Source organism: Dendropsophus ebraccatus, chromosome 13 (genome assembly GCF_027789765.1).
Source record: "Dendropsophus ebraccatus isolate aDenEbr1 chromosome 13, aDenEbr1.pat, whole genome shotgun sequence".
NCBI classification, from domain to species: domain Eukaryota; kingdom Metazoa; phylum Chordata; class Amphibia; order Anura; family Hylidae; genus Dendropsophus; species Dendropsophus ebraccatus.
Genome location: NC_091466.1, coordinates 78,346,515 through 78,418,603, shown reverse-complemented (window position 1 = coordinate 78,418,603; position 72,089 = coordinate 78,346,515). Strand labels below are relative to the sequence as shown.

Genomic DNA, 72,089 nt, shown 5'->3' with positions numbered 1-72,089 from the left:
GGGGAGGAGAGGGGGCTATCTATAAGGGGGGAGAGGGGGCCATCTATAAGGAGGGGGGAGAGTGGGAGGCATTGATAAGGAGGGGGGAGAGTGGGGGGCATTTATAAGGAGGGGGGAAGTGGGGGCCATCTAAAAGGAGGGGGAGAGAGGTGGCCATCTATAAGGAGGGGGAAAGAGGGGGCTATCTATAAAGAGGGGGAAGGGGGGGAAAGGGGGCTATCTATAAGGAGGAAGGGAGACCTCTGTAATGGGGGGTGGAAGAGGGGGCCATCTATAAGGGGGGGAGAGGGGGCCATCTATAAGGGTGGGAGAGGGGGCCATCTACAGAGGGAGGAGAGGGGGCCATCTACAAGGGGAGGGAAAGTAAGGGGGGAGAGGGGGGCCATCTATAAGGGGGGAGAGAGGGGGGCATCTATAAGGGGGGAGAGGGTAGGGGGAGAGGGGGGCCATCTATAAGGGGGGAGGGGGGCCATCTACAAGGGGGGAGAGGCGGGGAATCTATAAGGCGGGAAACAGGGGGCCATCTATGAGGAGGCTACATAGAGGCGGTAGCATATATTATTAGGGGGTTACATAGAGTCAGCCTACCCACTAAATGAGGGTGTAAAGGGGCCAATACAGATGTGCAGTTAGTATAGAGATGAGGATGGTGCCAGAGTGAGGAGCCTAATATGTTTGTCTGGCAGATTCTGCGGATTCGTGGCTCTGAGAAGTTTTCATAACGGCCCAGGGCAGATAAGGAACAAGATGAAAAGCGAAGAACTCTGATCAGAGAAGATGTCCCCTGTGAGTCCCCTGATGTAACTGCACTGAAATGTATATGGAGTATAGAACCTGTGTACAGCTGGGTCATCCTCTATATGACTGGATGAGGTGATAATTATCTGTGTACAGTGGATCTTATTCAGTAGCAGCGGTGGTGTTAGTCAGTATGTGGTGGTATTAGTCAGTATGTGGTGTCCATCTATAAGGAGAGGGGAAGAGAGGGGGCCATCTATAAGGAGGGGGGAAGAGGGGAAAATCTATAAGGAAGGGAGGGAGAGGGCGCCATCTATAAGGAGGGGGGGAAGAGTGGGCCATCTATAAGGGGGGGAAGAGGGGGCCATCTATAAGGGGGGAGAGGTGGCTATCTATAAGGGGGGGGGAGAGGGGGTCATCTATAAGGGGGGGGGGGGAGAGGGGGCCATCTATAAGAAGGGGGAGAGGGGGCCATCTATAAGGGGGGGTGGAAGAGGGAACCATCTATAAGGGGGGTGGGGGTCATCTCTCAGGGAGGGGGAAAAGAGGGGACCATCTATAAGGGGGGGAGAGGGGGCCATCTATAAGGGAGGGGGAAAGAGGGGGCCATCTATAAGGGGGGGGAGAGGGGGCCATCTACAGGGGGCATCTATAAGGGGGGAAGAGGGGGCCATCTATGAGGGGGGAGAGGGGGGCATCTATAAGGGGGGAGAGAGGTGGGGCATCTATAAGGGGGGAGAGAGGGGGGCATCTACAAGGGGGGGAGAGGGGGGCGTATCTACAAGGGGGGGGAGCGGGCCATCTATAAGGGGGCAGAGAGGAGGGCATCTACAAGGGGGGAGAGAGGGGGGGGGGGCATCTACAAGGGGGGGGAGAGGGGGCCATCTATAAGGGGGGAGAGAGGAGGGCCATGTATAAGGGAGAGAGAGAGGTGGCATCTATAAGGGGGGCAACATAGGGGGAGAGGGGGCCATCTATAAGGGGGACAACATAGAGGGCCATCTATAAGGAGGCTACATAGAGGGGGGCATATACTATAAGGGGGTCACATAGAGTCAGCCTACCCACTAAATGAGGGTGTAAAGGGGCCAATACAGATGTGCAGTTTGTAGAGAGATGAGGATAGTGCCAGAGCGAGTAGTCTAATATGTCTGTCTGGCAGATTTTGTGGATTGGTGGCTCGGAGAAGTTTTTATAACGGCCCAGGGCAGATGAAGAACAAGATAAAAAGGGAACAACTCCGATCAGAGAAGACGTCCCCTGTAAGTCACCTGATGTAACTGCACTGAAATGTATCTGGAATACAGAACCTGTGTACAGCTGGGTCATCCTCTATATGACTGGATGAGGTGATAGTGATCTGTGTACAGTGGATCTTATTCAGTAGCAGCGGTGGTGTTAGTCAGTATGTGCTGGTATTAGTCAGTGTGTGGTGGTATTAGTCAGTATGTGGCTGTGTTAGTCAGTATGTGGTGGAATTATTTGTTACTTGTTATCTGGTACTGTGTTTTTTGGTCTTAGTATACAGGATTTGGTCAGTAACAATATGGTGGAGATGGTAGAGGTTGTGGTGTGGCGGTAACATTTCCTTCCTATATACTGGTATAATTGGTAATATTGGTCTCAGTATACAGGATTTGGCGGTAATACGCATGGTGATAATATTTTCTCTTCCTATATGCTGGTGTTATCTGTCTAGGTGTATATATATATATATATATATATATATATATATATATATATATACCAATAGCATCACTTGGTCACGAAAGGAGGGGGGGCTCAAGTTGACCTCTCGCACTAGGGCCAAGGAGACATTAGCTACGCCCCTGGTTGGATGTCAGAGCTGTCAGCGTTTCCCATCAGTGAGTGGCGGTCCTCCTGACAGCAGGGGCTCAGGGAAGCATTGACCCCCCAGGGACAGACATCACAGAGCTAATGAGTGAGACCCCCGGGGAGAGGATGAGGCCCCTGAGTGCTGGCGGTCCTTCCAATGTCACTTCACATATACTGATTGGCCTGGTGGAGGGATGAGACCATTGTTATCAGGGCTATTGTCTCTGTTACTTTATAATATAACGCAGATAAATATCAGCCCCCCACCCTTACACCGCAGGGGGCGCACTGACACCTTATCCATGCCTAGCGGGCAGGGATCCACCTTCCACTATGTATCTCACAGGATCAGCACACTCCTCTCCTGAAATCCTCTGTGCTGCTGGATCAGCCTGTGTGGTGGGATTTGGCTCGGCTATTTACAGGTTTTCTGTCCGGCACACAGGTGTGATGGTGGTACCTGCTTTGTGTTGTGGCTGGCTGTACTCCCCAAATGGTCGGTGACCTGCCGGGCTGTGATCGGCCCCTTGGGCTCCTGTCACGGTAGTCCTGAGTGGCAACTGACCCACCCGGACTAATGGCAAAATATCCCAAGTTGCTGGTGCAAGCAGAGATGAGCAGAGTCCCGTGCATTACTATAAAAATAGAACAACTTTAGTGTAGAGTCTTGGCAGGATAACAGGACACCTTTCACGGACATTACAAATCTTGACACACACTTGAGTGCTGACTTTGTGCTTGAGGTAAGTGCTTGAAAAGAGCAGGAGTAGAAGTAGAAGGAGTTGTAGTGCTTTGTAGAAGGTAGAGAGAAGAGTAGAGGAGTTTGCCAGAGGAGTCCTAAGCCCAGTGTAGCCCTGTACTCTGCCAGAACGTTTGATAGATATCTATGGTGAAGTGATACTCATACTCACGTTTAGACTGAGTCTGACCGATTTCTGCCCCCTAGTGTCGTAGAATCTGTCCCAGTAGGGTAGTACGTGCGCCAGCCGTGGTTATCTGGGTCTAGATAGGTGTCCCAGTTACCTGCACTGCGCAGTAGCTCACGTAGACCTTTACGGTAGCTTTGTCCTACTGAGATCAGCTCCTCTCTTATCAAGAGACTGTCCTGCACTTTTTAGACGTGTTCCTGGCATGGGCTAGGGTGCTCCTTGGTGGCTACTCTCCCTTACTTGTGCTTAGCACTGCATAGTGTAAGTATTAGTTGCTTCAGCAGAACTGTTGGACGTAGCTGCATCTGCTAACACTCAAAGCTAGTCTGAATTGACTCAACTCACTTCCGCCCATACGGAGCTAACTCCTCCCACGGGGGTGGGCATAGAAAGATAGGATAGAGAGGATAGGTAAAGAAAGAAATGGCACCTCCTAGTGGTCAGCACATAACACATGGTACACATAAACATTAACCCATTGCTTCCTTCAGCTGTGCAATACCAATAATACATAGGCACATAAGAAATACTGACACCTAGTGGGGAAAGCTAAAATACCTCATTCACCACTTAAAGGGGTACTCCAGCGGGGGGGGGGCACTTTTTTGCTGGGACTGGGGAGGAGGTGGCAGAGGGAAAAGAAGTCCACTCACCTCCCCGGTTCCAGCGGTGGGTCCCGCATCACGGCGCTCCGGTGCCCAGTTCCCGGCCGCTTCCAGGTGTCTGACGCGGGCCCTGGGTATATACTGTATATAATTATATATGTACAGCCGGTATAACCTGGGTATATAGTGTATATAATTATATATGTACAGCCGGTATAACCTGGGTATATACTGTATATTATTATATAGGTACAGCTGGTATAACCTGGGTATATACTGTATATAATTATATACTGTATGTACAGCTGGTATAACCTGGGGATCTCCTGTATATTTTTATATATGTACAGCTGGTGTAACCTGGGTAAAGTCTGTATATAATTATATATGTACAGCTGGTATAACCTGGGTATATACTGTATATAATTATATATGTACAGTTGGTATAACCTGGGTATATACTGTATATAATTATATATGTATAGCTGGTATATCCTGGGTATATACTGTATATAGTGATATGGAGGATGCTGGTATAACCTGGGTATATACTGTATATAGTGATATGAAGGATGCTGGTATAACCTGGGCATGTTCCGGCAGCTCTCTCCAGTATATGTGGTACGGTTGTGGATCTTGTGTATGTGACCCGGCGGTGACATCCGGCTCATATATAAGATTTACGGCTGTAATAACGCTGCAAATAAAAAATCAAAACAAACAGAATAAAGTACAGAAAGTCTCCGGGTTGGAGCAGAGATTAAGGCGGGGGCCGTTTTCCTGTCGCTGGGCTGGATGTGATGAGGCCGCACCAATCAGTAGGGGCTGTATAGATACGGTGACCAGGTGGGGGCGGTATAGAGATGGGACCTGGCGGTGGGATTGGGGGTTGCTGGGGGGGGGGGTTAGGGTTGTCCAGATACGGTGACCAGGTGGGGGCGCTATAGAGATGGGACCTGGCAGTGGGGATTGGGGTTGCTGGGGGGGGGGGGGGGTTAGGGTTGTCCAGATACGGTGACCAAGTGGGGGCGCTATAGAGATGGGACCTGGCAGTGGGGATTGGGGGTTGCTGGGGGGGGGGGGGTTAGGGTTGTCCAGTCCAGATACGGTGACCAAGTGGGGGCGCTATAGAGATGGGACCTGGCAGTGGGGATTTGGGGTTGCTGGGGGGGGGGGGGGGGGGTTAGGGTTGTCCAGATACGGTGACCAGGTGGGGGCGCTATAGAGATAGGACCTGGCAGTGGGGATTGGGGGTTGCTGGGGGGGTTCGTGGTGACCAGTACACAACCATCTCACACAGTGATGGCCGCCCCTGTTGTTATTAGGCGCCTGTGCCTTTAAATTATAAACCACATTATATTAAAGGAAGATAATCAGTCCACGTGAAGCATCGTCTCTCTGGCGGCGGCATCTGCGCTCTCACTTCACTCCTGGTAATAGGTTGTTTCCTTGGTGATGAACCGTTTTATCTGACGTCTCTGACAATATAAGTTTATTTGTATTACTAGATATTTCTTAATAAAGATTCCCCTTATCTGAAGGGGAAATCACGCGAGCGACACGGAGAGCGTAATATTATATATTGCGCCATCTCCCCGAAACTGCTATCTAAGCCTATTATGTGTGATACAGTCTGCAGAGCCACTGTATCTAATCCTATCTTATGTTATACTGTCTCCTGAGCCACTGTATCTAAGTGTACTGTGTGATACTGCCTGCTGGGCCACTGTATCTAAGTGTACTGTGTGATACTGTCTGCTGGGCTACTGTATCTAAGTGTACTGTGTGATACTGTCTCCTGAGCCACTGTATCTAAGTGTACTGTGTAATACTGCCTGCTGGGCCACTGTATCTAAGTGTACTGTGTGATACTGCCTGCTGGGCCACTGTATCTAAGTGTACTGTGTGATACTGCCTGCTGGGCCACTGTATCTAAGTGTACTGTGTGATACTGCCTGCTGGGCCACTGTATCTAATCCTATCTTATGTTATACTGTCTCCTGAGCCACTGTATCTAAGTGTACTGTGTGATACTGCCTGTTGGGCCACTGTATCTAATCCTATCTTATGTTATACTGTCTCCTGAGCCACTGTATCTAAGTGTACTGTGTGATACTGTCTGCTGGGCCACTGTATCTAAGTGTACTGTGTGATACTGTCTGCTGGGCCACTGTATCTAAGTGTACTGTGTGATACTGTCTGCTGGGCCACTGTATCTAAGTGTACTGTGTGATACTGTCTGCTGGGCCACTGTATCTAAGTGTACTGTGTGATACTGCTTGCTGGACCACTGTATCTAAGTGTACTGTGTGATACTGCCTGCTGGGCCACTGTATCTAAGTGTACTGTGTGATACTGCCTGCTGGGCCACTGTATCTAAGTGTACTGTGTGATACTGCTTGCTGGGCCACTGTATCTAAGTGTACTGTGTGATACTGCCTGCTGGGCCACTGTATCTAAGTGTGGTGCACCCCCGGTGTGGAGGTACAGCTGGTCACTTGCTAGGTGGTGGGGTGTGACGCCAGCTCTATGGTGATTGGCAGAAATGTAGCCGGGCCCAGTGATGTTATGTTGTGACGCCAGTGCTGGTTGGGCACACAGGTATGGTGGCACACTTGCTTTTAGTTTAAAGGGCCGGTTGTACCTTGTTGCCCTGTGGTCGGTGACCTGCCGGGTTTTTGCGGGGTCCCTTGGGTAATTATCATGGTGTTCTGGAGTGAAGTATTGACCCACCTGGACTATTGGCACTGCCACCCACAGAAAGAGGAGATGACCCAAGGACTGTATATGTACTGTGTTGGTGCCTGACGAGGAATCACAGAGTCTCTTTACCGTAAATCCATTTTGCTCCAAGAATACCTATATGCAGCAGGTCATACAGCTTTGCATTGATATAAGACGTTACACTTAATAGCTTCGGATCCAGATCTGTAGTGAGAGTATAGAGAGTGGTACAGTAATGCTGACTGGGTTGCGTGCTGAGAGGTATATAGAAGGATCCGAAGAGTAGAGAGGAGGATGTCGTGAGAGTCCCAACCCAAGTAGTACTGTGCTCTGCCTTGATGTCGGAGGTAGAAATAGAAGAATACTTGAGAAGAGAGAGAGAGAATACTTGTGCCCGTGTTTTGACTCTTTTGGTCTTCGCACCATCAATTGCCCTACCAGTGTCGGGGGACCGGTCCTAGTGGATGACACAAGCCCCAGACCTTGTTACCTGGTATGAGCGGAATGCTAAGGGTTCCCTGTACACACCCGCGCTGCGAGACAGAATTCATAGGCTTCTAGCAACTTTGCACTATCCGGATTAGTTCCTAGCCTTGCTTTGGGGATACTGTCCTGCACTGTGTCTCCCGGCGAGGGTTGAGACGGTCTCTATCTTGTACTCTCTAGTGAAGGGTTTTACACTGTATAGTGTTGAGTGGAGTTACTTGAGAAGAAAAGGTTAGCTTCATGTACCTGGGTCTGCTTCTAGACTGTACACTGAGACTGGGGACCTGGCAGAGGGACAGGGCCCAACTAGTCTGCTGTAGACAGCGTTCTGGCTTGTGTCCTTCCTCTACAGAGTCTAGCGACAAAGGACTTCTACACTTGCTCTACCCATGTGACTTCCTATCTACAGCCCCTGTAAGGTGTGCTGTGAATGGGTGAAGAGTGGTAAAGAGAGAAATGATAGGATAGAAGAAGAAAGTACTCTCATTGGTCTTCAGATCCATGTGACACACAAATAAACAATAATCCTTTCAATACTACAGCTGTGCAACAGCTAAGTACATATACTTACAATAGCGACATCTTGTGGTGAAACTTTAACACTACTACATCACCACTTACATCCAAAAAGTACAGGCTTTTACGAATGGTGTAACTACTAGCAACACCCATGGTGGGACACCACATAAGTGTACTGTGTGATACTGTCTGCTAGGCCACTGTATCTAAGAATATCATGTTGGGTACTGTCTGATGATCCATTGTATCATGTGATGCTGTCCGATGTATCCAGAAATATCATTTGTTTTACTGTCTCTGTTATGTATCTAAGCCTTTCATGTGTGATACCGTCTACCTTACTGATATTATGTGTGCTACTCTCTACTAAGCCACTGTATCTAATCTTATAACATGTGATACTGTAATACTGTCCACTGTACTATGTATTCAAGCCATGTGTGATACTTATGTATATATCTCCAGTCTGGAGCAAAGTGTTGCATCTACATGGTGGGAACAGATATCTAATCCAGGATGTGTCATTACTGTAACCCCTACTGAGAAGTTGTCACAGCCCCGCCCCTTTACACTGGCATCACAGCAATGATGACATCATCCAGTATACATGCATCCTCTGGTGGGGCCACTTAAAGGGACAGTGCTGATGTCAGTGATCAGGCTCCTCGGGTAAGTCCTGCATGCGCACATCTCACACATCTCACACCCCACGGACTCCTCCACATCTCACTTCTTTTACTTTCCAACTTTTTTTTACTTTCCGCTTTTTTTTTCTCAGCTTCAAACTTTTCCATTAATCCTGAACATCGGATCAATTATATCAGACGAGAGTGAATTATCCCGAGACGCCAAATCAGGAACTGACGAACATCCAAGTGTTCAGAGAGTGAAGGCGGCAAATTCCGGAACCTTCCTGAACGAAGCGCCACAGTGACTCATAACAGGGGGGCGAGGGGGGCGCTGCCATCCAGCCCCACACAAAGGGGGGCGCTGTCATCGGCAGCCGCTATCCGGCCCCACATAAAGGGACAATAGGGGCCAACCTGAGTATGAGAATGGGTGTCACTGATACACACTAATACAGGAGGATAGTGGTCACCGATGTCTAATACAGGAGGATAGTGGTCACCGATGTCTAATACAGGAGGATAGTGGTTACCGATGTCTAATACAGGAGGATAGTGGTCACCGATGTCTAATACAGGAGGATAGTGGTTACCGATGTCTAATACAGGAGGATAGTGGTCACCGATGTCTAATACAGGAGGATAGTGGTTACCGATGTCTAATACAGGAGGATAGTGGTCACCGATGTCTAATACAGGAGGATAGTGGTTACCGATGTCTATACAGGAGGATAGTGGTTACCGATGTCTAATACAGGAGGATAGTGGTCACTGATGTCTAATACAGGAGGATAGTGTTCACCGATATCTAATACAGGAGGATAGTGGTTACCGATGTCTAATACAGGAGGATAGTGGTCACCGATGTCTAATACAGGAGGATAGTGGTCACTGATATCTAATACAGGAGGATAGTGGTTACCGATGTCTAATACAGGAGGATAGTGTTCACCGATATCTAATACAGGAGGATAGTGGTCACTGATGTCTAATACAGGAGGATAGTGGTTACCGATGTCTAATACAGGAGGATAATGGTCACCGATGTCTAATACAGGAGAATAGTGGTCACTGATGTCTAATACAGAAGGATAGTGGTCACTGATGTCTAATACAGGAGAATAGTGGTCACTGATGTTTAATACAGGAGGATAGTGGTCACTGATGTCTAATACAGGAGGATAGTGGTCACTGATGTCTAATACAGGAGAATAGTGGTCACTGATGTCTAATACAGGAGAATAGTGGTCACTGATGTTTAATACAGGAGGATAGTGGTCACTGATGTCTAATACAGGAGAATAGTGGTCACTGATGTCTAATACAGGAGGATAGTGGTCACTGATGTCTAATACAGAAGGATAGTGGTCACTGATGTCTAATACAGGAGAATAGTGGTCACTGATGTCTAATACAGGAGAATAGTGGTCACATGTCTAATACAGGAGAATAGTGGTCACTGATGTCTAATACAGGAGGATAGTGGTCACTGATGTCTAATACAGGAGGATAGTGGTCACCGATGTCTAATACAGGAGGATAGTGGTCACCGATGTCTAATACAGGAGGATAGTGGTCACCGATGTCTAATACAGGAGGATAGTGGTCACCGATGTCTAATACAGGAGGATAGTGGTCACTGATGTCTAATACAGGAGGATAGTGGTCACTAATGTCTAATACAGGAGGATAGTGGTCACTGATGTCTAATACAGGAGGATAGTGGTCACTGATGTCTAATACAGGAGGATAGTGTATAATCGTCCCATGTAGTGGAGCCCTCAGATGTAGGATAAGGCCCAGGAGAGGCAGGCGGCCGTGCCCTGTGCAGCCGGTCACATGCAGTGGACAAGCTCCATACACTCCGGTGTGTAATATAATAAGACTTGTATATGTGACGGGGCAGGAGACTTATTGCCCGTACAGCAGATCTAGAATTGCCGGCAATTTCCATATGAAGTGTTTGCCTGTAGAAGGGAAGGGTGATGAGCGGCTTAATGAGGACGGGATTAGTGCAGATTGTAGCCTCATCTGTGGTAATTGTGGAGTCATTGCGCTCGGCCCGATCCTCTTTGTCTCGTCCAGAGCCGCGGCGCAGGGGATATATTCAGCCGGGGCACTTCAGCTTGATGAGATTTCCAGGGCTTGTTCTGAAGAGTTGCGGCTGCCGGCGATGGGATGGGGAAAATTGCAGGTTGGTGCGATCACCCTGACTGGACACTGAGTGCATATTAGCCAGGATGATGGGAAGATGATCAGCGGTGGAGGGTGGCAGCCGTAATACCAGGTGATTAGCTCATATCCATCTATATGGAGAACATGTTCATGTCACCCAGAGATAAAGTCTCCATTCTCTGTAATGTGATGGCTGACTCTCATAGCACAAGGAGAAAACAGCTTCCACAGTAGTAGTCACCGGCCCTTTAAGGTTACTGCAGGTGAACTGAAGTATCTGCACTTTGGTAGAAATACAGTGGTACCTTGGTTTAAGAGTAACTCGGATTGAGAGCGCTTTGCCACAAGAGCTCACAGTTTTTCAAAATTGTGACTTGGTGTAAGAGCATTGCTTTGGTCTAAGAGTTACCTGTACTGGGTGGGAGGGGGAGTAGAGGAGGGGCATGGTCTGCATAGCGGGGTCTACAGCCCTGTACGCTGACCGAAGTCTCCATCATCTTCCAAATCATAGCAGATCCACTTCAGGCTGGGGCTTACATCAGGGGACAGGACTGTGGAGGTGATCTCTCCATAGCTGTAACCCCTCGCTCCCCGGACAGAGAGCACTGCATGTATGTGCCCACATCTGCCCTGCTCGTTCCTTCATGCTCCCTGCAGTCTCTGTCAGCTCTTGTGTTTCCCATCCTCTTTATTCCTGCTATAATGTGCCTGCACTCACACTCAGCTATATACACTGCTGCTATAATGTGCCTGCACTCACACTCAGCTATATACACTGCTGCTGTAATGTGCCTGCACTTACACTCAGCCACTCACATTGCTGTAGTGATAAGTTTCTGACACTGTCCTCCTGCACAACTCTTTGATTCTCCCTTCCTGATTAGTCCATACTGCCCCCCCTTTTGCTGTCTTGTGACCACACAGACCTCTGACAGCAGCCCTGCTTCTCTATTCTAGCCTGTTGTACTACGCTACTGTATTATGGGCAGGGCAGTTTCTAGGCCATTTTGGCTACAGGGTGACTTTAAAAAAAGTGCCCCCCCTTCCCCCTATTTATAATGGCTGATTGAGGCATGAGGCCTGGGTGAGACCCAGACTGCAGACTCCAGACTCCTATCTTGAACATGTGTCCTGGATTTCTGGGAGGGATGATGCTGGGGGACACCTACAGAAGGAACCAGTAAGTAGAGACCTGCTCACCTGCTCCCATCCCCCCATCCTGTATCAGTCACTACAGCTTCCTTGAATAACAACTACAACTCTCAGAATGCCCTACACTTACAGTATAAAGCTCTCAGGGTATGCTGGGAGTTATAGTTTTTGAGAGAACAACACCTTGAGGTGTCTCTTAATTTTTTACTTCAACTCCCAGCATATTCTGAGGGCTGTGGACTGTCAGTATATGCTGGGAGTTGTAGTATTTACAGCTGTTGTAGTTGGCGGGTCCCGGGTGCATTGGTTTATCATTTTTTACACCTGCAAACAGGTGTAAATCATGGCAAAAATCTACACCTGTTCCGGAGTAGGAGCTGGTCCCACTAAATTTACTAAAGCAGGGTTCACTCTACGTTTTTGCGAACTGTTTTTTATAAAAAACGGATAAAAAAGTGGATGGAAAAACAGATGCATTTGTGTACACCCATTTTGATGCACTTTTCCATTATTAAAAAAAATGTCAGATAAATCTGTCTGTGTAAAGCCACCCTTATGGCGCATTTATGTAGTATACCAGAGCGTAATTCCTGTGGCTGGGCTGAGGATGGCACTTGTCAACAAGTGTTTTGTTATATGTTCTAGGAGTTAATATGTCTTATATTAAACTATTATGTGTATTCCTTTGTACCAGTGTAACTGGCAGGCAGAGAGTGGGTTACATGCCTTACACTACACACCACACAAAACAGCGACACCTACTGTCCTTAGTGGGAACTGCTCTAGGTAGTGTGGTAAGCCTAGGAAGTTGCTAGAAGGGGGTGGGGTTATGCAGATAGGCCCCCTATATAAGGTTGGCAGTTGCAGTGCTAAGCTGAGACATGTGACTAGCTGCTGAGGGAACAACATCACCTCATAAGAGACCATCACCACAGAGCAAAGCTGCTGAGGGAACATCACCTCATGAGAGACCATCACCATAGAGCAAAGCTGCTGAGGGAACATCACCTCATGAGAGACCATCACCACAGAGCAAAGCTGCTGAGAGAACAACATCACCTCATGAGAGACCATCACCACAGAGCAAAGCTGCTGAGGGAACAACATCACCTCATGAGAGACCATCACCACAGAGCAAAGCTGCTGAGGGAACAACATCACCTCATAAGAGACCATCACCACAGAGCAAAGCTGCTGAGGGAACATCACCTCATGAGAGACCATCACCACAGAGCAAAGCTGCTGAGGGAACAACATCACCTCATGAGAGACCATCACCACAGAGCAAAGCTGCTGAGGGGAACAACATCACTTCAGGAGAGACCATCACCACAGAGCAAAGCTGCTGAGGGAACATCACCTCATGAGAGACCATCACCACAGAGCAAAGCTGCTGAGGGAACAACATCACCTCATGAGAGGCCATCACCACAGAGAGAAGCTGCTGAGGGGAACAAGAACAGAGCAGCCACAGAAAACAGCTGGAGGTGGGAGGAAAAGAAAGACTCTGAGAGACAGTCTGGCAGGTGCTCCTCAGGAAAGGGCCAGCACACTTACAGTCAGTGGGAATCCTAAAGACCGACACCCTAAGTGGACGAACTTGGCTGTAAAAGGGAGCAGAGTTAATGTAGGCCTCTGCACCCATCTTCTGAATTCGGGGGGTAACATTTACTAGGACCCCTGGATACCTCTGGGACCCGAAAGTTGTGGCCTAAGGCCCGGCCCAGTAACCTAAGCAGGAAGCTCCCTAGCTGACAGGGAGGGAAAGACAGACGCAAGCACCATTGGGGAAGAGGTCCACAGGATCACAGTGCCCACCAGCGTCCCACACGTACTGACAGACAAGGATCTGAGGCAGACCATCTCTCCACACACCACCATCATCTCATCACACACCACCAGACTCTCCACACACCACCATCTCTCCACACACCACCATCATCTCATCACACCCCACCAGACTCTCCACACCCCACCATCTCTCCACACACCACCATCATCTCATCACACACCACCAGACTCTCCACACACCACCATCATCTCTCCACACATCACCACCAGACTCTCCACACACCACCATCATCTCATCACACACCCCCAGACTCTCCACACACCACCATCAACTCATCACACACCACCAGACTCTCCACACACCACCATCATCTCTCCACACACCACCAGACTCTCCACACACCACCATCATCTCACCACACACCACCAGACTCTCCACACACCACCATCATCTCTCCACACATCACCATCATCTCTCCACACACCACCATCATCTCACCACACACCACCAGACTCTCCACACACCACCATCATCTCTCCACACACCACCATCATCTCTCCACACATCACCACCATCTCTCCACACACCACCAGACTCTCCACACACCACCATCATCTCATCACACACCACCAGACTCTCCACACACCACCATCATCTCATCACACACCACCAGACTCTCCACACACCACCATCATCTCTCCACACATCACCACCATCTCTCCACACACCACCAGACTCTCCACACACCACCATCATCTCTCCACACACCACCAGACTCTCCACACACCACCATCATCTCATCACACACCACCAGACTCTCCACACACCACCATAATCTCATCACACACCACCATCATCTCTCCACACACCACCATCATCTCATCACACACCAGACTCTCCACACACCACCAGACTCTCCACACACCACCATCATCTCTCCACACATCACCACCATCTCTCCACACACCACCAGACTCTCCACACACCACCATCATCTCATCACACACCACCAGACTCTCCACACACCACCATCATCTCATCACACACCACCAGACTCTCCACACACCACCATCATCTCTCCACACATCACCACCATCTCTCCACACACCACCAGACTCTCCACACACCACCATCATCTCATCACACACCACCAGACTCTCCACAAACCACCATCATCTCATCACACACCACCAGACTCTCCACACACCACCATCATCTCATCACACACCACCAGACTCTCCACAAGCGCAGTAACCCAGTCAAAGCCGCCAGTATTCACCGCTGTATGCCAAAAGACTGTAAGAACACCCGCAAGTCTATCAGTAAAGGAGTTATTGTTACACTGCCTCCCTCCTTGTCTCCCTGTTGTCCTGGTTATCTGCACCACACCAACATCAAGGGCCATTGTACCAGACAGCAGTATTTGGGGTTGGCCCCGGAGGGAACTACAGGTCCGCACTATTGACCACCATACACACAGGTGCAGCCCCCCTACAGGAAACCCTGCAGTAGCCCACAGGAGAGAGAGAGATACCCGGGAAGCGCTAGAGAGTCCCCCTGTACCTGCAGAAGCCCTCGTGCCCGCCTGTGACCGTGACAAGATCCAGCTATCTTGCAGGTATAGCACACCCTCACTCTGCAGCCCTCGGTGCGTCCCCTCACTGAGGAGCTCAGTGCCACACTAAGGAGAGACTACTACCACCATCATCCTCTCCTCATTCCCCTCACTCTCTTCCAAGTACCCCGGCTCACTGCATTTACACAAAGAGATTTATATGACAGAATTTAAGCCAAAGCCAGGAATGGATTTGAAAAGAGGAGAAATCTCAATCTTTCCTTTATGACCTGTTTCCTGTTTATAGTCTGTTCCTGGCTTTGGCTTCAATAATCTGCCAGATAAATCTCTGTGTAAACGCACCCTTAGGCTGCCTTCACACACACTGAATCTGCTGCGGATTTCACGCTGTGAATTCACTGCGAAATCCATTGTGGATCCAGTACCAGTTTAGCCCTGAATACATACTTGCAGCGGGATTGTAAGTTAACCCCCCAGCGGCTGGAGCATACATCATCTCCTCCCCGCTCCGGCATGCTTCAGGGGTTCTTGTCTGGACATCCTGCTCAGTTAATCAGTGGCATGCGGTGGCGCAGCGCACTCATTGGCTGAGCGGGATGTCCAGACGCCGGGAATCCCCGAAGCATGCCAGAGCGGGGAGGAGATGATGTATGTTCAAGCCGCTGGGGGGTTAACTTACTCGCAGCGGGATGTATACTCATAGGGAGGAACTAGCACTGGATACGCAGCAGATTTCGCAGCATGAAATCTGCTGCAGATCCGGTGTGTGTGAAGGCACCCTTAGGCTGCGTTCACACGTATCAGAAGTGGCAAAATGCCATAATGACAGTCTATGGGAGGCCCGCGCGCCTCCTCTCTCTGCGCTGAAGAATGAACACTTTTGCTACATGTGAACGGAGCCTTAGGAAGTTCATTCCCCGATGGCTATAAAAAAGGGCCAGCGATCAGCCAACAGGTGAGCAAACACCTGCTTGTTTGCTGACTGTATCTTTTGGACGACCATATAAACTACTGTGACTGGTTGCAGATAGCAATGCATTTAAATAGCTGAGCGAACGATACAGCAGCCTGACTGCGCAAAACTGCATAATGGGCCATGTAAGTGGTTCCTTCCTATAGTAATATAGTTCCTGCACTGTGACTATCACATATCTTCCTATAGTAATATAGTTCCTGCACTGTGACTATCACATATCTTCCTATAGTAATATGGGCCTGTACTGTGACTATCACATATCTTCCTATAGTAATATAGTTCCTGCACTGTGACTATCACATATCTTCCTATAGTAATATGGGCCTGTACTGTGACTATCACATATCTTCCTATAGTAATATAGTTCCTGCACTGTGACTATCACATATCTTCCTATAGTAATATAGTTCCTGTACTGTGACTATCACATATCTTCCTATAGTAATATAGTTCCTGTACTGTGACTATCACATATCTTCCTATAGTAATATAGTTCCTGTACTGTGACTATCACCTCTCTACCTATAGTAATATGGGCCTGCACTGTGACTATCACATATCTTCCTATAGTAATATAGTTCCTGCACTGTGACTATCACATATCTTCCTATAGTAATATGGGCCTGTACTGTGACTACCACATATCTTCCTATAGTAATATGGGCCTGTACTGTGACTCACATATCTTCCTATAGTAATATAGTTCCTGCACTGTGACTATCACATATCTTCCTATAGTAATATAGTTCCTGTACTGTGACTATCACATATCTTCCTATAGTAATATAGTTCCTGTACTGTGACTATCACATATCTTCCTATAGTAATATAGTTCCTGTACTGTGACTATCACCTCTCTACCTATAGTAATATGGGCCTGTACTGTGACTATTACATATCTTCCTATAGTAATATAGTTCCTGTACTGTGACTATCACATATCTTCCTATAGTAATATGGGCCTGTACTGTGACTATTACATATCTTCCTATAGTAATATAGTTCCTGTACTGTGACTATCACATATCTTCCTATAGTAATATGGGCCTGTACTGTGACTATCACATATCTTCCTATAGTAATATAGTTCCTGCACTGTGACTATCACATATCTTCCTATAGTAATATGGGCCTGTACTGTGACTATCACATATCTTCCTATAGTAATATAGTTCCTGCACTGTGACTATCACATATCTTCCTATAGTAATATAGTTCCTGTACTGTGACTATCACATATCTTCCTATAGTAATATAGTTCCTGTACTGTGACTATCACCTCTCTACCTATAGTAATATGGGCCTGTACTGTGACTATCACATATCTTCCTATAGTAATATAGTTCCTGCACTGTGACTATCACATATCTTCCTATAGTAATATAGTTCCTGTACTGTGACTATCACATATCTTCCTATAGTAATATGGGCCTGTACTGTGACTATCACATATCTTCCTATAGTAATATGGGCCTGTACTGTGACTATCACATATCTTCCTATAGTAATATGGGCCTGCACTGTGACTATCACATATCTTCCTATAGTAATATGGGCCTGTACTGTGACTATCACATATCTTCCTATAGTAATATGGGCCTGTACTGTGACTATCACATATCTTCCTATAGTAATATAGTTCCTGCACTGTGACTGTCACATATCTTCCTATAGTAATATAGTTCCTGCACTGTGACTATCACATATCTTCCTATAGTAATATAGTTCCTGTACTGTGACTATCACCTCTCTACCTATAGTAATATGGGCCTGTACTGTGACTATCACCTCTCTACCTATAGTAATATAGTTCCTGTACTGTGACTGTCACATATCTTCCTATAGTAATATGGGCCTGTACTGTGACTATCACATATCTTCCTATAGTAATATAGTTCCTGTACTGTGACTATCACATATCTTCCTATAGTAATATGGGCCTGTACTGTGACTATCACATATCTTCCTATAGTAATATAGTTCCTGTACTGTGACTATCACATATCTTCCTATAGTAATATAGTTCCTGCACTGTGACTATTACATATCTTCCTATAGTAATATAGTTCCTGTACTGTGACTATCACATATCTTCCTATAGTAATATAGTTTCTGTACTGTGACTATCACATATCTTCCTATAGTAATATAGTTTCTGTACTGTGACTATCACATATCTTCCTATAGTAATATAGTTCCTGTACTGTGACTATCACTTCTCTACCTATAGTAATATGGGCCTGTACTGTGACTATCACCTCTCTACCTATAGTAATATGGGCCTGTACTGTGACTATCACCTCTCTACCTATAGTAATATAGTTCCTGTACTGTGACTATCACATATCTTCCTATAGTAATATGGGCCTGTACTGTGACTATCACATATCTTCCTATAGTAATATGGGCCTGCACTGTGACTATCACATATCTTCCTATAGTAATATGGGCCTGCACTGTGACTATCACATATCTTCCTATAGTAATATGGGCCTGTACTGTGACTATCGCTTCTCTGGATCCTTCAGTTTCTCCTTATCAGACACGTACTTATTGCAGCAAAGAGATAGGTGTAACCCTTACACTGCCTGCACAGGTTACTGATTCATGGGAAGGCAGTGTAAGGGTTAAATTCTCAGCAGTAAGTACAAGTGAAATAAAAACGTATGTAGGCTCTCTAGGAGTAAATCCTGTATATCAGATGTTTATGGAAGCAAATTAATTCTATATTATATATCTGGTGTTTATGAAGGCGAATTAATTACAGGAGATATTTAAATATATCACAATTTTTATCTTATAAAAAAATTAAAATTTCATAAATTCATAGTAATATACATAATTATATAGAATAAATCAAAACAAAACAAATGGTTCAGTTTATAGATAAAATAAAGAATAAAATTCAACGTTTTATAGTGTAGTTCACTGGAGATAGAACGTCCGCGCAGGGCCCTTGCGCTGGTTGTCCTTACAATATAAATCACAATTTACATATGGAATGAATGTTCTTATGGTATTTGAACTCTCTGGCCTCTTGCCCTGTACCGCTTTGGAACTAGATGATATTTAGTTGTAGTTCCGTGGTATTATTATAATGTTTAGATGGGGCTTAGTCTGTTTGCCCTCTATCTGATTGTACACTTTGTCCGCAGAATGTCCCATATATACTAGATTCGTAGATCTCACTTTATGTGCATAAGAGAGAAGGGACAATCCGTTACGTGTACTTTTGCAAATACAGTGCGATGTGGTGAGTGTTTGTACTCAGCGTAGCTGGTGTTGCGTGCAAGCTGTGTTGGTGGATAAACCACCTCTCACCAGATATCCAATAGTCAGTAGCCGTGTTGGGAATGGATCAGCCGGGCTTTGGAGTGTGTCTCTCTCCGGTCTCTGTTGTTCTCCTTATCGGCGTGTGCAGGATTCACAGGCAGCTGTCACTGTGTCCGCATGGTGTAGAGCGCGCGCTCGTTTGAATCTTTGGCAACGGTTCCAGCGAGTGCGGGGTAGAGGCTGCGGGAGTAGATGGATGTATGCCAAATATCTTTATCCGTTTAGTTATCTTTTAGTAAGTACAAGTGACTGATAAGGAGAAAGAGGAGACTCCAGAGAATAAGGCTGCCTGTTGCTCGAATTCTGCTCGTTATCCAAGGCACCACTGTATATAGCTTTGGAAGAAGTATATACCTTGGAGAAAACTTTGGCCTAATAGTTGACTAACTTATCTAACTGGAGCTCGCATACAGGCTCAGACTGGCTCAGGTCTATTCTTTTCCCAGGACTGGACTAAGGACAACTCTCATTGGTTTAGAGACATAATGTGACCAAAGCATCTTACTCCCATACATGTGAAAATTAGTATGTTGGGGCAGTCTCTGCCAGGCACTGTATATGGGGGCAGTCTCTATCAGGCACTGTATATAGGGGCAGTCTCTGTCAGGCACTGTATATGGAGGCAGTCTCTATCAGGCACTGTATATGGGTGCAGTGTCTGTCATGCACTGTATATAAGAGCAATCTCTGTCAGGCACTGTATATAGCGGCAGTCTCTATCAGGCACTGTATATGGTGGCAGTCTCTATCAGGCACTGTATATAGGAGCAGTCTCTCTCAGGCACTGTATATGGGGGCAGTGTCTGTCATGCACTGTATATAGTAGCAATCTCTGTCAGGCACTGTATATGGGGGCAGTCTCTGTCAGGCACTGTATATGGGGCAGTCTCTGTCAGGGACTGTATATAGGAGCAGTCTCTGTCAGGCACTGTATATAGGGGCAGTCTATGTCAGGCACTGTGTGATGGCTGATTGGGGACTGTTTGTGTTGAGGCTATGGTTATGCCCGCTGTTTACCCCAATGGTCGGTAACCTCCGAGAGTGTTGAGGGTCACTTTTCATGGTAGCCTGGAGTCCTAGCAGACTCACCCGGGTAGTTGGTATTGCCACTCACAGAAAGGGGAAATAGTATATGATGGTATGTGTTGGTGCCAACAGATTTAACCAGAGTCCTGTGTGTTTAGTAAAAAATATAACACTTTACTGAAGTATGAATCAAGTTGAACAGTACAGGTGATACAGTAGTGTAAATCTTGACATATGCACAAGCCAAAAAGACAGAAATGGCTGCACATCGCACCCATGTCTGACACGAAAGCTTGTTCAGCTACATTTAAAAACCAACATCAGAAGTTAGTATATAATTTGATCAAACCATATTGCCTCATATACCAACGTGCAGGTCTTCTAATACACGAGTCCCTAACCAAAAAACATCACTGAGCCGGTCATTGAACACAATCCCCGCAAAGCGTGCGCAAGCAGAGAAGGGGGCCACGGAATGGCCCTGCAACCCCATTGTCACAGGACCAAACCCCTAAGGGGCCCCCCTGAACCCCACCGGCACCGCCGGCGGAAAGAGTGGACGCCAAGCAACACAAGTGTGAACAAGCTCTTACCTCTCTCCATGCTCCTGCAGGTAGAATGAGAGAACACTGAGTTTCTCCCCATATGTACACAGGTGCTTCCTGCTGGATCACATGGGTCTTACAAAGCACGAGTGCTAGCCAAAATGGAAAAAAGGGACAGAATACATAAAATATGCACAAGCCAAAAAGACAGAAATGGCTGCACATCGCACCCATGGCTGACACGAAAGCTTATACAGCTACATTTAAAAACCAACATCAGAAGTTAGTATATAATTTGATCAAACCATATTGCCTCATGTACCAGCGTGCAGGTCTCTGGGCATCCACCAACTCCGCCGGTGGTGCTGGCGGGGTTCGGGGGGCCCCTTAGGAGTTTGGTCCTGTGACAATGGGGTTGCAGGGCCATTCCGTGGCCCCCCTTCTCTGCTTGGGCACGTTTTGCGGGGATTGTGTTCACTGACCGGCACAGTGATGTTTTTTGGTTAAGGACTCGTGTATCAGAAGACCTGCACGTGGTACATGAGGCAATATGGTTTGATCAAATTATATACTAACTTCTGATGTTGGTTTTTAAATGTAGCTGAACAAGCTTTCGTGACAACCATGGGTGCGATGTGCAGCCATTTCTGTCTTTTTGGCTTGTGTGTAAATCTTGACATACAGCGTTAGTGCTGACACAGAGGTAACCAGTGCTTGTGGAAATAGAAGATGCTTTGTAGAGAGAGGGGAAGAGGACAGGAGTTGCCAGGGGAGCTCTGCCCAATGTAGTGAATGTGCTCTGCTGGAACAGGTGTATAGGTAGAGAGGTAAGAAGATACTCGTACTCACGGATGCCAGCAGTGGCTCTGAACCGCCTTATGCCCTCTAGTTGCGAGATACCCGTCCTAGGTGGGTAATAGGAGCCCCAGTCGTCGGTTATTTGGGTTGAGAAGACATCCGAGGTTTCCCAGTCATCCTGCACTGCACAATAGGATATGTAGACCTTGCACGGTAGCTTTGTCCTACCGGGTTCAGTTCCTCTTGCTTCAGGATACTGCCCTCACTTTTTAGAGAGGTTCCTGATGTGGGCATTGGGCAAGGGTTATTCCTAGGCAGCTTCTCTCCCCTAAGGTGTACTTAGCATTGCATACTGGTTTTAGTATTCAGGAGAACCTTGTGAGGAATCTCTAAAACGTCTGTCCGCTTGGACTCCCAACTACTAACTCCCAACTTTCTCCCACCAGGAACTAATTAACTCCTACAGGGGCCTAAATCTAAACCCTCCTGTGAGTGGTGGGGCTGTGTGAGAGAGAGAAGAGATAGGATAAAAGAAAATAAGGTCCTAAGATTGATCAACAAGAATCCACAAGACATAAACCAATTAACCCTTGGTGACCTCAGCTGTGCAACACTGTGATGACACTTTGGGGAAATTACAATACTACATCTCCCACTTGTGAACCTGAGAGAGTCACTTACTCAGGTGCCCTAGACCAGTGATTTTCAACCTTTATTGAGCCGCGGCACATATTTTATACTTAAAAAATCCCGGGGCACACCACCAACCAAAATGGCACAAAATGACAATAAAACAGTACATATTATACATATAGTTAATAATCTAGATTCTAAATGTATTTATACTCACTCAGTGTGAAACCTGGGCCTGTTTTCTTCTCCCCCCTGTGCTTCTCTCCTGTGCTTCTCTCCACCATACTTCTCCCCCCTGTGCTTCTCTCCACCATACTTCTCTCCCCTGCCTCCCCCCTGTGCTTCTCTCCACCACACTTCTCCCCCCTGCTTCTCTCCTGTGCTTCTCTCCACCATGCTTCTCTCCACCATACTTCTCTTCCCCATGCTTCTCTCCTGTGCTTCTCTCCACCATACTTCTCTCCTGTGCTTCTCTCCCCCGTGCTTCTCTCCACCATACTTCTCTCCTGTGCTTCTCTCCCCCATGCTTCTCTCCTGTGCTTCTCTCCACCACACTTCTCCCCCCTGCTTCTCTCCTGTGCTTCTCTCCACCATACTTCTCTCCACCATGCTTCTCTCCTGTGCTTCTCTCCACCATGCTTCTCTCCTGTGCTTCTCTCCACCATACCTCTCTCCTATGCTTCTCTCCACCATACCTCTCTCCTGTGCTTCTCTCCACCATACTTCTCCCCCCTGCTTCTCTCCGGTGTTTCTCTCCCCCCCTTCCTCCTCACCTTCTCAGAGATGGTCGCCGCTGCTGTCCGCCTCACCTACTGGCCGCCCGTAGGGCCCGGACGTGCTCCTCCAATCAGCTGAGACTAGGAGCGTGGTGCGCTGCGGCACGCAACCGCCCACATTATAATCCGCCTCTGATCACTGCGCATTGCCGGGGAACAAAACACAGGGCCACCATAGTTTGGGGAATTTTCCCCGCGGCACACCCGACCGTGTGCCGCGGCACACTTGTTGAAAATCACTGCCCTAGACAACACTAGTGGTGGGACACCACAACTGTATATGGGGGCAGTCTCTGTCAGGCACTGTATATGGGGGCAGTCTCTGTCAGGCACTGTATATGGGGGCAGTCTCTACCAGGCACTGTATATGGGGGCAGTCTCTGTCAGGCACTGTATATGGGGGCAGTCTCTGTCAGGCACTGTATATGGGAGCAGTCTCTGTCAGGCACTGTATATGGGGGCAGTCTCTACCAGGCACTGTATATGGGGGCAGTCTCTACCAGGCACTGTATATGGGGGCAGTCTCTGTCAGGCACTGTATATGGGGGCAGTCTCTACCAGGCACTGTATATGGGGGCAGTCTCTACCAGGCACTGTATATGGGGGCAGTCTCTACCAGGCACTGTATATGGGGGCAGTCTCTACCAGGCACTGTATATGGGGGCAGTCTCTGTCAGGCACTGTATATGGGAGCAGTCTTTGTCAGGCACTGTATATGGGGGCAGTCTCTACCAGGCACTGTATATGGGGGCAGTCTCTATCAGGCACTGTATATGGGGGCAGTCTCTGTCAGGCACTGTATATGGGGGCAGTCTCTGTCAGGCACTGTATATGGGGGCAGTCTCTGTCAGGCACTGTATATGGGGGCAGTCTCTGTCAGGCACTGTATATGGGGGCAGTCTCTACCAGACACTGTATATGGGGGCAGTCTCTGTCAGGCACTGTATATGGGGGCAGTCTCTGTCAGGCACTGTATATGGGGGCAGTCTCTACCAGACACTGTATATGGGGGCAGTCTCTGTCAGGCACTGTATATGGGGGCAGTCTCTGTGTATTAGGGGGCACACTGGCAGGCCGGCCCATATTTGGTGGGGTCACCTTTCTCTCACCAGTCCTCCCGCTGGTCGTCTTTCTCTCTGATCGCTGATATTCCAGCTGGTCACCTCTTATCTCACGGCGTGCAGCAATCAGCCATAAAAGAGACCTATAATAATCTCCGCTTCAATCAGTCGCTTTCATCTTCAGGCGACAGAACTAGAGCCCAGGGACCCCGCACTGTCACCTCTGCTAATTAGACACATGAAGATAGATAGATAGATAGATAGATAGATAGGAGATAGATAGGAGATAGATAGATAGGAGACAGATAGATAGATAGATAGATAGATAGATAGATAGATAGGAGATAGATAGATAGGAGATAGATAATAGATAGATAGATAGATAGATAGATAGATAGATAGGAGATAGATAGGAGATAGATAGGAGATAGATAGGAGATAGATAGATAGATAGGAGATAGATAGATAGATAGATAGATAGATAGATAGATAGATAGATAGATAGGAGATAGATAGATAGATAGATAGATAGATAGATAGACAGATAGATAGGAGATAGATAGATAGATAGATAGATAGATAGGAGATAGATAGATAGATAGATAGATAGGAGATAGATAGATAGATAGATAGGAGATAGATAGATAGATAGATAGATAGATAGATAGATAGATAGATAGATAGGAGATAGATAGGAGATAGATAGATAGATAGATAGATAGGAGATAGATAGATAGATAGATAGGAGATAGATAGATAGGAGACAGATAGATAGATAGATAGATAGATAGGAGATAGATAGATAGGAGATAGATAGATAGATAGATAGATAGATAGATAAGAGATAGATAGATAGATAATACACTACTCCACACTTGTACTTTTCTATAATTGTCTTTTTAATATATATAAAAATAGCATTGTTATCTTCTTCTCTTTCACTTTCTGTCATTTACAAATCACGTGAAGAGGTGACAACCATACCCCGCCCCCCCCCCCCCCCCCGGCTCCTCCGACAACCAGGGGACGATCAGAGGGGGGAGGCGTAGCAGCGTAATAACACAGGGATTATTCATGAGATGCCGGCCACTGCCGAGATGTCACCTGCTCTTTAAAATAATTAAACCAATTCGGGGAATTCACAGTGCTGGTTGTCATAGCGATACGGAAATCTAGAGAGAACGCCATGTAAACAGGAGCCGGCCGCCATACACCGACATGGGATTACAGCAGAGGGGGTCCGAGGGGAAGAGTCCTCAGAGGAAACCTCCGGCACCTCATAAAGAATCCGCCGTTACATATTTACTAAGGCTGGGTTCACACTACGTATATATCAGTCAGTATTGTGGTCCTCATATTGCAACCAAAACCAGGAGTGGATTAAAAACACAGAAAACATCTGTTCACACAATGGTGAAATTGAGTGGATGGCCGCCATATAACAGTAAATAACGGCCATTATTTCAATATAACAGCCGTTGTTTTAAATTAACAGCAAATATTTGCCATTATATGGCGGCCATCCACTCAATTACAACATTATATGAACAGAGCCTTCCTGTGTTTTTAATCCACTCCGGGTTTTGGTTGCAATATGAGGACCACAATACTGACTGAAATATATGTAGTGTGAACCCAGCCTATACACTGTATATAGAGGATCAGTCATTCCTGATACATTGTATACAGAGGATCAGTCATTACCGATACATTGTATATAGAGGATTAAAGGATCAGTCATTCCTGATACATTGTATACGGAGGATCAGTCATTCCTGATACATTGTATACGGAGGATCAGTCATTCCTGATACATTGTATATAGAGGATCAGTCATTCCTGATACATTGTATATAGAGGATCAGTCATTCCTGATACATTGTATACGGAGGATCAGTCATTCCTGATACATTGTATACAGAGGATCAGTCATTCCTGATACATTGTATATAGAGGATCAGTCATTCCTGATACATTGTATACAGAGGATCAGTCATTCCTGATACATTGTATATAGAGGATCAGTCATTCCTGATACATTGTATATAGAGGATCAGTCATTCCTGATACATTGTATACGGAGGATCAGTCATTCCTGATACATTGTATATAGAGGATCAGTCATTCCTGATACATTGTATACGGAGGATCAGTCATTACTGGTACATTGTATACGGAGGATCAGTCATTACTGGTACATTGTATACGGAGGATCAGTCATTACCGATACATTGTATACGGAGGATCAGTCATTCCTGATACATTGTATACGGAGGATCAGTCATTCCTGATACATTGTATATGGAGGATCAGTCATTCCTGATACATTGTATACGGAGGATCAGTCATTCCTGATACATTGTATATGGAGGATCAGTCATTCCTGATACATTGTATACGGAGGATCAGTCATTCCTGATACATTGTATACGGAGGATCAGTCATTCCTGATACATTGTATACGGAGGATCAGTCATTCCTGATACATTGTATATAGAGGATCAGTCATTCCTGATACATTGTATATAGAGGATCAGTCATTCCTGATACATTGTATATAGAGGATCAGTCATTCCTGATACATTGTATAAGGAGGATCAGTCATTACCGATAAATTGTATACGGAGGATCAGTCACTGTGCTTTTGTACACAAAGCCTCATTAATATGATAGAAAAGGTTCAGTTAGGGCTCATGCACACTGAGCAAAAGACGAGGAATTGAAGAGGAAAGATTTCTGCTTGAAGTTCCTGGCAGAATAGAAGCGGAATTTGAGTAGAATTTTAAGCACAATTCAAGCCCCATTGACTTCTATAAGGTTCCTCTAGCAAAATCTGCCCCAAGGAGTGACATGTCATTCTTTGGGCAGAAAGCAGATCTGCGGCAGAAAATTCTGCTCGGAAATTCTGCAGTGTGAACAACAGAGTGGAAATCCCATTGAACACAATGGGACATTGCACTGTTCATTCTTTTACGGGAGGAATTTCAAGCAGAATTTAAGAGCGGATTCCTCTTCAATTCCTCGTCTTTTGCTCAGTGTGCATGAGCCCTTACTCTGTAATATACTTTGGTCCTGATTCATCATCTGCCGTAATCCTGGGACAACCAATCACAGCGGCCGCTGATAATGCCGGGCGCTATCTAACCTGAGATACCGTATGTCTGATAAACTACCACTCCAGTCACATCCAGAGCTGCATCAAAAATACCCAGAATCCTTTTACACTACAATCAATGACACCCATCTAGTGATATCCCTATAGAAAACAGAACTGGGAATACAGCTCTGGGTGTCATCAATGTACACTCAAGAGTATAAACATTGTTTTCTCCATAAAGTGTATGTTTTTCCTGTAAAATTTATACTCCAGAGCTGCACTCACTATTCTGCTGGTGTTGCCACTGTGTACATACATTACATTACATTACTGATCCTGAGTTCCGTCCTGTATTATACCCCAGAGCTGCACTCACTATTCTGCTGGTGGGGTCACTGTGTACATACATTACTGATCCTGAGTTCCATCCTGTATTATACCCCAGAGCTGCACTCACTATTCTGCTGGTGGGGTCACTGTGTACATACATTACATTACTGATCCTGAGCTCCATCCTGTATTATACTCCAGAGCTGCACTCTCTATTCTGCTGGTCACTGTGTACACAACTTTCCCCCCTGTATTATGCTCCAGGATCAGTCCTCCATGTGTGTATGGTTGTATCACATTGGTATCCGCCATATAACACAATGTATCACCCTCCTCCTCCTCCTCCTCAGATAAAGGACAGAACATTCAGCGGTCCACACTGGTCTCTGCCAGTCGGTTATTCATGATGGCTAGTGCCCCTACGCCCCCTGAGAAGCCGTTGTGCCGGGAGCTGGTGCCGATTTGCCGCGGGCAGCCATTTGCAGTCTCTGACAGCTGTTTCTGCATTATGGCCAGGGAGACCTTGTTGGCGGCCAGGAAGTCCTTCATGGAGATCATCTCCCCGGACATCCTCCTGCCATCCGTCTCGCTCTCGTAGACGCCGTCCGTTTCGATGGATATGTTGCGCCTCGTCCGTACGTTTCCCGGCATCACCGCGTTCCTTTTGGGCCGGAATAGTTTTCTTTGGCATTTTTGGCAGCAGCGACATTCCAGCTTTTTTAGGATCCAGTTGACGCATTGTTTGATCACGATGGAGATGACGTTGAAGAGAGAGTAGATGCAGCAAACCCCCATGAAGATGAAGAGGAAGTTACCGCAACGGTAAAGTCCCTGGTGCTCGTATTTGGCTTTCTGGCTACTGACCATATCCCCGAATCCTATGGTGCTGAAGGCAACAAAGCAGAAGTAGAGGGAGTCAAAGTATCCCCAGCCCTCAATGGGCGAGTACATGGCGGAGGCACAGCAGGAGATCACAATGGAGGCCAGGCAGAGGATCAGCATCACGTAATACACCGACGGCTTCCAGCCAGCCAGACTGTCCACCTCAGAGTTACCTGATCCCCGACGCGTTTCAGGGGGCAAGCCGTCCTTCCTCCTCAGCTGCCTCTCGTGAAAGGACTTCATGACGTAAGCAATGACCGTGATCAGACGCTCCAGGAAGAGGTTAAAAAACAAGATGGTGGCCGCGCATCCGATGAGGCCGTAGAAAATCAGGAAAATCTTGCCGGTGATGGTGGCCGGAGTCGTCATCCCGAATCCTGTAATGAGAGCAGAGAGCAGCGATCAGTAGTGATCAGATGGTACAGCACCTGAAGGCGCACACAATGGCGCCACATGACGCAATGTTCACACCTGTATATTGTTACACAGATATAAACTCCAGTACAAGAAGCCAAGTGTCTGATGGACTCCTTACGTAACGCTGATCATACCGCACGGGTGTCTGATGGATTACATAACGCTGATCATACCGCACGGGTGTCTGATGGATTACATAACGCTGATCATACCGCACGGGTGTCTGATGGATTACATAACGCTGATCATACCGCACGGGTGTCTGATGGATTACATAACGCTGATCATACCGCACGGGTGTCTGATGGACTCCTTACGTAACGCTGATCATACCGCACGGGTGTCTGATGGACTCCTTACGTAACGCTGATCATACCGCACGGGTGTCTGATGGATTACGTAACGCTGATCATACCGCACAGGTGTCTGATGGATTACGTAACGCTGATCATACCGCGTGGGTGTCTGATGGATTATATAATGCTGATCATACCGCGCAGGTGTCTGATGGATTACGTAATGCTGATCATACCGCGCGGGTGTCTGATGGATTACGTAACGCTGATCATACCGCGCAGGTGTCTGATGGATTATATAATGCTGATCATACCGCGCAGGTGTCTGATGGATTATTTAATGCTGATCATACCGCACGGGTGTCTGATGGATTACGTAACGCTGATCATACCGCGCGGGTGTCTGATGGATTACATAATGCTGATCATACCGCGCAGGTGTCTGATGGATTATATACTGTAATGCTGATCATACCGCGTCTGTGTCTGATGGATTATTTAATGCTGATCATACCGCACGGGTGTCTGATGGATTACATAATGCTGATCATACCGCGCAGGTGTCTGATGGATTATTTAATGCTGATCATACCGCGCAGGTGTCTGATGGATTATTTAATGCTGATCATACCGCACAGGTGTCTAATGGATTACGTAACGCTGATCATACCGCGCGGGTGTCTGATGGATTACATAACGCTGATCATACCGCGCAGGTGTCTGATGGATTATGAAACGCTGATCATACCACGCAGGTGTCTGATGGATTACGTAACGCTGATCATACCGCGCAGGTGTCTGATGGATTACGTAACGCTGATCATACCGCGTGGGTGTCTGATGGATTACATAACGCTGATCATACTGCACGGGTGTCTGATGGATTACGTAACGCTGATCATACCGCGCAGGTGTCTGATGGATTACGTAATGCTAATCATACCGCGTGGGTGTCTGATGGATTATATAATGGTGATCATACCGCGCGGGTGTCTGATGAATTACGTAACGCTGATCATACCGCGCGGGTGTCTGATGAATTACGTAATGCTGATCATACCGCGCGGGTGTCTGATGGATTACGTAACGCTGATCATACCGCACGGGTGTCTGATGGATTACGTAACGCTGATCATACCGCGCAGGTGTCTGATGGATTATATACTGTAATGCTGATCATACCGCGTGGGTGTCTGATGGATTATATACTGTAATGCTGATCATACCGCGCAGGTGTCTGATGGATTACGTAATGCTGATCATACCGCGCGGGTGCCTGATGGATTACGTAACGCTGATCATACCGCGCAGGTGTCTGATGGATTACGTAATGCTGATCATACCGCGCGGGTGCCTGATGGATTACGTAACGCTGATCATACCGCGCAGGTGTCTGATGGATTACGTAATGCTGATCATACCGCGCGGGTGTCTGATGGATTATATAATGCTGATCATACCGCGTGGGTGTCTGATGGATTATATAATGCTGATCATACCACGTGGGTGTCTGATGGATTATATAATGCTGATCATACCGCGCAGGTGTCTAATGGATTACGTAACGCTGATCATACCGGACGTCCTGAGGGATTTACCACCCGAGAGTTACACCAGTTACTGGATGATGGGGATCTACCGCCACGTCCACGTGAGAGATCGGACGCTGCAGATGGTCAAATGTCATTGTCCTCAGCAGCAGAGATGGTCAGCCCCCCTATTTAGCGCCTCCAATATAAACACAGGCTCCTCCCCATGACTGTGGCCCCTCCCCTCAGACTGTGTGTATTATCATAGTGCTGCAGCAGACTCCTCCCCATGAATGTGACCCCTCCCCTCAGACTGTGTGTGTGTACAATTATAATACTGCAGCAGACTCCTCCCCATGAATGTGACCCCGCCCCTCAGACTGTGTGTGTACAATTATAATGCTGAAGAGGCAGAGCTGCAGTGCAAAGCATGGTGGAGGGACAGAACAGCAGGCTGTACGTCTAGCGACACAGAAGACGGGTTATAGACTCCAATAGACACGGGAGTCACTGATCAAGAGCAAGAGATGAGATGATAGACTCCTATAGACAATGCAGCGAGGCTGAAGCTCTAATAGAGCCGATCTGCAGTGTAAAGCATGGGGTGAAGGACAGGGCAGCAGCCGGAGCTTAGAATAAGATGGAGACACTTCCTTCCAGAAACAGCACCATTTAGTCATCAGTTTATGTGTGCAATTACATCTCAGTTCCATTGAAGTGAATGGAGTCGACTTGTAATACCACACACATCCTGAAGGCAGGGGAGGTGCTGTTTTAGCAAGAAAGAAATACTTTTTCCAGTCCTGGATAATCCCTTTAAATTTGGTGAGTGACGGACATGGGGGGTCCCCCCCAAGTATATAGAGTGTATAGTGTATACAGGTATATAGTGTATATAGTGTATATAGTGTATACAGGTATATAGAGTATATGTGGAGCCCCCTAGTAGTTAGTGGGGGCTTTGGAGGACGTTGTATGTGACGGCCGGCCGTGGAATTCTCCGTTTCCCTCAGGATCTCAGACTCATTTCCTAATAAGAGTCATAAAAGCTGAGAGACTGAGGATGTACAGGTCCGTAATAACTCCGCAGCTTCATCACATCAACGTTTCATCCCGAAGATTCCTCCGAGGCCGAAGATGGAGACGTCCAGAGCGCACGAGGGAAGGTGACAGCACGTACCTGACTGCTGACATCCTCTGTGCTGCTGGGGACCCTGCTCCTACTATATATATATCAGCCTGAGACATCCCAATGATCAGCACACTCCTCTCCTGACATCCTCTGTGCTGCTGGGGACCCTGCTCCTACTATATATATATATCAGCCTGAGACATCCCAATGATCAGCACACTCCTCTCCTGACATCCTCTGTGCTGCTGGGGACCCTGCTCCTACTATATATATATCAGCCTGAGACATCCCAATGATCAGCACACTCCTCTCCTGACATCCTCTGTGCTGCTGGGGACCCTGCTACTATATATATATATCAGCCTGAGACATCCCAATGATCAGCACACTCCTCTCCTGACATCCTCTGTGCTGCTGGGGACCCTGCTCCTACTATATATCAGCCTGAGACATCCCAATGATCAGCACACTCCTCTCCTGACATCCTCTGTGCTGCTCTGGGCCGGGGGGTCTGTGCTGCTGGTGCGGCGGCTCCCTCACACCCATCACATCCCGCTCGCCGTCCGCACATCAGACGAATGTTGCTTTTTACTAGATAACTTTTGCATCTAAACATCAATGGTTACCATGGAAACAAGCCGGAGATGCAAATGCCGCCACCTCCGAGGAAGAGCAGGGTACTGAGGGAGGGGCGCCAAGGCTAAAGGGGTCCCCTATATAACACCAGGGGCCCCCAACCCATCGGGAGCTAACGGGGCCCTCCACATAACACCAAGGGCCCCCAACCCATCGGGAGCTAACGGGGCCCTCCACATAACACCAAGGGCCCCCAACCCATCGGGAGCCAACGGGGCCCTCCACATAACACCAAGGGCCCCCAACCCATCGGGAGCTAACGGGGCCCTCCACATAACACCAAGGGCCCCCAACCCATCGGGAGCTAACGGGGCCCTCCACATAACACCAAGGGCCCCCAACCCATCTGGAGCTAACGGGGCCCTCCACATAACACCAAGGGCCCCCAACCCATCGGGAGCCAACGGGGCCCTCCACATAACACCAGGGGCCCCCAACCCATCGGGAGCCAACGGGGCCCTCCACATAACACCAAGGGCCCCCAACCCATTGGGAGCCAACGGGGCCCTCCACATAACACCAAGGGCCCCCAACCAATCGGGAGCTAACGGGGCCCTCCACATAACACCAAGGGCCCCCATCCCATCTGGAGCTAACGGGGCCCTCCACATAACACCAGGGGCCCCCAACCCATCTGGAGCTAACAGGGCCCTCCACATAACACCAGGGGCCCCCAACCCATCTGGAGCTAACGGGGCCCTCCACACAACACCAGGGGCCCCCAACCCATCTGGAGCTAACGGGGCCCTCCACATAACACCAAGGGCCCCCAACCCATCTGGAGCTAACGGGGCCCTCCACATAACACCAAGGGCCCCCAACCCATCTGGAGCTAACGGGGCCCTCCACATAACACCAAGGGCCCCCAACCCATCTGGAGCTAACGGGGCCCTCCACATAACACCAAGGGCCCCCAACCCATCTGGAGCTAACGGGGCCCTCCACATAACACCAAGGGCCCCCAACCCATCTGGAGCTAACGGGCCCTCCACATAACACCAAGGGCCCCCATCCCATCTGGAGCTAACGGGGCCCTCCACATAACACCAGGGGCCCCCAACCCATCTGGAAAGGTTAGGCTCACACCACGATTTTGCTGTCCGTTCTATGAAGAAGCGGATGGTAAAAGCGGACGTTGCTGTACACTATGATCTGTTTTTCTTACACTTTGTCCGTGTTTGATGACTTTTTTTTTTGTACGTTTTCCAAGTCGGATACAGTGGATGGATCGCAAAATCGTGATGTGAACAGAGCCCAAGCGTAACGTCCGTGTACCCCAGTGCTGAGAACTGTTCCCATAGTGAACGGCCGCACTCTGCTGCCACCTCTGTCCATGTCAGGAACTGTCCAGAGCAGCAGCAAATCCCCATAGAAAACCTCTCCTGCTCTGGACAGTTCCTGACATGGACAGAGGGGGCAGCAGAGAACATATACCACTTCCTGCAGGACATACAGCAGCTGATAAGTACTGGAAGACTGGGGATTATTATATAGAAGTAAATTACAAATCTATATAACTTTCTGACTCCAGTTGATTTAAAATACAAATCCTTTTCTCTGGAGTTCCCCTTGAATAATAAATTCTCCCTCTCTAATTCATCATCATTTATAAGATTTCTGCTTGCTGTCAGTGAATTATTATATAAAATGTTTAGATAACAAAGAGGTTATAATCACCGGCCAGCTCCCCATTAACCATTCAGTGGTCCGGGAGAGCCGGATGAGGACGCCTGCAGGAGCTGGATTCATAGATGACAACCTGTGCCGCCATATTGGTGCCACCCAGCTTTCCCAGGAGCAGATAGAACAGGAGACCGGGCGGTAGCTGTATCTATCTCTATATCCCGCCTGTGTATCCTGGGATGTGGGGGTCGCTGCTGATCGCACCTCCATTATCTTCCCTCCAGCTTTGTTCGGCGCTCTGATCACGAGAAAATCGGCCTCCCTGATAATCTTTCTATTCTCTACATTATTCTCCATTGTGTTCCCCTCAGAATGGCGCATTGTTATAGAGTATGAGAGTCTCCCACCAGACGCCTGAGAGGAGAGAACTCCGCAGATTAACCCCTTCACACCACCCTGATACACCGCAGAGCTCACAGAGCATTGTCTACACTGGATACAGCTGAGAGCAGGACTAGCTATGTACAATGTATCAGTCTGGAGCTCACAGAGCATTGTCTACACTGGATACAGAGCAGGACTAGCTATGTACTATGTATCAGTCTGGAGCTCACAGAGCATTGTCTACACTGGATACAGCAGAGAGCAGGACTAGCTATGTACAATGTATCAGTCTGGAGCTCACAGAGCATTGTCTACACTGGATACAGAGCAGGACTAGCTATGTACTATGTATCAGTCTGGAGCTCACAGAGCATTGTCTACACTGGATACAGCTGAGAGCAGGACTAGCTATGTACAATGCATCAGTCTGTAGCTCACAGAGCATTGTCTACATTGGATACAGAGCAGGACTAAGCTATGTACAATGTATCAGTCTGGAGCTCACAGAGCATTGTCTACACTGGATACAGAGCAGGACTAGCTATGTACAATGTATCAGTCTGGAGCTCACAGAGCATTGTCTACACTGGATACAGAGCAGGTCTAGCTATGTACAATGTATCAGTCTGGAGCTCACAGAGCATTGTCTACACTGTGAATGACAGTAATTTACAATCGGAGACCTTGAGAACTGTTACGGATACACGCAGTATATTGTTTCGGCTGCAGAACTTTGTATTATACAAAAATATAAAAGATGGGACTGAAATAGGGAATATAACTCCACACAGTATATGTGTATATATATATATATATATATATATATATATATATATATATATATATATACACACTGTACATGTCATTCCTTGGGCTCTCTGTACTGGCTGGGTAGGACCCATGATCCCATCCCCTGCCATAGCCGCGAGTCTCTGCTCAGATGCCAGGAGATATATATATATATATATATATATATATGTGTCCTCCACCGGCCCCGACCTGCAGGTATCATCCAATATCACATTGTTATATTACTATCACACTACGGCAGGTCCGCACTTCACTCCTATGACGCCATTCACTGTCAGGACTGAATGACAGCTCTTCAGTTATTACTGCTGACAACCAGCCTGTATATCATGTGCAGAGAGGTAGTCACAGCCCTGCCCCCTGTATATCATGTGTATAGAGAGGTAGTCACAGCCCTGCCCCCTGGATATCATGTGCATAGAGAGGTAGTCACAGCCCCGCCCCCTGTATATCATGTGTATAGAGAGGTAGTCACAGCCCCGCCCCCTGTATATCATGTGTATAGAGAGGTAGTCACAGCCCTGCCCCCTGTATATCATGTGTATAGAGAGGTAGTCACAGCCCTGCCCCCTGTATATCATGTGCATAGAGAGGTAGTCACAGCCCTGCCCCCTGTATATCATGTGTATAGAGAGGTAGTCACAGCTCCGCCCCCTGTATATCATGTGTATAGAGAGGTAGTCACAGCCCCGACCCCTGTATATCATGTGTATAGAGAGGTAGTCACAGCCCTGCCCCCTGTATATCCTGTGTATAGAGAGGTAGTCACAGCCCCGCCCCTATATGTCATGTGTATAGAGAGGTAGTCACAGCCCCGCCCCCTGTATATCATGTGTATAGAGAGGTAGTCACAGCCCTGCCCACTGTATATCATGTGTATAGAGAGGTAGTCACAGTCCCGCCCCCTGTATATCATGTGTATAGAGAGGTAGTCACAGCCCCGCCCACTATATATCATGTGTATAGAGATGTAGTCACAGCCCCGCCCACTGTATATCATGTGTATAGAGAGGTAGTCACAGCCCCGCCCCCTGTATATCTTGTGTATAGAGAGGTAGTCACAGCCCGTCCCCTGTATATCCTGTGTATAGAGAGGTAGTCACAGCCCGCCCCCTGTATATCCTGTGTATAGAGAGGTAGTCACAGTCCGCCCCCTGTATATCATGTGTATAGAGAGGTAGTCACAGCCCTGCCCCCTGTATATCATGTGCATAGAGGTAGTCACAGCCCCGCCCCCTGTATATCATGTGTATAGAGAGGTAGTCACAGCCCCACCCCCTGTAGATCATGTGCATGGAGGTAGTCACAGCCCCGCCCCCTGTATATCATGTGTATAGAGAGGTAGTCACAGCCCCACCCCCTGTATATCATGTGTATAGAGGTAGTCACAGTCCCGCCTCCTGTATATCATGTGTATAGAGAGGTAGTCACAGCCCCGCCCCCTGTATATCCTGTGTATAGAGAGGTAGTCACAGCCCCACCCCCTGTATATCATGTGTATAGAGATGTAGTCACAGCCCCGCCCCCTGTATATCATGTGTATAGAAAGGTAGTTACAGCCCCGCCCCCTGTATATCATGTGTATAGAGAGGTATTCATAGCCCCGCCCCCCTGTATATCATGTGTATAGAGAGGTAGTCACAGTTCCACCCCCTGTATAGAGAGGTAGTCACAGACCTGCCCCCTGTATATCATGTGTATAGAGAGGTAGTCACAGCCCCGCCCCCTGTATATCATGTGTATAGAGGTAGTCACAGCCCCACCCCCTGTATAGAGAGGTAGTCACAGACCTGCCCCCTGTATATCCCGTAATGTGTATATGATATGTATGGTGACAGCTGTGTTATTACATGTCAGTCCCTGTATCCGTCTCCCATCATTCAGGTTACCAGGGTCACCTACTCGCAGTGTCGCCCGCAGAGCTCTCTGACTCACCGGCCGCTGACGCAGGACGCACCATCCTGATACAATCAGCACAATGAGAATGAGGTCAATCAATGGAGTCTGTGACAATATCCGACACCCGACAGCGAGTGACCGCCGACACCCGACAGCGAGTGACCGCCAACACCCGACAGCGGGTGACCGCCGACACCCGACAGCGAGTGACCGCCAACACCCGACAGCGGGTGACCGCCGACTCCCGACAGCGAGTGACCGCAGACACCCGACAGCGAGTGACCGCAGACACCCGACAGCGAGTGACCGCAGACACCCGACAGCGAGTGACCGCAGACACCCGACAGCGAGTGACCGCAGACACCCGACAGCGAGTGACCGCAGACACCCGACAGCGAGTGACCGCAGACACCCGACAGCGAATGACCGCAGACACCCGACAGCGAATGACCGCAGACACCCGACAGCGAGTGACCGCAGACACCCGACAGCGAGTGACCGCAGACACCCGACAGCGAGTGACCGCAGACACCCGACAGCGAGTGACCGCAGACACCCGACAGCGAGTGACCGCAGACACCCGACAGCGAGTGACCGCAGACACCCGACAGCGAGTGACCGCAGACACCCGACAGCGAGTGACCGCAGACACCCGACAGCGAGTGACCGCAGACACCCGACAGCGAGTGACCGCAGACACCTGTCAGTGAGTGACCGCAGACACCCGACAGCGAGTGACCGCAGACACCCGACAGCGAGTGAGCGCAGACACCCGACAGCGAGTGACCGCAGACACCCGACAGCGAGTGACCGCAGACCCCCGACAGCGAGTGACTGCTGCCGCTGGACTCCTGGTACTGGGCTCACCGGGACGGATTTGGTGACTGACTCCTCATCCCCTCATGTTCTGTCTGGGAAGAGGCCAATTTACAGCTGATGAAAATGACAGAGACAACCCCCTATATACAGATATCCCACAGTCACCCCCTATATACAGATATCCCACAGTCACCCCCTATATACAGATATCCCACAGTCACCCCCTGTATACAGATATCCCACAGTCACCCCTATATACAGATATCCCACAGTCACCCCCTATATACAGATATCCCACAGTCACCCCCTATATACAGATATCCCACAGTCACCCCCTATATACAGATATCCCACAGTCACCCCCTATATACAGATATCCCACAGTCACCCCCTATATACAGATATCCCACAGTCACCCCCTATATACAGATATCCCACAGTCACCCCCTATATACAGATATCCCACAATCACCCCCTATATACAGATATCCCACAGTCACCCCCTATATACAGATATCCCACAGTCACCCCCTATATACAGATATCCCACAGTCACCCCCTATATACAGATATCCCACAGTCACCCCCTATATACAGATATCCCACAGTCACCCCCTATATACAGATATCCCACAGTCACCCCCTATATACAGATATCCCACAATCACCCCCTATATACAGATATCCCACAATCACCCCCTATATACAGATATCCCACAGTCACCCCCTATATACAGATATCCCACAGTCACCCCCTATATACAGATATCCCACAGTCACCCCCTATATACAGATATCCCACAGTCACCCCTATATACAGATATCCCACAATCACCCCCATATACAGATATCCCACAATCACCCCCTATATACAGATATCCCACAATCCCCCCTATATACAGATATCCCACAGTCACCCCCTATATACAGATATCCCACAATCCCCCCTATATACAGATATCCCACAATCACCCCCTATATACAGATATCCCACAGTCACCCCCTATATACAGATATCCCACAATCACCCCCTATATACAGATATCCCACAATCACCCCCTATATACAGATATCCCACAGTCACCCCCTATATACAGATATCCCACAGTCACCCCCTGTATACAGATATCCCACAGTCACCCCCTATATACATATATCCCACAGTCACCCCCTATATACAGATATCCCACAGTCACCCCCTATATACAGATATCCCACAGTCACCCCCTATATACAGATATCCCACAGTCACCCCCTATATACAGATATCCCACAGTCACCCCCTAAATACAGATATCCCACAATCCCCCCCTCTCCTTGTTTGTGGTCATGTGACCCGGTTGCCGCCGCTCGTTCCCCGGTGTGCAGTGCGGATGATTTTGCGCCTTCGGGTTTTATATGTCACATATAACAGACCGCCCCCCCCTCCCCCCGGTTATAACCCTGAAGGTTTCATGGCGGTAACAGGCGGAGGACGCCGAACCGTCATTTTCTCTATTGAGCGGAGGACTCTGCAATTAGCGGGTCCGGTAATTATATGAGAGGCCGCTCTGATTACCGTCAACACACGCCGCCACCGCCTGCAGCCGCCAGGTTAACCCTTTAGCCGCCATCCCCACCTGACACCTGCTCATAGCAGCATAGACACACACTGTAACAAACCCGCAGCTGATCAGGACCATGTGGTCTGTAAGGAAGCGGAAATCCTGAGACTCCCTGATCCACAAATCGCTGATCCAAAGCCGCCCTCCCCCCAACACAAGTAACTGAGGGATCGGTAGATCAGTGGAAATGTTATGGATCGCCAGTGATGAGAGCGTTATTTGCCACCGCGGCCCTGGGGCGAGGGATCGGCCATTACAGGGGTCTCTCTACATCGAGGAATCGATCAGAAGAAACTCCCGGATTTTTTAGTTTTTTTAAGTTGTTTGTGGTTTATTACATGAATTTCATCTAAATCCTATAGAGAAAGCTGAGAATAACGGCCGCCATAAAGAGAGAAAACGCTGCGAAACTCTGCTCTAAGTGACGGCCACACAGCTATATCTGACTATATTATGGGATGTATAGAGAGCGGCCGTCTATTATAACGTTATTACGCCATACACCCCGCTGTACATGTACTCCCATATAACACACCGGACGCCCCTGTACTGTGTGGCGTCAGAGCGGCCGCAGCTCCGTCCTTGTAGAGACCTTCTCCCCCCCCCCCTGCTGCACATGGAAATTAATAAGAAACATCCGAGATAAGGAACAAAACCGCAACCGAGACGATTCAAAGACCCAACAGCGAAGAACTGAGATCACTTTGAAATCGGTCACTAGGCAGATGGCGGCAACAAGAAAACCGTCATATAGAATATAGAGAGAGATACATGGGCATCCATTACATTACTGATCCTGAGTTCCATCCTGTATTATACTCCAGAGCTGCACTCACTATTCTGCTGGTGGGGTCACTGTGTACATATATTACATTACTGATCCTGAGTTACATCCTGTAATTCTTTTATTAGAAAAATATAAAACTTAACAAGTATAACTACATAAACATAACCGCGGCTCCATCAGCGAGAACAGAAACAAATACAAAGCTTTCTGCTTACAACAAAAACAACATATTCTGAAATAATAATCATATTTTCTATAAGGAAATCCTCCCTCACACCTGCCTCACCCGGCCAGTCCAGCTTCATAATAAAACACTACCACCCCCCCCCCCCTCAACTTACCCTTACTACTACTATTACTACCCCCACCACCGCTACTACCTCCCCCACACTCACACCCCACAGCACACAGAAATAATATAGTATAGACACTCTGTCTAGACCAAATCAAGAATCTATAACATGCTCTGAGCCATTCTCGGCTCTTACTCAACATAGTCCCAGTCTGGACTAAAAAAAATAAATAAAATAAATAATATATATATATATATATATATATATATATATATATATATAATAATGCAAATCATAATAAAATAATAATACAAATCATAAAAGTACATCAACCATATGACACATGAACCTAACTATAAGCCCCACTTCCCACACCCCAAATCTGGACATGAGTCTGGGTCCATCAGTTCAGTTCTTGTCCCTCAGTGACCCATGCCAGAACTCCAAGTATCCATCCAGGGAAAAACAACCCCCCCCCTCCCCATCACCCCACCCAAACTATCCTATACCCCAGAACTTATACAACAACTATAATTGTCCATAAGGCTTATCCAGCCCTCAACTTACCAAAGTACCTAAAATAAAGAATACACCATAACAATATCCCATAACACCAACACATTATGACATAACAGCAAGGCTCAAGTTCGGTAGCCTGTAAGCCCTTTACTGTTTATTACTTGTTAGAAAACAAAAAGCTAAAGTGTCATGCATAGCCCCCCACCGGGATCGGAGGATGGCAGACCGGGTACCATTATAAATTATAACCTATCTCTGACTATTCACCCTACCCTCTCCCTAATACTATCCCTAAATATTAATCTAACCCTCACACTTTCCCTACCTCTGTCCCTACCTACTCTGTCCCTAACCAGAATTATGGTCCCTCACCCAGTGGGCTCAGTACCTAGGGCACAGCGAAGGAAAAACCTCTCCACAGGAGAGAAGCCCTACTTGTACCCAGCCTGCCATACTCCAAGGACCTGATCTTCCCAAGGTCACCAGTGATGTTCCTACAGACCTCCACCTCGGAGAGGACTCTACGCTGTGTAGATACTAGACACCGTGCGTTCCACGTGTGGTACCTAACTACTAAGCTGACTAGAAATAACGTGCAGCGATCTCGGCCACCCAGGTTCCTGAATGCCCCATAAGCCCACTCCGGATAGGTGAGACTGACTAACTGACTCCAACCTATGGAGGCGCCCACCCTGGTGTAAACCCCTATATTGAAGGGACAATGAAGCAGGAAATGATCCATGCTTTCCAGCGTATTCCCACACTCCTCTTGGGGACACCCCCGATCATCGGAGCTCCTGCACTTCAAGTTGTCCCTTACATATAGCTTCCCCTGGAAGCAGCGCCAGGCCAAGTCCCAAAACTTCTAGGGGATCCTCTTTGAGTTCAAAAGATTTAACCCAACCCTCAGATCCCGACCTGGGCAATCCCTGAGCGCCAAGGGCTTCTGGAAATGGGTCAACAGAACCCTTTGGTCAAGGAATTTCCTCGACTGAGTCCTGATCTCCCACATTCCCAGACCCCACCGACGTATCATCTTCAGTGTCGGGGTAGCGTAAGCCGGAAGATATCCATGGGGTGTACGAAGGTCCTTCACTCGCCCTCCTGTCTCCCATTCCTGGAAGAAAGGCCGAAACCATTCCCTACAGGAGAGTACCCACGGAGGAGCCCTCTCTTTCCAGAGGTTTGCGATGTTAGCTTTCAAGAAGGTGTTCACTAAGAACACCACAGGGTTCACCATAGACAAACCCCCAAGTCTCCTCGTGCGGTACGTAACCTCTCTCTTGACCAGGTTCAGCCTATTCCCCCATAACAGCTGGAAGAACAGGCTGTACATCCTAGTATAGGAAGCCTCTGGCAAGATACATACACTGCCCAGGTAGATAAACAAAGGGAGCAGGTACGATTTGATCAGGTGTACCCTTTCCCTTAAGGTTGAGGACCAACCCTTCCACTGGTCCACCTTCTGAGCGGCATTCTGGAGCCTACCATCCCAGTTTTTAGTGGGGTAATCACCCTGGCCGAATGTAATGCCTAGGATTTTTGCCGAGTCTTGGGGCTCTGGAAGGGTGTCCGGGAGATCAAACTCGGGATCTCCCCGTCCTAGCCAAGGACTTTCGCACTTATCCTGGTTGATGCTGGACCCAGATGCCTCTGAGTAGCGGTCCACCTCCGACATCACCATATCGACCTCCTCTCTCGAGGACACGAAGACAGTGACATCATCAGCGTACGCTACCACTCTCAAGGTGGCTTCTGGCTCCTCCAGGCTCATCCCGACCCCTGCCAACGGTCCACAACCAACCCTCCTAAGGAAAGGGTCGATCGCGAACACATACAACAGTGGGCTCAAAGGACAGCCCTGGCGAACACCAGACCCAACCTCAAAAGAGCGGCCAGACCAACCTTTCACCAGCAGGAAACTCTCTGCCCCTGCATACAAGATCTTAAGCCAATTAACAAAGGTATCTGGTAGGCCATATCTCCGAAGGACAGACCAGAGGTACTTGTGGTTCACCCGATCAAATGCTTTGGCCTGATCCAGGGACATCAAGTACCCCTTCCAAAGACCCGCACTACTCCGCTCCACTGCCTCCCTGACACTAAGGACAGCACTTAAGGTGCTTCGGCCTGGAACAGAGCAGTGCTGAGCCCCCGAAAGGAGCCGGGGTGCAAACTTCACCAGCCGATTAAACAGTATCTTGGCCAGAATCTTCCTGTCCACATTGAGAAGAGCTATGGGCCTCCAATTCTCAATGCGGCTTGAATCTTTACCTTTTCACAGAAGAATCAGGGCTGACCTCCTCATTGACCTCGGCAGAGTGCCCGAAGAAAGACACTCATTGGAGACCTCGGTCAAGAGGGGAACCAAGAGGTCCCTGAAGGTCTTATACCACTCAGATGTTAAGCCATCTGGACCTGGCGACTTCTTCAGGGCAAGCCCTTCAATCGCCAGTCTAACTTCCTCTTCCCTGATCTCTTCTGCCAAAACATCAAGAGAGGGGTCTACCCCTGGCTCAGGAATGGTTTCAGCCAGGAAACCCGACATCACATCTCGATCTAGATCCTTCCTCCCCAAGAGGTGTGAGTAAAAGGATCTGACGACCTCCAGGATCCCTGATCTGGACCGGTTCAGAGATCCCGTACTATCAACCAGTCCAGTGATGATCTTACTACTCACTGACATCTTACAGTTTCTGTAGGCGTCGGGCGAGCGGTACCTCCCGAAATCCCTCTCAAAAACTAAAGATGCGTGCCTATCATACTGACACCTCATCAGCAAGGCTTTCACTCTGGAGATCTCCTCTCTACTACCTCCAGTCGAGACGAGATGCTCGAGTTTCCTCCTCAGGCCCTGATACACACGATACCTATTCAGGGACCTGAGGCTCGAGAGCTGGCGGAAGAACCTCGCAACCCGCTTCTTGAATATCTCCCACCACTCTGACTTACTACTACATAGGCCCAGTAGAGGTACCTGACTCTGAAGAAAATCCTCAAAGGACTGTCTTACCTCTGCTTCTTCCAGGAGGGACGAATTCAGCCTCCAGTAGCCTCTACCCATCCGGGGGGTCTCTGAAACATTCAGGGAAAACAAAATTAGACAGTGGTCAGAGAACTCCACCTCAACCACGGACACTGCGGAAGAGACGGCTTCCTCCTTTAGGGTACAAACACACACAGCAGATACGCAGCAGATTTGATGCTGTGTTCAGTTATTTAGAACTAATCTGCTGCGTATCGCAGCAGTAAATACGCAGCGTATATGCTGTGTGTGTTTGTACCCTTAAATAAAACCTGTCTAATCTAGACCTGCAGCTACCTCGATGATAGGTGAAACCCGTGTGGCCCGAGGGGGTCCGGATGTGGGCATCCTCTAGGCGAGCTTCCCTAACTATACTAATCAGGGCCATGCTATCATAAGCCAGCTTGTCTTTGGCGCCTCTCCTGTCCTGAGACCTCGTGATAGTGTTGAAGTCTCCACCAAAGACCACCTGCCGACTCGTAAAAAGAAAGGGCTTAATCCTCATAAAAAGGCTTTTACGGTCCCACTTAGTCTGTGGGGCATAGATGTTAATGAGCCTGAGCTCTTGCCCCTTCATGAGGACATCCAAGATCAGGCACCTCCCCATTTCTAACTCAATAACCCGTCTGCATTCTACAGGAGCGGTAAAAAGGACCGCCACCCCACTATACGGCTCAGCCGCAAGAGACCAGTGTGAAGGTCCATGCCTCCACTCTCGCTTGGCTTTTACTAGCAAGGCTTGATTTGTCAACCTGGTCTCCTGCAAAAACAAAATGTCGGCGTTAATACGACCGAGAAAATCAAAGGCTGCAAATCTAGCCGTATCCGACTTAATGCTGGCACAGTTAATGGATGCCAGAGTCAATGGGGTGAGTGCCGCCATCATGGGTGATCGAGTTAAACAGCCTTACTTATTTACTTTTTTCCTTTCTTCTTACCCCCCTCCCCATCAGAGGATGACCCTTTAGACTTTTCTTTAATCCTTTTTAAGGATGTAGACAAATCCATCCCTGGATCCTCATCTCCAGACCCTGGGGCCACCTGACCTCCTGAGGAAACTGCCTCTGGAGGAGCACTCCCTGGAAGCTCCTCCAACTCCATACCCCCTTCTCCAAGAACGATCAGAGGGGGGTTAGTCGGGTCTTCCTTAGACACATGGCCCGTAACACCAGAGGAGGATTTAGAGGAAGCACCAGACTTTCCTTGACCCTGCCTCCTTTTGCCACAGTTAGGTCTTTCATCTTGCCCTTTCCCACCATCCTCATCCAAACTTTCATATTGGGAGGAACTTGAGGAAATGGCCCTCTTGGCTTCTTCCTTACGAAGTCTCCTCATCTCTTCGCCTAACTCGGTATCCCCCAGAGCCTCAGCTGTTCTCTCTGAGCCAGCGCCAGGAGCAGGACCACTGACTACTCCTGCCACCAGGGAACTTCCAAGGTCCCTGCTCCTTCTGCGCTTCTCCTCTCGTTTGAGCTTAGAGGGGGTCTTGTTTTTCACCTTCTTCACTGGCCCTGGTGCCCCTTCTCCATTGCTGGTTCCCTCCCCAGGTGAGGCAATCTCGAGGCTCTCCCCATTCTGAGCGGCCACAGCATTGGAAAATGAGCGGGGACACCGGCTAAACGGGTGACCAAGGTCACCACACAGGTTACAGCGAATCCGGCCACAGCTGGCAGCCAGATGACCCTCCGCACCGCACAATGCACAAATCAGTTTAGTACAATTTGCGCTAAAGTGGGTGGGATCACCACACTTGTGGCACAACTTCGGCTGTCCCTGGTAAAAGACTTGGATTCTGTAGCGACCCAAGAAAGCAGCCTATGGTATGTGTGTGACAGTGTTCCCTGAACGTCGGAGACGGACGGAAAACGTCCAGGCCCCAGACCATATGCCATGCTCATCCAGATTTTTCTTGGGGACATCCGTCACTTCCCCAAACCTGCCTAGCCAGGTCATGATGTCATAGCAAGAAAGTGACTCGTTACGTGTCAGAACGGTCACCTTCTTGACAGAACTCTGACGGGATACCGCCTTTACAGCGAAGTCCCGCCACACAGGCTCATCCTTCACCAGCTCGTGGTTGGACCAGAAGAGCTCAAGTCCCTCTGGCTTCACAAAGCTGATGTCGAATTCAGAGGTACCGTAGGGGTGAATCAGGGCAAAGATGTCATTCGCCCTGAAACTCATCTGGAAGAGAAGCTCCACCACCTTTGCCCTGGATGGGCACGCATCACTGCCTCTCCATACCAGACGGACCACGTTCCTGCGGCCCACCTCCTGCCCATTTGTAGGGAGGGACCAGGTTACCTCCCCATTTTGCTTTCGGAAAGCCCCAAGCCCATGTCTTTCTATATAGAAGGACAGGTCGACCTCCCGTCCCTCTACTTGGAGCGTTCTATCCCCTTTACGCAAAGCCTCCAGGAGGCGTCGTTGTAAGTTACCTTCCCCAGGGTTTAGAGATGAGGATCCCCTAGGACCCCCAGCAGTGACATTTGCATAGCTCCTGGAAGGAGCGGCCACCGCTGGGGGGGCAGCCGGACCACTCCCACCCCCCACAGCAACATTAGCAGAAATAATATTTACATTTGCAGAATCAGAACCAACAGGAGACACAACACTAGAAGAAATCTCCTCCTGCCTAGCTATAGTGGACTGACCCGGGTGTAATCTGGCTGGTTTTAATATATTTCTGCTGCTGCTGGCTTTCACGCTGGCATCCCTGGCATCCTTGGGCTCATGGGACTTTGCAGCAGTCCTCCCTTTGAGAATTTGGGAGGAAGCTACTTTGCCACTGTGTTTGCCCTCAGCCTCAGCCAATACCCCTGCTTCAATTTCTTTAACAGCCAGCAGCATTGCTAGGTTGGTATCATCCGCACTCTTATGTCCCTGCTCCTGCTGTACCAGTCCGGTAGCTGCCGAGGTATTTTCTTGTGAAACGCCAACAGTTTTTACTTTGTCTTTAGCTCCGCCCCCAACAGCCCCACCGCAGCGCTGCAACTGAGCAGGGACAGGCACCGCGGATGAAGCTGCCGAGAGCGTTGCACCAGACGCCTGGACACTCCCCCCTCCGCCTGCAGAGGAGCATCTCTCAGCGCCAGACCCGCTATGGGAGCCGCCCGCTCCTTTGTCTCCACTGCTGCCCGGCCGCCCGAGCTCCACATCTGCCCTTGGTGCCTGGGCACTCCCCCCCTTGCCTGCAGAGGAGTGCGGTACACCACCAAAGCCCCCTGGTTGGAGGCATGCCACCTTGTCCGCAACCTTGTCCGGCCCCTCGGCCGTCCCTACACTTGCACCAGCCTCACTACCTTGACAAGTGGGGCTGGCGCTCTCCGCCATCTTTACTGTTTTCTTCCCAGTGTTCTGGCCCCGCTCCACATTTGTAGAAGCAGGGACGGGCAGATCACCGGGGGCTGCTCCCTGAACTGACTGTGCAGTCGGCTCAGAGGGCACAAAAGGGACATAAACAAAATTTACTTGCTGTGATGGTTTTTTTGGTCTTTTCTTCTTAGCAACTTTGTCTTCTCCCAAGTCGTCTCCAAAGCTGAAATTATCCAGGTGCACCGGTGACTCCATGCTGACAATTTGGGCCATCAGCGCACCTCCGCCATCCTCCTCCTCACCAGCACTTTCATCGGATGATGGTAACGCCACCTGTGCTGCAGGAATGCTGGCTTGGGACGTGTTCACACTCTGTATTGGCTGTGATTCAGCTTCCACAGCTTCTCCACTTGCTGCCACAGAGACCTCAGCTGATTCAGCTTCCATGTCTTGCTCATCATCATCATCACCACTGCTCTCTTCATCCGCTGAGCAATCACTCTCATCCTCCTCTTTTTTTGGGGAATTAATTTTAGTAAATCTGTCCTCATTCAGCAACTTCTCCCTGAAGACAATCGCTGCCCTCCAGGATGGTCATCCTCTGCAGCTCCAGCTCTCTCACCTCCTCCTGCAGAGACTTCACCTTGGCTGTGAGTCCAGGTTTCTGCTTTTTTGGGGCTGAGCTGGCTGTGTTTTGCAAACTTCAGGTCTTCTCTTAACCCCTTCAGCCTTTTCCCAGCTGCTCATACTCAGTGAGCTTTGCAGCTATCCTGGAGCCATAGGTGGCTGCAGACTCCCTGGGCCCCCTGAGACCCCACTGCTCCACCACCTGACTCTCCTGGGAGCCCCCCCGTGCAGCTGCACCTGCACCCCTTCTTGCGCTCACCTTGCTTGCAGGCTTTGTATCAGCATCAGAAACCTTGCAGCTTCCACCCGTCGCTGGAAGGGCTGGGTCCACATTGCTGCGAACCCTACTGGATCTCCTTACCTCTCCAGCCGGAGCGCTGGCCGGTAACTTACACTCTACACCCCCCGCCGGCCTTGACCGGGAGGTGGAGGTCAGGGGATCCATGCTGAAGACTCTCCCAGGAAGCTGCCACCTTCCTGGGGAAGCAGGTGGTGAATCAGCCTCTCTCCTCCTGGAAGTCTGGATGTGTGGAGCTCAGTAGCAAACACAGACACACCCAGTAACCACACCCTCCAGAGCTGCACTCACTATTCTGCTGGTGGGGTCACTGTTTACATACATTACTGATCCTGAGTTACATCCTGTAATTCTTTTTATTAGAAAAATATAAAAATTAACAAACAAGGCATATCTGGCCATAACTTAAACATAACAGTAAATTACATAAATAACAAATAATAATGATAAACCATTATAATAGTATAAAGCAAAAATGAAATCTTTAACCTTTTGCCACCAGGCCAGCCCAGCATTCCTACTTAACAAAAATAAATAAATAAAATAAAATAAGATAAATAAATAAAAATGTTTTCAATCCAGGCAAAATAAGCGATAAAACTTAAACTACAAAGCCATCCTCGGCTGTAATCATAACTAAGGAGAAGCCGCCCTGGCTAAAAAAAAAACTCCCAAACCTGGGTTATAGTAAATAAACAAAACATAAACACACACATACAACCACCTCTAGACCAACACACGACCACCTGATACTACAAACAATAACTATACATGAACTGAAAATGAAAGCCATCCAGGCCTAACCAAAAGAAAGCATATAACATATCAGTATAAAAATAAAATACTAACTAACTGGTTATTCCAGTACAACACTCGGGCCCGGCTGCCCTGAAAAACTAAAAAGGTACCTAAACCAGTAACAGCGAAAGAAAACACACAACAATTCTAGCTATTACCCACGTGCCCCTCCACCTTCCCCTAGACCCCAGTGTGAGCTCAGTTCATGGAGTCAAAGTTCAGTCCATTTTTGGTGTCAGCTCCATTCAGCCCACACCTTCCCACAGACCCCGCCCCCCATATCCCCCCTCCCAACCTATTCTGTATCCCCTCATATATACAATATATACAATGACTATAATGTCCGTAAAGTTCATATGGCTTATTCAGCCATAACCCTGCCTACACTTATAACATAACATATATTAACATAAACATAGCACACCATAATAACATAACACAACAATATTATACAATATTATAATAAGGCCCAAGTTCGGTAGCCTGTAAGCCCTTTATACCTACTGCTGACCAGAAAAACAAAACAAAAAGCTACAGTGGCATGCACCAGCCCTCCACCGGGATCGGAGGATGGCAGACCGGGTACCAGAAATTTATAAACTATCCCTTACTATCTTACCCTGCTCTCCCCCTATCTCTAACCCTAAGTTTAAACTGACCCTACGCGCTTTCCCTACTGCTGTCCCTACCTGCTCTGTCCCTAACCAGAATTATGGTACCTCACCCAGTGGGCTCAGTACCTAGGGCACAGCAAAAGAAAACCCTCTCCACAGGAAAGAAGCCCTACTGGTACCCAGCCTGCCATACTCCAAAGACCTGATCTTCCCAAGGTCACCAGTGATGTTCCTACAAACCTCCACCTCGGAGAGGACTCTACGCTGTGTAGATACTAGACACCGTGCGTTCCACGTGTGGTACCTAACCACTAAGCTGACTAGAAATAACGTGCAGCGATCTCGGCCATCCAGGTTCCTGAATGCCCCATAAGCCCACTCCGGATAGGTGAGACTGACCAACTGACTCCAACCTATGGAGGCGCCCACCCTGGTGTAAACCCCTATATTGAAGGGACAATGAAGCAGGAAATGATCCATGCTTTCCAGCGTATTACCACACTCCTCACGGGGACACCCCCGATCATCGGAGCTCCTGCACTTCAAATTGTCCCTTACATATAGCTTCCCCTGGAAGCAGCGCCAGGCCAAATCCCAAAACTTCTGAGGGATCCGTTTCGAGTTTAAAAGACTAAGCCCAACCTCTAGATCTTGACCTGGGCAGTCCCTGAGCGCCAAGGGCTTCTGGAAATGGGTCAACAGAACCCTTTGGTCAAGGAATTTCCTCGACTGAGTCCTGATTTCCCACATTCCGAGACCCCACCGACGTATCATCTTCAGAGTCGGGGTAGCGTAAGCCGGAAGATATCCATGGGGTGTACGAAGGTCCTTCACTCGCCCTCCTGTCTCCCATTCCTGGAAGAAAGGCCGAAACCATTCCCTGCAGGAGAGTACCCACGGAGGAGCCCTCTCTTTCCAGAGGTTTGCGATGTTAGCTTTTAAGAAGGTGTTCACTAAGAACACCACAGGGTTCACCATAGACAAACCCCCAAGTCTCCTCGTGCGGTACGTAACCTCTCTCTTGACCAGGTTCAGCCTATTCCCCCATAACAGCTGGAAGAACAGGCTGTAGATCCTAGTATAGGAAGCCTCTGGCAAGATACATACACTGCCCAGGTAGATGAACAAAGGGAGCAGGTACGATTTGATCAGGTGTACCCTTTCCCTTAAGGTTAAGGACCAACCCTTCCACTGGTCCACCCTCTGAGCGGCATTCTGGAGCCTACCATCCCAGTTTTTAGTGGGGTAATCACCCTGGCCGAATGTAATGCCTAGGATTTTTGCCGAGTCTTGGGGCCCTGGAAGGGTGTCCGGGAGATCAAACTCGGGATCTCCCCCTCCCAGCCAGAGACCTTCACACTTATCCGGGTTGATTCTGGACCCAGATGCCTCTGAGTAGCGGTCCACCTCCGACATCACCATATCGACCTCCTCTCTCGAGGACACGAAGATAGTGACATCATCAGCGTACGCTACCACTCTCAGGGTGGCTTCTGGCTCCTCCAGGCTCATCCCGACCCCTGCCAATGGTCCACAACCAACCCTCCTAAGGAAAGGGTCGATCGCGAACACATACAACAGTGGGCTCAAAGGACAGCCCTGGCGAACACCAGACCCAACCTCAAAAGAGCGGCCAGACCAACCGTTCACCAGCGGGAAACTCTCTGCCCCTGCATACAAGATCTTAAGCCAATTGACAAAAGTATCTGGTAGGCCATATCTTAGAAGGACGGACCAGAGGTACTCATGGTTCACCCGATCAAATGCTTTGGCCTGATCCAGGGACAGCAAGTACCCCTTCCAAAGACCCGCACTACTCCGCTCCACTGCCTCCCTGACACTAAGGACAGCACTTAAGGTGCTTCGGCCTGGAACAGAGCAGTGCTGAGCCCCCGAAAGGAGCCGGGGTGCAAACTTCACCAGCCGATTAAACAGTATCTTGGCCAGAATCTTTCTGTCCACATTGAGAAGAGCTATGGGTCTCCAATTCTCAATGCGGCTCGAATCTTTACCCTTTGACAGAAGAATCAGGGCTGACCTCCTCATTGACCTCGGCAGAGTGCCCGAGGAAAGACACTCATTGAAGACCTCGGTCAAGAGGGGAACCAAGAGGTCCCTGAAGGTCTTATACCACTCAGATGTTAAGCCATCTGGACCTGGCGACTTCTTCAGGGCAAGCCCTTCAATCGCCAGTCTAACTTCCTCTTCCCTGATCTCTTCTGCCAAAACATCAAGAGAGGGGTCTACCCCTGGCTCAGGAATGGTTTCAGCCAGGAAACCCGACATCACGTCTCGATCTAGATCTTTCCTCCCCAAGAGGTGTGAGTAAAAGGATCTGACGACCTCCAGGATCCCTGATCTGGACCGGTTCAGAGATCCCGTACTATCAACCAGTCCAGTCACAATCTTACTATTCACTGACATCTTACAGTTTCTGTAGGGGTCGGGCGAGCGGTACCTCCCGAAATCCCTCTCAAAAACTAAAGATGCATGCCTATCATACTGACACCTCATGAGCAAGGCTTTCACTCTGGAGATCTCCTCTCTACTACCTCCAGTCGAGACGAGATGCTCGAGTTTCCTCCTCAGGCCCTGATACACATGATACCTATTCAGGGACCTGAGGCTCGAGAGCTGGCGGAAGAACCTCGCAACCCGCTTCTTGAATATCTCCCACCACTCTGACTTACAACTACATAGGCCCAGTAGAGGTACCTGACTCTGAAGAAAATCCTCAAAGGACTGTCTTACCTCTGCTTCTTCCAGGAGGGCCGAATTCAGCCTCCAGTAGCCTCTACCCATCCGGGGGGTCTCTGAAACATTCAGGGAAAACAAAATTAGACAGTGATCGGAGAACTCCACCTCATCCACGGACACTGCGGAAGAGACGGCTTCCTCCTTTAAATAAAACCTGTCTAATCTAGACCTGCAGCTACCTCGATGATAGGTGAAACCCGTGTGGCCCGAGGGGGTCCGGATGTGGGCATCCTCTAGGCGAGCTTCCCTAACTATACTAATCAGGGCCATGCTATCATAAGCCAGCTTGTCTTTGGCGCCTCTCCTGTCCTGAGACCTCGTGATAGTATTGAAGTCTCCACCAAAGATCACCTGCCGACTCGTAAAAAGAAAGGGCTTAATCCTCATGAAGAGGCTTTTACGGTCCCACTTAGTTTGTGGGGCATAGATGTTAATGAGCCTGAGCTCTTGCCCCTTCATGAGGACATCCAAGATCAGGCACCTCCCCATTTCCAACTCGATAACCCGTCTGCATTCTACAGGAGCGGTAAAAAGGACCGCCACCCCACTATACGGCTCAGCCGCAAGAGACCAGTGTGAAGGTCCATGCCTCCACTCTCTCTTGGCTTTTATTAGAGAGGCTAGATCTGTCAACCTGGTCTCCTGCAAAAACAAAATGTCGGCGTTAATACGACCGAGAAAATCAAAGGCTGCAAATCTAGCCGTATCAGACTTAATGCTGGCACAGTTAATGGATGCCAGCGTCAATGGGGTGAGTGCCGCCATCATGGATGATAGAGTTGGACGGCCTTAAACCCCTACTTACTTGTTTTTGTCAGGATGGTATCTCTGCAGAGCATTATGCGCCCCTCGGCTCGTGCTGTTCGGCCGAGAAGGCACTGATTTTCTTGTATCCTGTTTCTGTGTTTTGTTTGCAGTGTGTGAACACTGGTTTATATGCTCACCTTTGTTGGGAGACACACCCGACTTCACCTGCTGAATTCTGTCTGAATTCTGTCTGGCCATGTCATGGTTAATCTGTGTTTGGGTTCTGCTGTGACTGACAGGTCATCCTGCCAGTGGATCTGTCTTGTTCTCAGGTGTCTGTGCTTGGAGATCAGGGGGATGGTCCAATTACATTCTGGACCAGAATCCTGGCCTCCTATATAACTAACCCAGTCTGTGCTCTCATGGCCGGATATTGAGCTTGCCTCTGCCTGGTTCTGTGTTTGCTATTCTTGCTCTGTTTATTCTGACTCTGCTTTGTATTTCTGACCATTCCTGCTTGCTGCCTGCCCCTGACCATATTGCCTGTTTATTGACCTCGCCTTTGGATTGTGATTTTGTACTTTTGCTGCCCGATTGTTGTGACCCGGACTGTCGACCATTCTTTATTGTGTTTTGTCTGTCTGTCTTGTCTTTGTGTCCCACCTAGCCAGTGCAGGGACTGACGCCCAGTTGCTCGCCGCCATCTTAGGGCGGATTGTGGCAAATAGGTAGAGGACAGTGGGCGGGGCTGAGCTTAGGGCTCACTGTGTTGTCTTGTCTTGCTGTCCGGTTCCTAACAGTTTTCTTTCCTTTTTTCTTTCCACCCCCTTCAACATCAGAGGAAGACCCCTTAGATGGTTCCTTAGACCGTTTTAGAGAGGTGGACATATCCATCTCTTGATCTTCACTTCCACCACCTGAGGCCACCTGACCCCCTGAGGAAACTACCTCTGGGGGAGCAGGCTCGGCACCTCCTGGAGGTTCCTCTGCCCTAGACACCAGTCCCTCAACCTCTCCCTCTAAAAATGGAGAGGTTCCTTCACTGAGGGACTGATATCTGTTAGATAGACCGATCAGAGGGGGGTCAGTCAGAGCTTCCTTTGACATCTGGCCTTTAATAATTTTTTGGGAAGACGAAGAAGTCGCCTTAGATTTTTTAGGCATCTTCTTAACATTCTTCCTTCTGCTGCGCTTAGGTTTTTCCTCTTGCCATCTCCCTCCATCCTCATCCAGACTTTCATACTGGGAAGAACCTGAGGAGATGGCTATAGCCTCGCTTTCCTCTTTGCGCAGTCTCCCCATCTCTTCATCTAGTTCAGCGCCCCCCAAAGCCTCAGCCTGACCATCTGAGCCAACGCCAGGAGCAGGACCCTGGACTACCCCGACCATCTTGGAACTTCCAAGGTCCTTGCTCCCTCTGCGCATTTTCTCTCGCCTAAGCTGAGTGGGGCTCTTACGCTTTTCCTTGTCAGTTCTCTTCCTTGGCTCTGGTGGTCCCTCTCCTCTGCTGGTCCCCTCCCCCGCTGAGGCAACCTCAGGGCTCTCCCCAGCTCGGGTGGCTGCAGCATAAGAGAAAGAACGGGGACACCTACTAAACGGGTGACCAAGGTCACCACACAGGTGGCACCTAATCCGGCCACAGGATGCAGCAAGATGACCCTCCGCACCGCACAGTGCGCACATCTGCTTAGAGCAGTTTGCGCTAAAGTGGGTGGGATCACCGCACCTGTGGCACAGCTTCGGTTGCCCCTGGTAAAAGACCTGGATTCTGTCGCGACCAAGGAAAGCGGCTGATGGTATGTGCGCAACAGTATTGCCTGAACGTTTTAGACGGACTAAGAACGTCCAGGCCCCAGACCAGATGCCATGCTGATCTAAGTTCTTCCGGGGAACGTCCGTCACTTCCCCGTACCTGCCCAACCAAGTCATGATGTCATAACAAGAAAGTGATTCGTTACGTGTCAAAACGGTCACTTTCTTTACCATGCTCTGGCGAGATATCGCTTTAACAACGAAATCTCGCCATCCGGGCTCGTCCTTCACCAGCTCATAATTAGACCAGAAAAGTTCAAGCCCCTCTGGTCTTACAAAGCTGATGTCGAACTCAGAGGAGCCGTAGGGGTGGATCAAGGCAAAGATGTCACTGGCCTTGAACCTCATCTGGAAGAGAAGCTCCACCACCTTCCCTCTCTGTGGGCACGCATCACTGCCTCTCCATACCAGACGGGCCACGTTCCTACGGCCCACCTCCTGCCCGGGTGTTGGAAGCGACCAGACCACTTCCCCATTGTTCTCTCGGAAGGCTCCAAGTCCATGTCTTTCTAGGTAGAAGGACAAGTCGACCTCCCTCCCCTCTACCTGGAGCGTTCTATCTCCTTTCCTAAGTGCCTCCAGAAGGCGTCGTTGCAAGTGACCCTCCCCAGGGGGTGGAAGTGAAGATCTCCCTGGACCTCCGGCCGCCGCAACATTAGCGTAACTCCTGATGGCAGCCGGAGGGGCAGCCGGACCCGGCCCTGACTGACTAGTAACCGCATTACCAGAATATACCCCAGCAATATCTGCCCTGAGAATTGCCACCTCTCCAGTGGCACCTGAAGGGTTAACTTCACCACTCCTAGCATTCAAACCACTCCCATCCCCATCATGCACACCACTACCACTCCCATCAATAACACCACTCCCTCCCCCAGTCTGCACAACATTCATGCTACTACTACTACTCCCCCCATCCGTCACCTCCATACACTCAGTAGCTGGACTGGCTTTATGGATCAGTGTGGCAGGTTTTAGCACTGTTTTTCGTGTCTTAGTCCCAACAGTCTCTTTAGCTGTGGATGCCATGACAGGTGACGCACATGGCCCCGCATCACCATTAACTCTCCCGCTGGAACCCGTTATAGGCTCCAATGTTCTTGCCCTGGGAGAGTTGTCTACTGCGTTCCCAGAAGACGCGCCATCCCGCTGCGACCCCGCAGAGCCCACAGCAGGAGACACGGTAACCGGAATCGCCGTCACTCCGGGTGGATGTGACATTCCGGAACCTTCTGCACCAGTCTCTGATGCCCGGGCACCCCCCACAGAGGAGCGTCCTGCAGCACCCGAGACTCCCGAGTGGCCCTGAACCTTCCTGTCCGGCCCTTCTTTACCTTTACTATGGCCGCCCCCACTACTGACACAAGCAGGAGCGGCTTTCTCCGCCATCTATCTCTCCTCCTTGCTGGCCCCATTCCACATCAGAAATGGGGACTGGCAGTGTAGAGGAGTCACCAGCCGCCCGGACTGACTTCTCAGCCGCCCCGGACTGCTGGAATGGAGTAAATACAAGACTCACACTTTCTTGCTTTTTGGCTGCTTTTCTTTTTACAGGAACATTCTCACCGAGATCTTCTCCAAATGTGAAGGCCTCCATCCTCAGGGGGGACTCCTGCCTGATTATGGCCTGTAGTAGTCCTCCATCTGACAGACCATCATCATCATCCTCATCAGTGTCTGGCAGGGCCACCTGCGCTGCCATAATGCTGTAGCTCTCCTGCATGCTTTGGGGGGTACTTTGGGTGACATCAGAGGGGTCTTCATTCACCACACAGTCCTCCTCCTTACACTCCACCAAGTCCTCAGCTTTCTCAGCCTCCTCAGCCTCCATTTCTTCCTCCTCACCACTACTACTCTCCCCATCTCCTGCAGCATCACCCCCATCATCCGCTCTGCTGCTAGGGGATTTCATAGTGGCAAAGCGATCCTCATTTCGCAATTTCTCCCTGAACAGGTCGCTCCCTTCCAGGATGGCCGCCCTCCTCTCCTCTATCCCCTCCGGGATGGCCGCCCTCCTCTCCTCTATCCCCTCCGGGATAGCCGCCCTCCTCTCCTCTATCCCCTCCATGATGGCCGCCCTCCTCTCCTCTATCCCCTTTACCTGAGCACTCAGGGACTTGATCCTGGGAGAGAACTCGGGCTTCTTCCTCTTGGGAGCTGTATTAGCCTGGTACCTGAGAAAGCGCAGATCTTCTCTTGCTGCCTTCAGCTCCTTTCCAAGCTGTTCGTACTCGGCACACGTAGCGGTGATGCGGGAGCAGTATGTGCTGGCAGACTCCTTGGGGCCTCGCTCACCCCACATCTCCACCGGCTGACTCCTGGACACTGCTGGAGTTTTCTTAGCCGCAGTTTTCTTTCCTCCATCACTGGAAGTCATTGCCTGGGGGCCAGGGGTCACATTGCTGCGGACCCTTCCAGATCTCCTCAGTCCACAGGCTGGAGCGCTGGCCGGTAGCTTTTCCTCTCCACCCCCCGCTGGCCTGGTTCAGGAGATGGAGGCCTGGGATTCCCGGGGATCCATGCTGAAAGCCTCTCCCCAGGAGCCTGCCACACTCCTGGGAAAGGCAGGTGGAAAATCAGCCGCTCTCTCTGGAGCTCAGGAGCACAGACAGACACACCTACACACACTGAGAGTGACCACACCCGCCTATCCTCCAGTCTACTCCAGAGCTGCACTCACTATTCTGCTGCTGGGGTCACTGTGTACATACATTACTGATCCTGAGTTACATCCTGTATTATACTCCAGAGCTGCACTCACTATTCTGCTGGTAGGGTTACTGTGTACATACATTACTGATCCTGAGTTACATCCTATATTATACCCCAGAGCTGCGCTCACTATTCTGCTGGTGAGGTCACTGTGTACATACATTACTGATCCTGAGTTACATCCTATATTATACCCCAGAGCTGCGCTCACTATTCTGCTGGTGAGGTCACTGTGTACATACATTACTGATCCTGAGTTACATCCTATATTATACCCCAGAGCTGCACTCACTATTCTGCTGGTGAGGTCACTGTGTACATACATTACATTACTGATCCTGAGTTACATCCTGTATTATACTCCAGAGCTGCACTCACTATTCTGCTGGTGGGGTCACTGTGTACATACATTACTGATCCTGAGTTACATCCTGTATTATGCCCCAGAGCTGCACTCACTATTCTGCTGGTGGGGTCACTGTGTACATACATTACTGATCCTGAGTTACATCCTGTATTATGCCCCAGAGCTGCACTCACTATTCTGCTGGTGGGGTCACTGTGTACATACATATGTATGTATCTGTGTGTGTTTATGTATTTATGTGTGTATATATGTGTGTATATATGTATGTATCTGTGTGTGTATATATGTGTGTATATATGTATGTATCTGTGTGTGTATATATGTGTATTGGAATTGGAATTGGAATTTTTCACTGTTCTCCCTGAGTTCAGTGATTGTTGTGTTTTGTTGGTCTATTTATCATTGCCCCAGTAGCCAGAATCCTGCTCCACACTGACGAGGGGCAAATACCCCGAAACTGCAGTCTGTGGATGGATGCCTAGCCTTGGTAACCCTTGTCTTATGTCGTTATACTCGCCACAGAGTTAGACTTTGACTCACAGGGGCCACCCTGGTGTTTCCCTATTTAGGTCCCAAAGCTCGCTACAGAGTGAGGACCTGAGGGACTACGTATCAGGGTGGTTTGGTGCTCTCCCCACTAGGAGGCGCCCCTTGGCAATGGGCTTCCTTCTCTGGAGAGAGGGATATCTGGCTATTCCCGTGTTTTGAGACTCGTAACTGAGGCTCCACGGACCCCTTTTTTGCATATTCAAATTTTGTATATATGTGTATGTATGTATCTGTGTGTATATGTATGTATGTATGTGTGTGTATCTGTATGTATGTGTATATATGTGTATATGTGTGTATATATGTATGTATGTGTGTGCGTATATATGTATGTATCTGTTTGTATATATGTATGTATATGTGTATGTATCTGTGTGTGTGTAGGGGGTGACAGTAAGTACAGATAGCAGAGGGCAGAGGTCTCCAGTTGTTGTAAAACCACAGCTCCCAGCATGCCTCAACGTCTACTTTAGTCTTCCCAACAGGGTTATTAGGATTCGGCCACCACCCCTCGCAGGCAGAGGCCGTGATTTTGGTCGCTGACCGTACACACAGAGCGGCGTCTGAATTCTTTGATGGGATCAGTGAACAGGTGTTCAGCCAGAAAATCAATGAGAGAGTGCGGCACGCCATTCACTTCCAGCTCATTACACAGTCAATACCTCATCAGGGAACACAGCTCCTCCACCACCAAGCTGATTGTCACCCTGGTGTCACCCCCCATCACATGACTGACCCTATACAACTGTCTATATGTATCCTCAGGGATGGAGGAACCGTGTCACACCACACAACAGCAGCACAGAGGGGATCAGCATCCATTAAAAAGTACATCATCTCTATTATACATATATATGTACAGCTGGTATAACCTGGGGATCTGCTGTATATAATTATATAGGTACAGCTGGTATAACCTGGGGATCTGCTGTATGGAGGATGTGCAGATGTTACAGGATGACTTAGACACACTGAGTGTTTGGGCGTCCACTTGGCAAATGAGGTTCAATGTGGATAAATGTAAAGTTATGCACCTGGGTACTAATAACCCACATGCATCATATGTCCTGGGGGGAGTTACTCTGGGAGAGTCACTGATAGAGAAGGATCTGGGTGTACATGTAGATAATAGACTACAGAACAGCACAATGTCAGTCAGCTGCTTCTAAAGCCAGCAGGATATTGTCATGCATTAAAACAGGCATGGACTCTCGGGACAGGGATATAATATTACCGCTTTATAAAGCTTTGGTGCGGCCCCATCTGGAGTATGCTGTCCAGTTTTGGAACCCGATTCATAAAAAGGATGTTCTAGAGCTGGAGAGGGTACAAAGACGGGCAACTAAACTAATAAGGGGAATGGAGCATCTTAGTTATGAGGAGAGATTAAAAGAATTACATTTGTTTAGTCTGGAGAAGAGACGTTTAAGGGGAGATATGATTAATTTATTTAAATATATAAATGGCCCCCACAAGAAATATGGGGAAAAGATCTTCCAGGTAAAACCCCCTCAAAGGACAAGAGGGCACTGCCTCCGCCTGGAGAGACAAGGGGGCGCTGCCTCCGCCTGGAGAGACAAGGGGGCACTGCCTCCGCCTGGAGAGACAATGGGCGCTGCCTCCGCCTGGAGAGACAAGGGGGCGCTGCCTCCGCCTGGAGAGACAAGGGGGGCGCTGCCTCCGCCTGGAGAGACAAGGGGGTGCTGCCTCCGCCTGGAGAGACAAGGGGGCACTGCCTCCGCCTGGAGAGACAAGAGGGCGCTGCCTCCGCCTGGAGAGACAAGGGGGCACTGCCTCCGCCTGGAGAGACAATGGGCGCTGCCTCCGCCTGGAGAGACAAGGGGGCGCTGCCTCCGCCTGGAGAAAAAAAGGTTCAACCTCCGGAGGCGACAAGTCTTCTTTACCATGAGAACTGTGAATCTGTGGAACAGTCTACCACAGGATCTGGTCACAGCAACAACAGTAGAAGGCTTCAAAACAGGGCTAGACAAGTTCTTAGACCAAAATAATATAGATGCATATGTATAGAACCTATCACCCCTCCCCCTTCCCTGTATCCATCCCCTCCTTGGTTGAACTTGATGGACATGTGTCTTTTTTCAACCGTATTAACTATGTAACTATATAACTATGTATATAATTATATATGTACAGCTGGTATAACCTGGGGATCTGCTGTATATAATTATATATGTACAGCTGGTATAACCTGGGTATATACTGTATATAATTATATATGTACAGCTGGTATAACCTGGGTATATACTGTATATAATTATATATGTACAGCTGGTATAACCTGGGTATATACTGTATATAATTATATATGTACAGCTGGTATAACCTGGGTATATACTGTATATAATTATATATATGTACAGCTGGTATAACCTGGGGATCTGCTGTATATAATTATATATGTACAGCTGGTATAACCTGGGTATATACTGTATATAATTATATATGTACAGCTGGTATAACCTGGGTATATACTGTATATAATTATATATGTACAGCTGGTATAACCTGGGTATATACTGTATATAATTATATATATGTACAGCTGGTATAACCTGGGGATCTGCTGTATATAATTATATAGGTACAGCTGGTATAACCTGAATATATACTGTATATAATTATATATGTACAGCTGGTATAACCTGGGTATATACTGTATATAATTATATATATGTACAGCTGGTATAACCTGGGTATATACTGTATATAATTATATATGTACAGCTGGTATAACCTGGGTATATACTGTATATAATTATATATGTACAGCTGGTATAACCTGGGTATATACTGTATATAATTATATATGTACAGCTGGTATAACCTGGGTATCTACTGTATATAATTATATATGTACAGCTGGTATAACCTGGGTATCTACTGTATATAATTATATATGTACAGCTGGTATAACCTGGGTATCTACTGTATATAATTATATATGTACAGCTGGTATAACCTGGGTATATACTGTATATAATTATATATATGTACAGCTGGTATAACCTGGGTATATACTGTATATAATTATACATATGTACAGCTGGTATTACCTGGGGATCTGCTGTATATAATTATATATGTACAGCTGGTATAACCTGGGGATCTGCTGTATATAATTATATAGGTACAGCTGGTATAACCTGGGTATATACTGTATATAATTATATATGTACAGCTGGTATAACCTGGGTATATACTGTATATAATTATATATGTACAGCTGGTATAACCTGAATATATACTGTATATAATTATATATGTACAGCTGGTATAACCTGGGTATATACTGTATATAATTATATATGTACAGCTGGTATAACCTGGGTATATACTGTATATAATTATATATGTACAGCTGGTATAACCTGGGTATATACTGTATATAATTATATATATGTACAGCTGGTATAACCTGGGGATCTGCTGTATATAATTATATATGTACAGCTGGTATAACCTGGGTATATACTGTATATAATTATATATATGTACAGCTGGTATAACCTGGGGATCTGCTGTATATAATTATATAGGTACAGCTGGTATAACCTGAATATATACTGTATATAATTATATATGTACAGCTGGTATAACCTGGGTATATACTGTATATAATTATATATATGTACAGCTGGTATAACCTGGGTATATACTGTATATAATTATATATGTACAGCTGGTATAACCTGGGTATATACTGTATATAATTATATATGTACAGCTGGTATAACCTGGGTATATACTGTATATAATTATATATGTACAGCTGGTATAACCTGGGTATATACTGTATATAATTATATATATGTACAGCTGGTATAACCTGGGTATATACTGTATATAATTATACATATGTACAGCTGGTATAACCTGGGGATCTGCTGTATATAATTATATATGTACAGCTGGTATAACCTGGGGATCTGCTGTATATAATTATATAGGTACAGCTGGTATAACCTGGGTATATACTGTATATAATTATATATGTACAGCTGGTATAACCTGGGTATATACTGTATATAATTATATATGTACAGCTGGTATAACCTGGGTATCTCCTGTATATAATTATATATGTACAGCTGGTATACCCTCGGTATATACTGTATATAATTATATATGTACAGCTGGTATAACCTGGATATATACTGTATATAATTATATATGTACAGCTGGTATAACCTGGGTATATACTGTATATAATTATATATGTACAGCTGGTATAACCTGGGGATCTCCTGTATAAACATATATATGTACAGCTGGTATAACCTAGGGATCTCCTGTATATACATATATATATAGCTGGTATAACCTGGGTATATAATGTATATAATTATATATGTACGGCCGGTATAACCTGGGTATCTCCTGTATATAATTATATATGTACAGCTGGTATAACCTGGGTATATAATGTATACTATTATAGATGTACAGCTGGTATAACCTAGGGATCTCCTGTATATATATATACATATATATATAGCTGGTATAACCTGGGTGGCTCCTCCCGGTAACACCCCTCTATGAGTGACACTTCACCATCATTCTCCTCGCAGGATGTGATCACTGTAGAAATTGCTCCTGTACAGTCTCCTGGTTTGGAGCCACTTAAGAAAATGACTAAAAGCTTCTGTGTATCTGAGCAATTGTCTCCCGACTTGGAGAGAATCCTTAATACACAAATCAAGAAGACGTCGGGAGAAGTCACCCCCCCCCCATACCTTACTATTCTCAGATGGAAATTAGTTCAGCAGCAAAAAAATGTTTACTAGTCCGATGTTAGAGGAAACTGGTCTCACACAGTGCAGGGAGGGGACAGAGAGGACTGTGCAGCTGTAACTGTATGACCACACAGTTCTCTCTATATTCATAGAGATGAGTGCAGGGAGGGGACAGAGAGGACTGTGCAGCTGTAACTGTATGACCACACAGTTCTCTCTATATTCATAGAGATGAGTGCAGGGAGGGGACAGAGAGGACTGTGCAGCTGTAACTGTATGACCACACAGTTCTCTCTATATTCATAGAGATGAGTGCAGGGAGAGGATAGAGAGGACTGTGCAGCTGTAACTGTATGACCACACAGTTCTCTCTATATTCATAGAGATGAGTGCAGGGAGAGGATAGAGAGGACTGTGCAGCTGTAACTGTATGACCACACAGTTCTCTCTATGATCATAGCGATGAGTGCAGGGAGGGGATAGAGAGGACTGTGCAGCTGTAACTGTATGACCACACTGTTCTCTCTATGATGCTAGAGATGAGTGCAGGGAGGGAATAGAGAGGACTGTGCAGCTGTAACTATAAACCACTAAGGATTGTTATGGCTGGGTATAATGGTATAGGGGATGTTATGGCTGGTATAATGGTATAGGGGGTGTTATGGCTGGGTATAATGGTATAGGGGGTGTTATGGCTGGTATAATGGTATAGGGGGTGTTATGGCTGGTATAATGGTATAGGGGGTGTTATGGCTGGTATAATGGTATAGGGGATGTTATGGCCGGTATAATGGAATAGGGGGTGTTATGGCCGGTATAATGGTATAGGGGGTGTTATGGCTGGTATAATGGTAAAGGGGGTGTTATGGCCGGTACAATGGTATAGGGGGTGTTATGGCCGGTACAATGGTATAGGGGGTGTTATGGCCGGTATAATGGTATAGGGGGTGTTATGGCCGGTATAATGGTATAGGGGGTGTTATGGCCGGTACAATGGTATAGGGGGTGTTATGGCCGGTATAATGGTATAGGGGGTGTTATGGCTGGGTATAATGGTATAGGGGGTGTTATGGCTGGGTATAATGGTATAGGGGGTGTTATGGCTGGGTATAATGGTATAGGGGGTGTTATGGCTGGTATAATGGTATAGGGGGTGTTATGGCCGGTATAATGGTATAGGGGGTGTTATGGCCGGTATAACGGTATAGGGGGTGTTATGGCTGGTATAAAGGTATAGGGGGGTGTTATGGCCGGTATAATGGTATAGGGGGTGTTATGGCTGGTATAATGGTATAGGGGGTGTTATGGCCGGTATAATGGTATAGGGGGTGTTATGGCTGGGTATAATGGTATAGGGGGTGTTATGGCCGGTATAATGGTATAGGGGGTGTTATGGCTGGGTATAATGGTATAGGGGGTGTTATGGCTGGGTATAATGGTATAGGGGGTGTTATGGCCGGTATAATGGTATAGGGGGTGTTATGGCTGGTATAATGGTATAGGGGGTGTTATGGCTGGTATAATGGTATAGGGGGTGTTATGGCTGGGTATAATGGTATAGGGGGTGTTATGGCTGGTATAAAGGTATAGGGGGTGTTATGGCCGGTATAATGGTATAGGGGGTGTTATGGCTGGTATAATGGTATAGGGGGTGTTATGGCTGGGTATAATGGTATAGGGGGTGTTATGGCTGGTATAATGGTATAGGGGGTGTTATGGCCGGTATAATGGTATAGGGGGTGTTATGGCCCGGTATAATGGTATAGGGGGTGTTATGGCTGGTATAATGGTATAGGGGGTGTTATGGCTGGTATAAAGGTATAGGGGGTGTTATGGCCGGTATAATGGTATAGGGGGTGTTATGGCTGGTATAATGGTATAGGGGGTGTTATGGCCGGTATAATGGTATAGGGGGTGTTATGGCAGGTATAATGGTATAGGGGGTGTTATGGCCGGTATAATGGTATAGGGGGTGTTATGGCCGGTATAATTGTATAGGGGGTGTTATGGCTGGTATAATGGTATAGGGGGTGTTATGGCCGGTATAATTGTATAGGGGGTGTTATGGCTGGTATAATGGTATAGGGGGTGTTATGGCCGGTATAATGGTATAGGGGGTGTTATGGCTGGTATAATGGTATAGGGGGTGTTATGGCCGGTATAATTGTATAGGGGGTGTTATGGCCGGTATAAAGGTATAGGGGGTGTTATGGCTGGTATAAAGGTATAGGGGGTGTTATGGCCGGTATAATGGTATAGGGGGTGTTATGGCTGGTATAATGGTATAGGGGGTGTTATGGCTGGTATAATGGTATAGGGGGTGTTATGGCTGGGTATAATGGTATAGGGGGTGTTATGGCTGGTATAATGGTATAGGGGGTGTTATGGCTGGTATAATGGTATAGGGGGTGTTATGGCTGGTATAATGGTATAGGGGGTGTTATGGCTGGGTATAATGGTATAGGGGGTGTTATGGCCGGTATAATGGTAATGTCAGGGAGTCCTGGGGTCCAGGAAGATGGCAGTCCCTTCTCTCCCCTGTCCCTGCCTACTTGCCCCCTCCCCAGGCTAAACCCTAGGGAAGCAACTGGGCGACAGTCCCTAACCTAGGGATACGGGGCGGTAAACAGAACAAACAGACAGGTATATAATAACAGGTCAGGCGGTCCAAGTCGGCAACAGGGGGTAACTTCAAAATCCAAATCATCAAGCAATGGGTTAACAGAGTCCAGTCCAAGGTTGAGCACAAGAGGGAAAGGCCCTATTTCAAAGAACGATTATCGTCCGATATCGGCCGTTATGGCCGATAATCGTCCCGTGGAATAGGAAGCAACGATCAGCCGATATCGTTCATGTCGCCTGATCGTTGAAGACAAACGACTTGTGTAGCAGCGATCTGGTGCCGCCGCTCTGTGGTATAGGAGGCAGCAGACCGCCGCTATATCCTATGGGCTGCTCGGATGGTCAGCGATCACCCGGGCAGCCCCCCCGCAGCTTCCCCCGGCCCTCCCTGGACTCGCCCGCTCGCTGCAGCTGCCTGGAATAGCTGACAGCGCTCGTTTGCTCCTCAGAGTCGGGCCGTGGAATACAGAGGATGAGGCAAAATCCAAAGTCCAAATGTCAAATACAAGCAAAACAATAAAACCGCTGGTGTAGCTGGAAAGCAAACATACACTGGCAACTCTAGGGTGTAAACCCAGCTTAAAGGGGTTATCCAGCGCTACAAAAACATGGCCACTTTTCCCCCTCTCTTGTCCCCAGGTCAGGTGTGCAATCAAGCTCCATTCACTTCAATGGAACTAAGTTTGAAACCCCACCCAATCTGGAGACAAGAGAGGAGGAAAAGTGGCCAGGTTTTTGTAACACTGGATAACCCCTTTAAATGCTGCCAGAACTTCTGCCCCGGCTGCTGATAGGAGCAAGGAGTCTGACAGCTGTGATGGGGACCAATAGCAGCCAGGGAGCTCGACCCTATCCTATAATAGAGCAAGCCGGAGCAATGCAACCCCTGAAAGCTGAACCCTAAGAGCACCGGAGAGGAGGAATCAGGAGAAGGCCTGACCCCGGGGGTCAGCACAGCATGAAGTGTGAACAGGTCAGAGAGGAATCAGGAGAAGGCCTGACCCCGGGGGTCAGCACAGCATGAAGTGTGAACAGGTCAGAGAGGAATCAGGAGAAGGCCTGACCCCGGGGGTCCTGGCAGCACAGCTTCAAGTGTGAACAGGTCAGAGAGGAATCAGGAGAAGGGCTGACCCCGGGGGTCCTGGCAGCACAGCATGAAGTGTGAACAGGTCAGAGAGGAATCAGGAGAAGGCCTGACCCCGGGGGTCAGCACAGCATGAAGTGTGAACAGGTCAGAGAGGAATCAGGAGAAGGCCTGACCCCGGGGGTCCTGGCAGCACAGCTTCAAGTGTGAACAGGTCAGAGAGGAATCAGGAGAAGGGCTGACCCCGGGGGTCCTGGCAGCACAGCATGAAGTGTGAACAGGTCAGAGAGGAATCAGGAGAAGGCCTGACCCCGGGGGTCCTGGCAGCACAGCATGAAGTGTGAACAGGTCAGAGAGGAATCAGGAGAAGGCCTGACCCCGGGGGTCAGCACAGCATGAAGTGTGAACAGGTCAGAGAGGAATCAGGAGAAGGCCTGACCCCGGGGGTCCTGGCAGCACAGCATGGAGTGTGAACTGGTCAGAGAGGAATCAGGAGAAGGCCTGACCCCGGGGGTCCTGGCAGCACAGCATGGAGTGTGAACTGGTCAGAGAGGAATCAGGAGAAGGCCTGACCCCGGGGGTCCTGGCAGCACAGCATGGAGTGTGAACTGGTCAGAGAGGAATCAGGAGAAGGCCTGACCCCGGGGGTCCTGGCAGCACAGCATGGAGTGTGAACTGGTCAGAGAGGAATCAGGAGAAGGCCTGACCCCGGGGGTCCTGGCAGCACAGCATGGAGTGTGAACAGGTCAGAGAGGAATCAGGAGAAGGCCTGACCCTGGGGTCCTGGCAGCACAGCTTCAAGTGTGAACAGGTCAGAGAGGAATCAGGCGCCGGCTGATTCTTCCAGCCTAATTCACACACGCAGAATAAACTCTAACAGGTATGAGGATATTATATAACTTTATCTTCTTTCTTAATGTTTTATTACAAAGTTTTGTAACTTTATTAAATAAATATTTTTAAAAATTAAAGTATTTGTGTTGGCGTCCCCCATTAACCCTGTGATCCCCGTATGCTGGCTATGCACACCTGGTAATCCTTGTATATACTGTATCTTCTCTGTCAGCGTCACCTCAGATCGCACCTTCCCTGTGACTCAGATCTCCTCAGGACGGTGGGGGAGGAGGGAGGTGTTAGAGGAGGGGACCTAAACTCCGGCCGCCATGGATACAGCATTGCTGATGAGTGATGGAGCGGCCTAGTGCACTGCTGCCCCCTCCTACATACAGCTCAGCCAGAGCCTCCTGCTGCAGGAACTGCCTGCTCTTTGCTGTGTAAACAGGAAGAACAATTATAGGAGACAATTTCTGTACTGACACAATGTATGAGGTGCGGCGTGGCCCTCTGCTAATGAGGAGGATGAGGAGGATGTACACAGCAATGCGGGAGATGTCACCGAGCTCCACCACCTCCATAGAGATCCTTCCTGATAAACACTGAATATTGTTCCCATCCACCATGGAGCAGGTGACAGGTCACTACTACAGGATGCGGCTAATTCTCTTACACTGTAATAACATTATCTGAGATTACAGGATGGAGACCATCAGCAGGCAGCCGTCATCATGGAGGCAGCCATCACAATGCATTGTCTATTGGAGGCCCCGCCATGCTTTACAGTGCAGCACAGCTAGGAGTTACTGCCTATTACAGACTATAAGGGTGCAGGGCTATAGACTGGGAGATGGCTAGCTGTATAAGCACCAGGTGGTCAGATATTGGGGTGTTGGGGGGCAGGATAGTGTGGGGTGCACAGCACACATGGCTGCTACATGGTGCAATGTCATCAGTGACTGTCAGCTCCGCAGGTTACAATTATGACCATGACCCTATAACACTGTGAGGTGATGACCCTGAGCACGCCCCCCGTACGCCCGCACCCACCCACCAGCCATTGTGTCCCAGTCTATCGGAATCTGAAGCACGTGGTTCTCTCGGATGACGTCCACACAACCGTCCCTCACACAGACACAAGGCAACCGGCTCTTTGTGTCTAAGTTGCAGAATGACTCAACAATAGTGGAAAGAAGCTGGAACACGAAGTCCGAGCTCCGGCGTCTCCATCTGCTGCAACTCTGATCTCAGGACATAGATGAGGAGTCTCATAACTGTGTCCTCCCGAGCCCTCAGGGGAACACAAGTCTCTGCATTGGATATGGTGACGTACATGGACCTGGCTGTAGTGATCCCCAGGGTGATCCAGACCGGACCTGGCCGTAGTGATCCCCAGGGTGATCCAGACCGGACCTGGCCGTAGTGATCCCCAGGGTGATCCAGACCGGACCTGGCCGTAGTGATCCCCAGGGTGATCCAGACCGGACCTGGCCGTAGTGATCCCCAGGGTGATCCAGACCGGACCTGGCCGTAGTGATCCCCAGGGTGATCCAGACCGGACCTGGCCGTGGTGATCTCCGGGGTGATCCAGACCGGACCTGGCTGTGGTGATCGCTAGGGTGACCCAGACCAGACCTGGCCGTGGTGATCCCCGGGGTGATCCAGACCGGACTTGGCCGTGGTGATCCCCGGGGTGATCCAGACCGGACCCGGCCGTGGTGATCCCCGGGGTGATCCAGACCGGACCCGGCCGTGGTGATCGAGTCCGGACCCGGCCGTGGTGATCCCCGGAGTGACCGAGACCGAACCCGGCCGTGGTGATCCCAGGGGTGACCCAGACCGGACCTGGCCGTGGTGATCCCAGGGGTGACCCAGACCGGACCCGGCTGTGGTGATCGCTAGGGTGACCCAGACCAGACCCGGCCGTGGTGATCGCTAGGGTGACCCAGACCAGACCCGGCCGTGGTGATCCCCGGGGTGACCCAGACCGGACCCGGCCGTGGTGATCCCTGGGGTGACCCAGACCGGACCCGGCCGTGGTGATCCCTGGGGTGACCCAGACCGGACCCGGCCGTGGTGATCCCTGGGGTGACCCAGACCGGACCCGGCCGTGGTGATCCCCGGGGTGACCCAGACCGGACCCGGCCGTGGTGATCCCTGGGGTGACCCAGACCGGACCCGGCCGTGGTGATCCCCGGGGTGACCCAGATTGGACCCGGCTGTAGTGATCCCCGGGGTGACCCAGATTGGACCCATCCGTGGTGATCCCTGGGGTGACCCAGATTGGACCCAGCCGTGGTGATCCCTGGGGTGACCCAGATTGGACCCGGCCGTGGTGATCCCTGGGGTGACCCAGATTGGACCCGGCCGTGGTGATCCCTGGGGTGACCCAGATTGGACCCGGCCGTGGTGATCCCTGGGGTGACCCAGATTGGACCCGGCCGTGGGGATCTCTGGGGCTTTGGGGTTCACTCCATCCAGTGAAACATCTACATGGAGATTGCATGTTAACCCCTTGTTACACTGAGCTTCCTCTGTACATCCTTCCTCCTAGATCAGTGACCTCCGATCTGCGGCCCTCCAGCTGCTGCAAAACTACAACTCCCATCATGCATTAACAAACAAGTTGTACTTTTGCAGCATCTGAAGAGCGACAGGTTGGGGGGCACACGCAGATTGTCATGATGGGGGTTGTAGTTTGAGATCACTGCAATTTGCATTTGCAATATTCTAGATGATGAGAGAGTTGAGGGCCAAGAACTCCGCAGGGGATGGACTGATGCAAGTCTTCTCTGTACATCGCTGCAGAATATGTTGGTGCTATATGACAAATAAACTTTATCCAAGTCCCACTTAAAGGGCCAGGAAGTACGGAGCATGCAGACACAGTACACACCGACACCACTTACCGATGGTGGAGACCACAGTCCCAACAAAGTAGAAGGCTCCGGTGAAATCCCACCTGGGTCTGATGGCGTCCACCCTGATCCCGGCCACGTTGGCCTCCTCGTAGTCCCGCAGGAAGTTGCGTAGGTCACTTTTGCTGAGGTTGTATTTCTGGGTGAAGTTGTCGAACTTCTGTTGCCACCTCTCCTTGGCTTCCTTCTCCATGGGCTGCTCGATGGCTGAGAAGATGGCGGCTCCGCACACCATGTACAGGATGATCAGGATGGCCAACAACAAGAAGCGGCCATTGTCCTCATTCAGGTGACCAAACCCGCAGCAGCAGCAGCAGCAGCCTCGACAAGCCATGCTCTGCCCCGGGTGACCAGGGTGCGGATCTCACCAGGATCAGCCTCTCACATCACTCACAGCTCACCTCAAGACATCTCGGTAGCTCCTAGGTTGTCTACAATGGTCCATAAAGTTTATAAACCTCCAGCCCATTGGTCAGCAGAGCGTTGTGCCCGGTGGTGGTAAGGAAAGGTGATGGCGGGTGGGGTGCAGGCAGAGAACGTTACCCCAGCTCCATGGTCCCTCCATCCCTCACCTTCCATACACCAGACCTGCAGGAGACACCGGCCGGGGTCCGGATGGCCACGACCTGGCACACTGCCCTCTCATCTTCTTCTCAGGACTTGATAGAGAACAGCACAGCTCCTTCCCCGGAGCCTTGAGGAGCTCATCGGACCCTTGGGAAGGTTTTGTAGATCCAGAGACCCCGGCAGGGAGATGTATCACTGAGGTCTATGAGATGCAGCTATCTCTCACAGAACATCCTGTGCTGATCTGCTGGAGCTCCAGCCACGTCCAGTGTGTGAGATCCCAATGGGGCAGCACAGGACTCTATTGTGTCTGACACCTGGATAGT

General features: G+C 48.8%; 1 protein-coding gene across 1 annotated transcript; it reads right to left on the bottom strand.

Moving 5' to 3' along the window:
* Positions 1 to 26,836: 26,836 nt before the first annotated feature.
* On the bottom strand, positions 26,837 to 71,575 carry KCNK13 (potassium two pore domain channel subfamily K member 13). Its single transcript, XM_069951221.1, has 2 exons — positions 71,188 to 71,575; positions 26,837 to 28,992 (listed from the first exon to the last, which is right to left on the bottom strand). The coding sequence occupies exons 1-2, from the start codon at positions 71,528 to 71,530 to the stop codon at positions 28,100 to 28,102; spliced, it is 1,236 nt and encodes a 411-aa protein (XP_069807322.1). The 5' UTR covers positions 71,531 to 71,575; the 3' UTR covers positions 26,837 to 28,099.
* Positions 71,576 to 72,089: the final 514 nt, after the last annotated feature.

Coding starts and splice junctions, on each gene's coding strand:
- KCNK13 (XM_069951221.1), bottom strand. CDS start 71,530: ATGGCTTGTCGAGGCTGCTGCTGCTGCTGCTGCGGGTTTGGTCACCTG. Junction 28,993..71,187: donor GACTGTGGTCTCCACCATCG/GTAAGTGGTGTC, acceptor CTCTCATTACAG/GATTCGGGATGACGACTCCG.